Raw genomic sequence first — 66,213 nt, 5'->3', positions numbered from 1 at the left:
TATATGTAATGAAATATATAAAGATATCAATGTTATAACAAAGAAAATATAAGTTATATATCTTGATCATAATGTAAAATAGAAATAAGTTATAGAAAAATCCTCTTTTAATCTTGTGAAAGGTTGGAGATGCAAGGATGAATATAGCGTTGAATTGGATCACATCATAACCCTCCACAAATAATAATATCACAAACCAACATATAAAGATTTGTCCCTCTAGATAAATTATTCCAGAAATGATAACCTCACAACTCTTTAAGAAAATAATTTAACAAAGCAGGGTCCCGCCCAGGCCAATAAACTAAACAAAATTGTTATTATAAAATTTGACCTTATTTTTTTATAATAAATTTAAAAAACTATAAAATAAAATAATGAGGCCCATAAGTTTATTAAGTTGTTTTGTTATTACTGAATTTTAAAATTAATATTAATAAATTGTTCGAGTTCCCATAAAATTCTAATTTAATATTTTTTATGAAATTCAAAATAAAATTCATTTGAATCTTTTTAATTTTGGTCTTTCCAAATTCCCACCATCAATGCACCAAATCTTTTCCCTGATTTTCCATGTCAATGAAATTTTTTATTAACGTTATTTTTTCTCTTCAAAACTCAATGGGATAAAAAATTAAGTATAATTAGTCAGTCTGCTTATTTTTTCTTTCATATTTTACTAATCCTCTAAAAATTATTACTCTGATTTTTTAATTTCTAATAATTCTCACAAACACAAAGTCACAATTGTTTATCATCAATTATGTTGCTTAAATCATATTGAAGATTATTCTTAAAATTTTAGGTAAGATCATGTTTCCAAATTCTTTTTATTATTTTTATATATTTTCAAATCCTAGATAAAACATTTATTTTATTTTCAAATGTTATGTAATGTATTGAAAAAAATATGTTAGAAAGGATTAATGTTGACACCATCATCAATGATTTTACATCAATAAATGCTCGAAGACAATTTTTTATAAGTATTTGTATGCTTAAATATATTTTCAATATTTTTTATATTGTAATGAACTTCTATTTATTTAATTTAATAAAAATATAATTAATTTTTTATTATATATTTTTTAAATTTCTTTTGAATTAAGGTCCTATTTTTTAAGTTTTTCCCGAGTTAAAAAATAATCAAGAGCGATCACGTTACAAAGTACCCCCTGCCTATCCTCTGAAAAATATCAAAACATAAGATTGAGAACCAACCCAGTTTTTAAATCATTCTAGGAAAAACGAACATGCAACATTAAAATATCAATAGTTAAAATAAATTCCACCCATAACTAAAACCGCAACTTTGACCAGTCAAAATAAATGAGCGCTTATTCGTCAACATTTAAAATCGTGAAATTCCACTACAAGTACTTGATATTTTTATCTCTTATGCCAGGCAGGTCTACTACGGAGGCGATTCATCTACTCGACGGCTTGTGGAGAAATATAGGGGAAAAATAGAGATCTTCACATGGCGTTCATTGACCTTGAGAAGGCGTATGATAGCGTGCCTCGTGATACGATCTGGAAGACCTTGGAAACGAGACGGATCCCAACTGCTTATATCCGGGCGATTCGTGATATGTACTATAGATCTACTACATACGTCAGACTATAGTTGGCAACACCGAGACATTCCCAGTGGAAATCGGACTCCACCAGGGGTCGGCTCTTAGACCTTACATATTCACCTTGATTATGGACGACATCTATTGTACGACACCAGACAGTGTTCCATGGTGTATGCTTTTAGCTGACGACATTGTCCTAATTGCTGAAACAAAAACTGAGCTAAATAGTAGACTGGCTACCTGGAAGATTGCTTTGGATGAAAAAAGGTCTAAGGATCAATATTGAAAAGACAGAGTATTTATGTTCAAACTTTAGTGGGAACCAAAACAATGAAGATGTAGATGTATGCATAGAAGGACAAGTTCTCCCCTCAAAGGATTGTTTCAAGAACCTAGGGTCTATGATACATAAAGATGGAGGTGTAGATGATGACGTTACACACCGTATAAAGGCGGGATGGCTAAAGTGGAGGGCTACTACTAGAGTTTTGTGTGACAAGAAGGTGTATCTAAAACTTAAAGGAAAATTTTATAGAATGATAATAAGACCAGCGCTGCTGTATGTATCAGAATGTTGGACAATCAAGAAGGATCACGAGAGGAGGATGGAGGCCACCGCTGAAATGAGAATGCTTCGATGGATATGTGGTAGGACTCTGTGGGACATGACACCAAACTCTACCATTAGGATGTCCTTGGGGGTGGTGCATGTATCCAAAACATTGAGGGAGGGAAGACTACGGTGGTTTGGGCATGTCCTTAGGCGACAACCGTTGGATGCGGTCAGGAGGGTAGAGTCGATTATAGTCGACGATGCCAGAAGAAGAGGACGACCAAGGCGGAAGTGGGAAGACTGCTTGAGATCTGATTTAAAGGATTTAGCCCTTATCGAGGGCATGACCTCTGATAGGAAACTATGGAGACTTAAGACCAAGGTAGCCGAGTAGTGCGGGTCACAACCTTACGGTGTAACATCTATGTGTTAGAGTATGCCCAAAGACCAATCATATGATGATAATAATAATAGTTTTATTTACCGATTTTATTGAATAAAGGCATTGCCGCTATTATTTTCAGTTATATATATGTGTTTAACATAAACTAGAAGATAATAAAGTCTATATAATGACATAATTGTTATTATTAAAAGATCCCTAGTCAAGTATTATTATGGGCATGGACAATAATAATGCGCTTAAGACTAACATGTTATTGATTGATGACAACGAGTTGTCATTGACATAGAGATGTCAGAATTGATACATGATTATATTGTTAGAGAACAATGTATTGCATTGACCCACCATGAGCATATGTCTTGGATTATTATGTGACAGTCATAACATTGCTCATGGTGATGACTATATGTATGATCCTCAGACTTGAGATCGATACTATCCCAACATATATTGTTGTTTGTGTTTTGATGCAGCTAAACAAGCTCTGTAACTGGTTGCTCTATAAAGACTGTTATTGAATATATCTCAATACATGTAGTGGGTGTGTATGATTAAGATAGGATATGTCCTTCCTACATAATAGGAAATATATCATAGGCCACTTGATTGAGTAAGACTAGAAACGCATGGCCATGCTCGAATAAGTTGATATGAGATATCATAAACTATTCGTTAATTAAAGTCTACTCTAGAAATCAAGAAACAATAGATGGGCTATACAAGTGTGATTATTCCAAGACTTGTTCCTATTCTAGATATAAAGGACATAAGGATATAATACATAAAAGAGTTAATCACCAAGATGATATGCCGAATCATATTTTCTTGTAACTTAGGTGACAATGATATATTGCTAGATGTCACTCATTGTATGTAATATTAGAATTGTTCTAATAATTACTTCTAATATTACAAAAACCTACAGGGTCACACCCTAAGATTGAAACGAGCAAAGATGTACAATTTGTTGTACGTTACTAAAATATATCTAGAGTTAATTAAGTATATATTTTAATAATCCCGAATATTTAATTTCAATTAATTAAATATAAATTTAATTAATTTGAAATAATAAAATCCCTGATATGATTAGGGTAACTTGGATATAAAAGGATTATAAAATTCTAATTAATTAAATATAGATTTAATTAATTTGAAATAATAAAACCCTAATATTACTAGGGTAACTTGGCTATAAAAGGGTGTGTTAGGTCTAGCAGCCGTTTTTGTAAGAAGACACACAAAACTTTCAGCCACTTTCTCTCAAAACTGTTTTGGGGAAAACAAAATTGCTCTCAATTGGGTGAACTGGGTAGAGGCCGAGACGTGATTTCGTGGAGGCTTACGATTCGAACCGATCTAGACCACCAGAATTCACTGCTTTCCTTGTTGTTTTTCAAGGAACCCGCTGTAAGTATTCGCATCTTTTCTTCCCGATTTCAGTTTTTCGTACTTGGATCGCTGGTGAGACCATCGAGTTTTGTTTCCGCTGCGCCATGGGGTGCGCCAACGGTCCCAACACTATGTCTTCTTTTTAATGCCTTTGTAGTAATTCTCATGACTTCTACTTTTTATATATTTTTGTCATTGGAATTTATGAAGGCTTAGAACTAGGGTAGCGGAGTAGTGTTGCCTTAGTGTAGGTTTTAACCCATTTGACTTTATTCCTTCTCGTAGCTTACTATCGTTGACTTCTGTGTATCCTTCTCTTCAGGTTTCTTCTTTTTAAATTTAGTCGGGTTTTACGTTTTTGTCTATATGCAGAGCTTTTTACGCAGGGATTTATTTGCAGGGATTACTTCCCATTTCAGACGCACATATGAAGACTGCATATGAAGAATTTCAACTATGTATTTATTTATACATGCATTGCATTTTATATTTATTTTTAATTTTTCTGACTGCCGGAGGTCTTACACGGAAGCTGCTCTCAACCTTGCGTTAGGGTCAGCCTACTACCCTACCTCCCCCTTACCCTCATTGCATATGGGAATAGGGTTTTGTTGTTGTTGTAATTTTAGCCATTAAACTTTTTCTTACTTTCAATTTAACACTTAAATTCCACTATTTTAGTAAACTTTCCAATTTCTTCATTTATTCTATTTTATCACTAAACATTTATCCAACATCGGTTATTCTTTAATATGTAATATAAAATAAAAATATTCAAATTCTTGTGATAAGAAGTATCAAATTAATATGTCAGAAAAAAAATTGATCATCAGATATCGGAAAAATTTTCGATTGTTTTTGAGTATTACATATTCAATAAAAGAAATATCTAATTGAAAAAATATGCATAGAGAAGTGTATTGTTACAATTATCCTCTACATATATCAGCAAAAAATATAATATTATCTTAAATAAGGTAAAAAATTATCCTAAACTTAAAATACCGAACTCATAAAATGTAATCAAATTAAAATATATTGGGTTCTAATCGTATGCTCACTACAACATAACTGGTCTATAGCGCAGCTAAAAATACTACCGGCGTAAAAAACGCCACAAAAAATGATGCTAATACAAACATCGCTACTGTTAGTGGCGTTTTTATTAATAAACGTCGCTAAAAGTCAGGTTATGTAGCGGCTTTTTAGTATACAAATGCCGCAACAGGTTTGCCATATAGCAACCTTTTTTTTGCACAAACACCGTAATATGTTTGATATTTATAGGCATTTTCCCGCAACAGGTTCGCTATTTAGCGACGTTTTTAGTCACAAACGCCACAACACGTTTGATATTTAACGGCGTTTTGGGCACAAACGGTGCAATAGGTTGGTCATTTAGCGGCATTTTTTTCGTAAAACACTGCCAAATATGCACTCCATTAGTGGCGTTTTGCCCCTAAAATGCCCCTAATCAAAACTGATTTTTAACATATCGTCTTCCAATTTTGTATTATCGGTTTGCATCTCCGTACTCAGTGAAAAATTCTTTCTCAAGTGCACCCTGTATAGCACCATTATTTAGAAACATCAAAACTTATAACTGGAGAGAAGGAAAAAAAGCTAGAAGGTGTACAGGAGATGCATGTATTGAAAACGAACACTTTATACTTGTATTATACTATTATTAGCAGACACTATTCACTACTATAAAACCAAAAAGAAACATGGCTTAACAGTGCATGCTAGCTAAGGTGAAAAAAATATACCTAAACAAATTCAATAGAAACTCCAAGTTCGCAAATGCAGCTTCTCAATAACAATTTCTATTATTCTTTCAAAATAAAAAGAAATGTGTTCTCTTCATGCCTCTCAGCAGCTACTATAAATAAAATATAAGCGTACATACAATATTAAAAGGTTTATTACCCCTTCTTCATCTGAAACAAAATTCAGCTTTGACTAGAAGATTGACAACCTACAACAATGGACTTGGTTCCCAAATTTTAAAATAATAGAACAATGCTTGCCTGCTAAAAGTATAAAGGCAATCATAGCATCTTTGAAATGGTGTTTTGGGATTACCTTGGTAGTAAAATATGGAACATATCAGAATTTTATTATCAATTATTCCACCTCCACCTTCTTGGTTTTTCTTTTGAATTTATGTTTTATTTTCCATTATCAAGAAATTTATTAGGGAAAAATAGCCATTCTTCAAGAAAAGAAAAATCCACGAAACCTAAATGTTAGCCTAATCTTTTATTTGAATAGAAAATTTTAACTATCACGCATAAAGATAAAAAGGCAACCAAACTAACTTTAAAGCAGGATGAAAAATAGAAGCAGCAAACCACGCTTGTGTACAACCAAGCTTTGCATAATTGCTCTGTTGGAAATAAGGTAGGGGAACATGAAAAATTCAGTAACTGGAACATTTTTCAAGGAAAACCAGTATCAAAGACATGCAAGATCCTGGTAAGATATACATATAAACAAAGGAACACAAAAATACAAACATTTATAAATTTCATAAAAAAGTTCATGTCATTAGAGAAGATAAATCTGTATTAAATCACCAACAAAGACAGATGAAAAACATTGTGAAAGAGAATAAGTCTATCATGATAACATCAGCTAGCAGTAAATCATGTAACATGTTTAAGGAAAACCCCAATGATTTGCTGCAAGTGCCCTTGCATCAATCAAGCAAAGCAGATGACATTATGAGAGAACTATACATGATTAACCAACTGGTTTTTAAATTCATTTGTAGATTATCCTAATTCAAATCCTCATCATTCAAATAAACTAACCTTTTCTAAATTTCTGGATTATCCTCATCCCAATCCTCCACATTCATTTCATCATTTCCATCACCTGCCTCGATAAAGTATTTTTAAAAAAGATGGTTAAGTCAATGACAGTAGAAATGAGTTTTAAACAATGGTAAAAACGGATTCCATGAAAATAATTTATTAGTGTCTAGAAATGCATTGCAAGTATAAAGAATAATTAATATATGAATAGAACAATAGACACATCATCTTCATCAACCACTTCTCCCATAACAGTTAATGGAACTGGCTGGGGTCCCAACTCAATCTTGTAGGCCTTTTGCATTTCTTCGGCAACAGTTTGAGCAAACGAATCTTGGATTGACATGAGAGAAATATACAATATCTCAACCTATAAAGAGTAGGGCAAAGAGTAAAGTAGACAATATACACAATAAAGGGGTTCAAATTCACCCGATGACTTTCAAATTAGGGATTGTATGAATAGCCAGAAGTAGGCTCATCCACTGTAGGAATAATAGAGTGTTGAGACAGCCATCTAGATTTACCCCCTGTTGACTAGAAACAACATGAAGAGAATCAAATTTACATGTAATCCCAAAAGAAAAACGCCATGAGAAAGGAAAAAACATAACTTTAAACTTCTAAAGGATAAATAGGATAATACCTCCATCTCTCTATATGGGAACCATGCTAGAGTCAGGGACAAATCCATCCTAAAAGTAAAACAAATCAAAATCAATATTTATCTAAATAATGAACAAAGTTTAGCTTTACTTCAACAAGTGCTCACCTTGGGAACATCTCTAACTACAACATCTTTAGCTTTCGAAGCCTCATGCTTTTTCTTCTTAGAACACTTATGCTTCGAAGACGGTACTTCTTCAACAAAAGGGTTCTTTTTCAACATACTATCCACTCGCAATATCTTCTCTTTTCTTCTTAATCTTCTTCTTCACATAATGATATGCTGAAACACAAAAACCCATTTAAGGGAATTGAATTTCAATGAGAAAAAGATGGACATAAAGAGTAAAAACAAAACCTTTAGACTTGTCGACGAAGAAAAGGGATTCAGTGGGAGAAGAGGTAAGAGAACCACCAGAAAGAGCATATTTTGTATATTTCTTGAAGAACTCATCGATGTCTTCGGTGCTTAGTTAGCTCTACATCAAAAAGAGTAGGGAAAAGGGAGTGAAAGCGGCGAAAAGAAACATGTAAAAGAAGAAACGATGGAAAAGGGATAAAGGGTCTAGGTTTGATATAAATTCATCTTTTTGCGGCATTTGTTTTTAAAAAAGCCACCAAAAGTTCAAGTATGTATTGGCGTTTGTATAAAAACACCGCTAAATTATTATGTTCTCGTTGTGTTTTTTTGGAAAAATGCCACTATGAACAAACCCTATTACGGCATTTTTATACAAACGCCGCTAAATTACTACTTTATTATAGCGTTTGTTGGAAAAATGACACTATTAACGAATCCTATTACAGCGTTTGTATATAAACGCTGCTAAAGTACTACTTTGTCGTAATGTTTGTTGGAAAAACGCCACTATAAATGAACCCTATTATGGCATTTGTATAAAAATGCCGCTAAAGTACTCTTTATTACGACATTTATTGGAAAAACGGCACTATAAACGAACCTTATTACAACATTTGTATAAAAACGTTGCTAAAGTACTACTCTATCGTGGAGTTTATTTAAGAAACGTCGCTAAAGTATCATTTTGTGGCATTTGGATTGTAAACGCCACTATATGTTTAGAGTTAGTGGCATTTACTCTCCAATAGCCGCTAAAAATACTTTTACAGACCAGTTTTGCTGTGGTGGCTCATCCTTAATCTATATTAGTATAAAAAGGTTTAAGACTCTAGAGTCGGTGAATCTTAGTAGTAATCTGAAAAAATGTAAAAATTTATTATAACACTTATAGAATAAGGATAGACGTGACATTTAATAAAAATATATATATTTTCTATAATACTGAATAACTTATAGAAATTTATTATAACACTTATAGAATAGGGTAAAGTGCATAAATGATCCCTCAACTATAGGATATTATTTTATTGAGTCCTTTGATTATTAAAAGTTATAAAATAGTCCCTTGACTATAGCGAATTGCTTTGTTGAGTCCCTCGACTATTAAAAGTCACAAAATTATCACCTGACTATTCATTATGTTCCAAACTCGACCTTTTTCGCTAAAAAATTAACGGTCGTATAAGTTGAATGTTAACATGTATATCGAGATATGATAGTCGCTTGAGATTATGAGATCAGATTTTATCATATCTTAATTAATATGTTAACTTCCAACTCAAATTGTCGTCAATTTTTTAATATGAAAATGGACAAGTTTAAAACATAATGAATAGTTGGGGGATAACTTATAGTAGTCGATGGACTCAATAAAATAACTCCCTATAGTCGAGGGACCGTTAACTTTTAATAGTCAAATAACTTAATAAAGAAATTTCTTATAATTGGGGACCATTTGTATACTTTACCCTATAGAATAACACTTGTTAAAAAAGGATATATATGTCATGTAATATATTGGGTTCTAAGAGTATGCTCATTTTCTTTCTCTATCTTCTAGGTTGTTGGTTTTATATTCATTAAAAGTATAATTCTCATCTTCTACCCTCGATAAAAATTGTTAAAAAAAATACAATAACTTAAAAAGTATCCGTTGTAATTTTGTTTTCAAAGTAGAATTAATTTTACTAAATTAAGATAATCATAAATACAACTTAAAAAAATATAACATACATTTAACTTTATACCTGTTTCATCATTGCCAAAATCACATAAATCCAAAAACTTGCAAGAGATAAAATCTATATAACCACCTGTGCTTATCCACCATTAAATTTTCTACCAAAAACTTCTTATTGATGGATATGAAAATCCAAAATTTATGGTAATTAATTTCTTAATAATAAGCTGTAATGCTGTCACTTGCCATATTATCTCGAAGGGTAAGTTCCACAACGTACATTCGCCAGTTCCTCATATATATATATATCCGAATTTTATGAAGCCTAGCCTCCTGCAGTCAAATCCCGGTTCTCAATGGAAAATACAACTTCAAAGAGCAGTGTTTCGATTTCTTCTCTTTCATGGGGTTTGCATGAATTTGCTAGCTCCAGACTTGTTTCTGTTTAATCAACACTTCTGGTTCTGTGTCTCTTTATTTCACTTTTTATCGTCAAAGCAAAGGGAAGAAGTAGGGGGATGAAGAAACAGAAACCTGCTCTCTCTCCAGGGCCAACTCCTTGGCCGGTTATCGGGAACATTCCCGAGATTTTTAGTCGGAAAAATAAGCCAACTTTCCGGTGGATTCATGGACTTATGAAGGAACTCAACACTGATATTGCATGCATCGCAAACACTCATGTCATTTCCGTCACTTCACCTGAGATCGGTCGAGAGTTCTTGAGAAAATACGATTCCGTTTTCCCGTGGAGGCCGATTACGATGGGGACCGAGTACAGTAGCCATGGGTTCTGACCATAGCCGTGGTTCCATTCGGAGATCAATGGAAGAAAATGAGGAGAGTGGTGGCTTCTGAGATTGTTACCCTGGCAGGACTTCGTTGGTTACTAGCGAAACGCAGCGAAGAAGCCGATAATCTCGTTAGGTTCATAAATGCAAGAGCAATGACGGCTCATCTGCAGTCATAGATATGAGGCTTGCAATTAGGCAATACAGTGGGAATGTTATCAGGAAGACGATGTTCAACCGACGAAACTTCGGGGAAGGTCGGACAGATGGACCTGGACGTGAAGAAGTGGAACATGTTGAATCCTTATTTACAGTGCTGAATCATCTCTACTCCGCCTTGTCAGATTACATTCCCTGGTTGAGACCATTGGATCTTGAGGGTCATGAGAAGATTGTAAGTGAAGCAATGAGAATCATCAGCGGCTACCATGATCCTATTGTTGATGAAAGAGTGAAAGAGTGGAAAGATGGGAAGAGGAAGGAGCCTGAAGACCTTCTCGCTGCCCTCATTTTAGCGAAGAATGTACAAGGAAAACCAGTTCTTTCAATCGAAGAAATCAAAGCTCAATGCACTGTCAGGCCTTTGTACCATGTGTTCTTGTTAATCTATTGTTTAATCTTTTTTAACACATTGTACCTTTATGGTTTGTTTATGCAGGAAATATTGTTTGCAACAGTGGACAATCCGGTAAATGCGGCTGAATGGGCAATGGCGGAGATGCTGAACCGACCGGGAATCCTCCGTAAAGCAACGGACTAAATAGAAAGAGTCGTCGGAAACCAGAGGTGGGTTCAAGAATCCGATATTCCAAGACTCAACTACGTGAAGGCGTGTGCAAGGGAAGCATTTCGGCTTCACCCCGTTCCACCTTTCAACTTACCACATGTCTCGAATGCCGATTCAGTCGTGGCTGGCTACTTCATCCCCAAAGGTAGCCATGTTTTGCTCAGTTGAATTGGCCTAGGTTGGAACCCCAAGGTTTGGGACGAGCCTTTGGTGTTCCAACCCGAACGACACTTTAAACACGACGGCTCCTATGAAGAAATCGATCTGACAGAGTCGGAATTGAAGTTCATATCGTTCAGTACGTGGAGACGTGCGTGCATGGGAGTGGCTCTTGGTAGCGCCATGACGGTGATGCTGTTGGCGAGGCTGATTCAAGGGTTTTCATGGAGGCTGCCACCGAATGTGGCTGAAATCGATCTGTCCGAATCCAAAAATGATCTTTTCTTGCCAAACCTTTGCATGCAATGCCTACACCTCGCTTGCCTGCAGATGAACTGTATTCGTCCTATTAACTATCATTATCATTGATGAAAAAGCTTCCATATGTAGCAAATGAAAATATATACCATATGCATGCATGTCATATAATATATTTGGTTCTTAATAAAATGTTTTTTTAATATAAACAATTATTCTTGTGAAAATATTCAAATTACAATAAGAGTTTACAACTATTAAACTAAACTAAATACATAATTTGAATATTTTCCTATAAAATTGATAATAGTCACTTTAGATCATATAATAACCATACATTGAAAAGGTTAAAAACCCAACCAAAAGACTCAAAAAAAATAGATATGAACAAATCTAACTGCTTCGGCAAACGAATCACAAAATATAATTAATCTATTGAAAGACCATCGAGAATCACAAATCAGAGCCGAGTGTCCTAAGAAACTATTCACGAACGCAAAATCACGTATCCAAATTTAATCCGAGAGTTCATAGGAGGGAAGATCAACATGATTACAAAATGTGTCATCTTGATTAGTCGTGAAGTCTTCAAATCTAACCCTTAGAAAACATAAAACAAAAAGAAAAGCTAAATGAACGAGAAAAAAGACGAAAATGTGCCATAAAGACAGAAAACGCATCACAAGGGAAAATTATTCTTATTAAAAAAACTAAAAAAGAAACAAAGAGAGAAGAGAACTATGGATGAGCAGGGTACCGGAATCCGACGGATCGGATCGGGTCGGGTTGAATTTTTTAGAGGTTGTATTTGAGTCGGGTTTGGGTTTATGGTGAAAAATATCCAACCCGGACCGATCTGAGAAAAAATATAATTTTATCTTTATATTTAGGGGTACTTGCAATAATGCCCCTTTATATATTATTTTTTCAATTAAATTCCTATTTTTATTTAATAAAAATAATATTTTTTAGTAAATATATTATTTCGGGTTGAGTCAAATTTGGGTGGAGGATGTATAATTTTTGGGTCGGGTTGACAAAAAATCTGACCCGACCCAACCCATGCCCACTTCTAAAGAGAATCGATGATAGACAACTAGTATGAAAATCTATACTGTCACTGGCTAAATAAAATCAAAGAAAGAAAAATTAATCTAACCTATAGAAAACAATATAAATACTAAAGAAAAAGAAGAAGAGAAAAGATGTAGAGAGAGCGGCCAAGGTTGTGGCTTTTAATAAAATGTTAGCTTAGTGACTATGCAAGTAATTTGATTCCCCCTTTACTTACATTAAAAATTTAATTGAAGTAATAGTTGTTATTTTTAGAACATTTGGGTTTCACCACGAAGTCTATAAGAAGTTTAATTGTTTATTGAAAAATGATTGAATTTTTCGAACATGTATTATTTTTTAATCATCTCACACTTAAAAAAAGTAATTAAATATAATATATATACATTATGTTTTTATGATTAATATTAAATTTTTAAGGCTTAATATAAAAATAAATGCTTAAATTATATCATTGTGTCTAAATTATTTTTAGATCAATCCAACTGTCTAATGTTATAAACGTATCATTTTAAATTTTCCGATTGTAACAACTGTTAAAAAATCGTTATTCTTTAAAGTTCCTTTCATGAATGAATTCATGGTTTCTAAACGAGGACCGAGAGTGGAGGCAGTAGGGGTATTCAGATATAATCCGATTCAAAAAATAACCGAAAACCGATAACAGAAAAAACCAATCGATTCAATTCGGTTTTGGTTTGGAAATCTGAAACCGATCCAAACCAAACTGAACCGATGAAATGGAATATTGAATTTACAAGCTTGAAACAAACCCATCAAAAGCCCATAAAATCTCACAAAACCCATATCCAAATACAAATTTAGCTTTCATCAACACGTACATAACAATTTTGCTCCAGATTCTAGTCATCGATGCCAATGAAAAAAAATGGTACAATAAATGATAACAACAAAGAAGGATATTATAGTATTTTGGTATTTCCTCAGTTCTGAGGTAGAGAGAAAATTGTCAGGCAAAACTGTTGAAAACATTTTGATGTTTCGATATAACAAATTAAGTGTTATTGAATTTTAAGATTTTATAATCATTTTTAAAGTATATTCGATTAAGTCATTCGAATATCAAAATATTACTCCAAGTTTTTCAAAGGTCAATTTCATAAAGTATTTCGAACCAAAATCAAGCCAAAAATCTTAAAATTTGAATGCATTTTGTGTACCGATGCACAACCATGCATCGATGCACAACCATGCATCGATGAACTCCTAATTTTATTGAAACATCGAATGCATTTTATGTACCGATGCACATACCATGCATCGATACACTCCTGGCTCTTTTGAAACATCACCCCAAGTGTACCGATGCACTAAGTCAACTAACAGTCGAAATATTTGAATTTGACACATAGTGTACCGATGCACCTACGCTCCCAACCAGATTTTTAAATGATGATTACACAATAACGACTCTATTGACTTCACCAATGATCCCCAACATTCAGAAATGATTCAAGGTGTATTTAAACAAGCTTCGAAGCCATTGATCAAAAACAAGAAATAAGAATTGAGAGAGAGAGAAAGCCTTAAACATCAAGTTTGAGCAACTCAAACCATTTTTTCATTCAATATTCATTTTTGCTTTCAAGAACACTACTTGTACTCAATTGTATTCATTCTTGAGTGTTCTTTCTTTGTTCTAGAATTGTGCAAACATATTGCCTTGTGAGGTTTTTCTATAAGTTTGCGAAATTTGTAATCTTCTTTTTGGGAGAGAGTGTTCTCAAGAATTTGGGGTATAATTCTTGAGGGAGTTATAAGGTTACTCTTTGTCCTCAAAAGAAAGAACAAATTAGTGAATTTTTGAAAAATCTTTAGTGTGGATAGCTAAGGCAGTGGACGTAAACTTTGGTTGAGAAAATTGAACCACTCTAAATCGCTGTGCAAATATTTTCATTTTCTACAAAAGCTTCCACCAAAATTTTAATTACCAATTCACCCCTTCTTGGCCGATTCTTCGATTGATTAACTAAACAATTGGTATCAGAGCCTTACTCATTTGAAGGTTTAATCGCCTCTTGAGTCGATTCGGGAAGAGTTACATCAATATTCAAGTCATCAATGACCTCCACTTCGAACGTCGACTTCGGTCTTGATTCAATGCCTAAACAAGCCTCCTTTATTCAATGGAGATAATTATGCTTATTGGAAGAATATAATGAAGTACTTTATTCAAGTAAGTGACATGGGAGCATGAAATATCATAGAAGACTGATACATCATACCTTCCACTCATTTAAGATTGCGGAGTGAAAGAGAGACATGAATGTTCAAGCTCAACTCAAAGGCTATCCATATTATTTTTTGTGCTCTTGGACCAGATGACTACGGGAGAGTTTCATCTTGTACAACCGCCAAGGAGATATGGGATAAACTACAAGTCACTAATTAAGGCACAAACGAGGTAAATGAATCTAAAATTAGTCTTCTAACTCATAGCTATGAAAATTTCAGGATGAAACTGGATGAAGATATCAAAGCTATGATGGATAGATTTTCCACGATTGTCAATGGTATCAAATCATATGGAGAGATCATTCCAAACGAGAAGCTTGTGAGGAAGTTAGTTTACTTTCTTCCAAAATCTTGGCAATCAAAGAAGACGATGATCATCGAGGCTAAAAACTTAAAATCCTTGACCCTCGATGAGCTTATCGGTTCTCTCCTCATGCATAAATGATGCTTCAAGATGAGGTAGACCTCGAGAAAAGAGATGAGCCAAAGAAGGATACGGAGAAGAAGAAAAATTCTGGAGTCACTCTCAAATCCACAAAAGATAAGAATGATTTAGATGAAGATGACGATGATGAGGAAATGACATTATTTGCCAAACGGTTCAGAAAATTAATGAAGACCAACAGAGGAAGAAAATTCAAAAGAAATGAAGGCTTCAAAAATGAACCAAAGGAGAAAGACCCGATCATTTGCTATGAATGCAAAAAGCCAGTGCATGTCAAATACAATTGCCTACAATTAAAGAAAAAAGGTCAATCCAAGAAGAAGCATAAGGAACACGTGGCTACATGGAGCGATGATAAAGCTTTCGATGAAGAGGAACAAGTAGTAGCAAACTTGTGCTTGATGACTTTTGGGGAGGATTCTCAGGTAACCTCTAGCTCATTTAATTTCAAAGATTATTCTTTTTATGAGCTATTAGAGGAATATACTGGGTTGGCTTCGGATTATGAGAAATTATTTTTAAAATACAAAAATGATATTTCAAAATTGAAAAATGAAAATAATCTCATATCCATGACTAACATTGATCTTGAAAGTAAGGTGAAAGAATTGCAAATTAAAATCGAAGATTTTAAAAAGAAAAATACTGATTTGCATAACTTACTTTCAAGAGTTCATGACGATCATCAAAAAGAAATTGATGATCTTAAAGCTTCTTTTAATAAAGTTGGAACAAAACATTTTGAAAATAGAGAAAGTTCAAAATCCAACTTTGTTAGAAAAAGTTTAAAAAAAACTACAATCATAAAGGTCCCCGAAGAACCTTTATTGGAAAAATTGTTAGAAGTATATGGGTTCCTAAAGAACTCATTACTACTAAAGATAAGAATATCCTACACAAGTGGATACCCAAGGGGACTAGAGTTTTAGAAACTAATGAATATGGACCCAAAAGAAAATGGGTACCAAAAATAAAAAATTAATCTATGTTTGTAGGGAAAGGAACATTGCTACAAGGCACGAGAAAAAAGTTCAAACTCATGGTACCTTGATAGTGGATGCTCAAGACATATGACCGGAGATAAGAGCCGGTTCATCGAGCTTAATGAAAAAAATGGAGGAGATGTGACTTTTGGTGATAATTCAAAAAGTCAGATTGAAGGTATAGGTACTATAGGTAAGACCTCTTCCATACAAATTAAAGATGTTTTATATGTGAATGAGTTAAAGCATAATCTATTGAGTATTAGTCAATTTTGTGATAAAGGATACAATTTCTTATTTGAAACAAATGGTTGTAAAGTCATTGACATTGAATCTAATCGGATTATGATTGTTGGTCATAGACTAGGAAACATTTACATGGTGCATCTAGATTCAATAAATATGACTAATTTATGCCTAGTTTCTAAGGATGATCATGATAGTTGATTATGGCATAGGAGACTAGGACATACACGAATGAGTGTTTTACAAAGACTAATTCAAGGAGATTTAGTAAGAGGGTTGCCAAAACTAAAATTTGATAAAGATAAAATCTATGATGCTTGTGCTAAAGGAAAACATCAAAGAGCTTCCTTTAAGTCCATTAATGATGTATCAACTAGTAAAGTATTACAATTGATCCATATAGATCTTTTTGGGCCAATTAAGACTATTAGCTTGGGTGGAAAACAATATTGCTTTGTATTTATAGATGACTATTCTAGATATACTTGGGTTCTATTTTTAAGTACCAAAGACAAAGCATTAGAAAAATTTATCACGTTTTCAAAAGTAATCCAAAATGAAAAAGGTTACTCCATAACTAGTGTTAGGAGTGATCATGGTACTGAATTTGAAAATCTTGGATTTACTAATTTTTGTAATTCAAATGGTATTAGCCATAATATTTCAGCACCTAGAACCCCTCAACAAATTGGCGTTATTGAGAGGAAAAATTGAACTTTAGAATAAATGTTTAGAACCATGATTTGTGAAAATAATTTGCCAAAATATTTTTGGGCAGAAGCCACAAATACCGCTTGTTATGTTAAAAACCGAGTAATGATTAGGCCAATTTTAAAGAAAACTCCATATGAACTTTTAAAAAATAAAAAGCCTAACATTAGTTATTTTCATCCTTTGGGATGTAAATGTTTTGTTTTAAACAACGGTAAAGAAAAGCTTGGCAAATTTGATGCTAAAAGTGATGAAGGATTTTTTCTGGGTTATTCCTTAAATTCTAAAGCTTATCGAGTATTTAATAAAAGAAATTTAATGGTAGTAGAGTCTATACATGTTGTTTTCGATGATAATCCTTTTCTGAGGAAGGATTCTTGTGTTGATGATGACGTAGGTATTGTAAAAGAAAATGACGTTAGACATGACGTTGGAGAACCATCATCAAAGGAAGAAACGAAAAATGAGGAAACTCGCGATGCTCTCAAGAATCCAACCATTGAATAAAGGGAAGTCTCTTACCCAAGAGAATACAACTATGTCAAGGATGGTGAAATAATAGGTGATTCATCCAAAGGGGTAAAAACTCTATCTTCTCTTAGAAATATATGTAATTATGTTGCATTTATCTCATGCATAGAGCCTAAGAATATTAAAGAAGCATTAAATGATGAACATTGGATTATGGCTATGCAAGAAGAGTTAAATCAATTTGAGAGAATTAAACTATGAACATTAGTTGAAAGGCCGAGTAATAAATCTACTGTAGGTACTAGATGTGTATTTAGGAATAAGCTTGATGAAAGTGGTAATATAGTGAGGAACAAGGCTAGACTTGTTGCTCAGGCTATACTAAAGATGAAGACATAAATTATGATGAAAATATGATCCAGTAGATATAATGAAAGCAATTAGAATGTTATTAGCATTTGCATGTTTCAATGAATTTAAATTATATCGAATGGATGTTAAAAGTGCATTTTTAAATGGTTTTATAAAAGAAGAAGTGTATGTGGAACAACCTCCTTGTTTTGAAGATTCAAAATTTCCAAATCATGTTTTAAAATTGACAAAAGCGCTTTATGGTTTAAAACAAGCTCCTAGAGCTTGTATGAAAGATTGTTAAATTTTTTAATTGAAAAAGTTTTTTCAAAGGGGAAGGTTGACACTACATTGTTTTTAAAGCATAAAGGTAAAGACTTATTAGTAGTTCAAATTTATGTTGATGATATAATATTTTGTTATACTAATGATGCTCTTTGCCAAGAATTTTCTAAGCTAATGCAGAGTGAATTTGAGATGAGCATGATGGGGGAGCTCTCAGTTTTCTTGGGACTCCAAATTAAGCAAAGAAAAGATGGCATCTTCATCAATCAAGAAAAATACGTCAAGGATATGCTCAAGAAATTTGGATTGGAAAATGGGAAACCTCATGCCACTCCATCGAGCTCATCACCAAAGCTTGACAAAGATGAATGAGGTAAACGTGTGGATGTTAAAATATACAGGTTAATGATTGGTTCTTTGATATATCTAACCGCAAGTAGATCAAACATAATATTTAGTGTTTTCTTATGCACTAGATTTCAATCATGCCCTAAGGAATCACATCTACTAGCTGTTAAGAGAATCTTTAGATACCTTAAGGACACTCATAGCTTTGGAATCCTAGAGACTTTAGCTTTAACTTGCATGCCTTCTCTGATACAGATTATGGAGAATACAAAATAAATAGGAAAAACACCTCTGGTACTTGTAAATTCCTAGGAAATATGTTGATTTCATGGTTTTCAAAGAAACAAAATTGTGTTGCATTATCTACCACTGAAGCGGAATACATTTCAGCCGGTAGCTGTTGTGCACAAGTTTTATGGATAAACAACAACTTTTAGATTATGGAATTGAAGTTAGTACTATACCTATCAAGTGTGACAATACTAGTGCTATTTGTCTCACTAAAAATCCCATCCAACACTCTAGAACTAATCACATTGAAATTAGACATCATTTCATTAGAGATCATGTCACTAAAGGAGATATAGTTCTAGAACATGTTGATACTTTGCATCAATTAGCGGATATTTTTACAAAACCTTTAGATAAAGAAAGATTTTGGACACTTAGAAGAGAATTAGGTTTAACAAACCCACCTTGACTTAGTGTTTAAAATAATTTTAGCACTTTTTTAAAAAATGCTTATAAAATAATATTTTTGATTGCATTCTTTGCTAATAGTTAGGGGGAGTTTATGATTCTTAGTGAAAATTAATTATATGTTCAAATAAAATTTAAGGATAAATTTTATTGATTGCACATTGTTAATCTTTTATCTTTGAGTTCCCAATACCACTAGAGCTAATTAATTTAGCATTTTTAAGTGTTTAAAACGGATTTTAACATTTTTGTGCACTGTGCATTGAATACTACGAAAGTGTACCGATGCATCCCTTGAATATGCATCGATACACTATGAAGGTGCACTGATGCATGCCTTGAATGTGCATCGATACACTATGCAGTGCATCGATACACTCATCGAGTTTTTGGGTTTAAATGCCTAAATTCTTCATTTTTCTCAAAATTCCTAAAACCTAAACACTTCATCGTTTTCCTTGTCTCAACCCATATTCTCTCTATTGCTAAAAATCAACAAAATCTAGTCTGAATCCAACTGTTCTTTAACTTCTAAACCTGTTGATATAATCAAATTCGTGCAAAAATCATCACATTCCTCTCAAATCCGAAAATCTTCAAGGTATTTTTCTAAAAACTACTATTTTTATTAATCTTGAAATTAGGACTAGTTTTAATTAGTTCTAGGTTGAACTTTATATCGGGCATTGATTATATGATGTTTCTAAACTAGATTTTACAACTAATTTCATCAAAAACACAATTTTTCAAAATATTTTGGAATTTTTGAAATAAAAAAATTGTTTTGATTTTAATATTTGATGTTTTTGATTTAATTATGTTGTTTTGAAAACTACATATTGATTTTTAAACATTGTTTTTTCAAAATTAGTTTTCAAATTTTGCCCATTAGGATTATTTTAGAGACCTTGAATATTGCAGACTGTTATTATGTTTTGGGATTGATTATATTGCATACAAGTGTTTCAAATTTGTAGGTAATCTTACCCATTCCAACCTTTAACCATGTCTAAACGCCCTAGGACATCCTCTAGTCGTTCGAGTCAAAACCGACCTCTTATTCCTCCACCCAATCCAAATCCTAATCCAAACGATCCAAATATGACCATTCTAAACTCCTGTTTTAACCAACCAGTTCGTAGAGAAAACCTCTACCATAGGTACATGAATTCTTTCCAATCTTATAAAATCCGGGAAGAGCGTATCTCCTCTATTCAAGCCATGGTCGATATGAATTTTGAATATCTTCCTACCCTTAAATCCTGGAAATTTGATAAACCTTTTCACCTTAAACCGATTGTCTATCATCAACTAGTCCGCACTTTCTACTCCAAAGCGGTATGTGTCCAAAACGAGCGTCAAACTGAAACCATAGGGATTCGATCTTATCTTTTAGGTGAATTCCTTTATATTGACTCCGACACAATCGCTGCCAACTTTGGGTTAGATAACTCGGGTCTAGATAATGAAAGAGAGATTGTGGCTACACCCTATAAGGTTAAGGATTGTGTAAGTACCATAAGAACTCAATACGAGCGATTCCTTCACTTGATGATCTCTTGGTGGTTTAGACCATCCTAAGGTAGGTACTCCTCTCTTAGAGTCTTAGATTTATGGTGGATACATTGTATCCAACATAGCAAGAAAATAAATTTGCCTTAGATTATTTTCGGTGAATTAGTAGATACCGTAAACGTTGTCCCATCCAAAAATGTCGAAACTTTAGTTTACGGTTGTCTCCTTAGTAATCTGTTTATCAAACTCGAGCTTAGGATTTCGTTTGATATTCCCATCCTCTCCAAAACCAAATAAATCTCACATCTATAAAGAAATCGGGATGGAAGAAGGAAAATGACCAATGGGTTCAATCCATTGAGAAAACACCGGGAGCTAGTTCTTCACGAGCTCCTCCAGCACCGGCAGCGGACGATGATACAGAACTTCAAGAGCTCTTTCAAGATATCGACGATCACATACCCAAGGATGAGCTGGCACGGCAAGAGGATCCAATGCCTTCATACTTTAGCTCATTCATGGAGATATTGGATATGAGGTTTGCATCATTAGAGTCCTATTTGACTGCTATGGGGACTCAACATTTGGAGAATCAATGAGAGATTCAACATAATCGTGAAGCAATGGATAATCGATTTAATGATATGAATGATAGACTCGATTGGCTTACACGAGATGTGGCTAATATATGGGCACATCTATCTCCTCTCGATCCTCCTACGAATGCTTAAACTTTGCTTGCTAGTTTTCTTAGGTTGAATCATAATGGATCCTAACATTGTTTTAAAATATTTGGATGTTTTTGGATTGTTTTATTTTGGATGATAGAATGTTTGAATTTGGATGCTTGAACTTAGATGTTTATATATATATATATATATATTTGGTTTTGATTATTAGAATTTGGTTATTAGTTTTGCATCAATTACATTTTAGATAAATATGACCAATTTATCATTGCACATTATTTATGAAAATTGATTTTTGAAACTAATGGCTAATCTTTCTCTTGATTGTGATCTTAGCAGCTTAAGCTTTATCTAAATATCAATTGGTTAAATTTTCAAAAACCTTGTTTAAAAACGTTTTAGAGTCTTTTTGATTTAATAAAAAGGGGGAGAATATAGTAAGGGGTTAATTTTCAAAAATTGATTTCAAAAATGATTTTCAAAGAAAATCTTAAAATTTCTTAAATGTTTTGTTATATCAAAAAGGGGGAGATTGTTGAAAATATTTTGATGTTTCGATATAAAAAATTAAGTGTTATTGAATTTTAAGATTTTATAATCTTTTTTAAAGTATATTCGATTAAGTCATTCGAATATCAAAATATTACTCCAAGTTTTTCAAAGGTCAATTTCAATCCTTACTAAAGTGTAAAATTGTGTTTTAAACTTCAAATAATTTTGAAACAGTTTTACAAAGTATTTCGAACCAAAATCAAGCCAAAAATCAATTTTATATAGGGATGTACCGATGCACTCTTTGATGTATCGATGTACACCCTATTTCGAATGCATTTTGTGTACCGATGCACAACCATGCATCGATGTACTCCTGATTTTATTGAAACATCGAATGCATTTTATGTACCGATGCACAGACCATGCATCGATACACTCTTGGCTCTTTTCAAACATAGAATGTAATTAGTGTACCAATGCACACCAAGTGTACCGATGCACAAAGTAAACTAATGGTCGAAATATTTGAATTTTACACATAGTGTACCGATGCACCCTTGAAGTGTACCTATGCACCTACGCTCCCAACTAGATTTTTAAATGATGATTACACAATAATGACTCTATTGACTTCACCAATGATCCCCAACGTTCAGAAGTGATTCAAGGTGTATTTAAAGAAGCTTAGAAGCCATTGATCAAAAACAAGAAACAAGAATTGAGAGAGAAACAAAGAGAAAGCCTTAAACATCAAGTTTGAGCAATTCAAGCCATTTTTCATTCAATATTCATTTTTGCTTTCAAGAACACTACTTGTACTCAATTGTCTTCATTCTTGAGTGTTCTTTCTTTGTTCTAGAATTGTGCAAACATATTGCCTTGTGAGGTTTTTCTATAAGTTTGAGAAATTTGTAATCTTCTCTTTGGGAGAGAGTATTCTCAAGAATTTGGGGTATAATTCTTGAGGGAGTTGTAAGGTTACTCTTTGTCCTCAAATGAAAGAAAAAATTAGTGAATTTGTTGGAAAATCCTTAGTGTGAATAGCTAAGGTAGTGGACGTAGACTTTTGTTGAGAAAGTCGAACCTCTCTAAATCGCTGTGCAAATATTTTCAATTTTCTGTAAAACTTCCACCAAAATTTTAATTGCCAATTCACCCTCTCTTGGTCGATTCGTCGATCGATTAACTCAACAATAACTTAGAAAATGTGTCGTTTTACTTTTATAGGTGACTTACTGACGAGAAATTGATTCGTTTCTTGATTTGTTAAAAAATATATATTCTCTTGTAAGCTTCACAAGCTTGCATTTGTTAAAATATATTTTCTCTTTGCTTTTGTTATACATATGCTGCTTTTTTATGGAAAAAAAATCAAGAATTATTTTGGAAAATTAGAATCCAAAAATAGCACAAATCCAAACCGAATCAAGATGCACTTAATTGGATCGGATCGGATCAAATTTTTTTAGAAACATCCAAACCGATCCAAACCGCAAACATTTATACATTTGGATCGGATGAATATTTAGCAAAAAACTTATCCAAACCGACTGCGAACACTCCTAGGAGGCAGAGTTATACCGTTGTTATGGTCCACCTTTGTCTTCAAGCTCAGAATCGAGAATTGGTTCTTCTATCATGAAAAATGATTTATAATAGTGTAATAACAATTTTTATCCGATATTGTTATCCGTTCACTTCACCGGAGTCGAAGAAGGTAACCTTCCACTTCACCGGAGTCAAAGAAGGTAACCTTCCACCTTTGAGATCTAGGCATGAGATTTTGGTTTGGGGGAGTTTGTGTTAATCATTTTTCTAAAGAATAAGAAAAGAAATGAACCCTTTTAGTTGGGGTTCATATGATTGGCGACAGAAATGAATATAGCACTAAAAACACCATATCATTTAGCACTTTAGGTTAATTTTGCCATCAGGGTCAAGCAGTTTGTTGCCTTCCATTTTAGTCAAAGAATACATATTTTGTTCCTTTTACTTTGAGAACCTTATTTTTCCATCATTACAATATGGTCATTTTGATCATTTATTCCCATTTTATGCCTATTATTATACATTGGACATAATATTTTTAATAACTCTCATTTTAGTCACGCATGTAGACTAACGATTTATTGGAATCCGGGTGCTTATATTTTATTTTATTTACATTTTTAATCTCTATTCTTTATCATATTTACATTTAGCTTGTATGCTTATAATTATTTTTTTCATTTTTGGCCCTAAATTTTAGCTTAGTGTTAACTTATAGATATCTAGATTTGAGCATGTTAGCTTGTAAATATTTCATATTTGTCCTTATGTTACGTGTTTACTTCATGCGCATATATATATACATCATGTACAACATGGCCTGGTGTTCTCCATATTGCTTGTAATATATTGCATTATATATATAGGTTAAATATGTTTTGTATATATTGTATATTATATATTTTATACAATATGTGTATGTGGAGTAATTCCTATGATTAATATCTAATTTTTATATTAAATACTAACGTGTAAGTATTATGTGTATGTATTTTGTGATTATCCATATAATTTTTATATGCTTAAATATTATATATATATACATATACACATATATATTTAATATGATTATACTCTATCACTTTTGTTTTACAAATACGAGCATATATTCAATTTGAAAAATATTATATTAATCTTGTTGTGAGAAAAATCTATGAAGATATCTCCTAATTATAGGGAAGCGTGTCTTTGAGGATTTTTCAGGTAAAAGTTTTATTTTTTTTATTCAATTGATTTACATTTTCTAATATTCTATTATCACATAAATATTAAATAAAAATCAAGGCAACGTCTTTTTGTGTGGATAATCTATGAAAAAGTATATCGATTACAAATGAAGTGCATTTTCAACGATTTTTCATACAAAAATATCATTCTTTTTTAGAATGAATTAAAATATCAAAAATGTGTTTTTAGCCTATATGTATATTATAATTATTCTTTAAGAGCTTCAATTTACCCTTTTAATTTAAATATATTTATTTAGACATTCGTGTATAACAGTAACATTTTTATTCACATGTAATCCTCGTAAGCATAACTTAACCAATTCCATAATCTAATTAAAGGTAATATTCATTTATTTTAAAATTTGAGAAAGAGTGTCTTAAGGTAACTAGATGTTCTATTTCGATATTTTAAAAATAAATAAACACCCTACTAGTGAAACCTAAAAAATCAATTAACCCTAAAATTGATCAAGAGAAAAATAGAAAAAGAAATATTCTTTTATTTAAACTTATCGAGACAATTCAATTAATTCATATTAAGGGAGACAATACATTTAATTCATATTAAGGACTTGGTCTCGATCTTTTTAAATAATTAAAAATTCTTCATCTCTTCTAAGTGGATAGGTAATTTGATTAATTGACTTAAATTCTCATTTTATTTTTGGCTTGATAAATTACTTAATATTGAGTTATTGGGATAAATTATTATATTATTTTTGTTTCAGTTGGAAAGAGAAATACCCATCCTAAAATATTTCATGGATTATCTTCTCTTGGATTAGAAATAATGGAATATCTTTTATTTCTCCTTAGAATTTTATGCTAATAAAATTGTGTGAATGTGTCTAGACTAAGAGAATTATAATTTAAATTTATATTTGAACTCTTAGACTTCTCTATTAGAGACAATTTATAATCGATGATGTACCAATTTTGGGCATTATGGGGTGCTTATCCTTCCCCACGCGAAACCGACTCTCAATCCCCTTTTAAATAAAAAAATGAATATCAGGTTACATGTAAACTGGTCTTATTTTTTAAAATGATGTTTTCTTAAAATCTCTTTTAAAAGATGATTTTCAGGTATTCGACCTACCTAACCCAAAAGTTCGATGACGACTCCAATGTTTTTTTACTAAATACCGATTTTTTAACAAAATAGCCGTGACTCATTCGAAGCTTAAGGATTGTTACGCCATCTTGATGACTCCGCTGGGGACAATAGAGAGTGAAACCTTAAATCAATTATATATTGTCTTAGCATCTGGAAATCGAGAATGTAGTTTTATTTAATTTATGATTCTTTTGATTCCCTTCAAATCCTTATTTTATTATACACTTTTCGTATACGCTAATGTTTGCATTTGTTTGGTTTTCAGATATTGAGATGTTTGGGTTCACTTTGTTTGGAGTTTTTGTATGGTTTTTTGTCAAAGGTTTGAGAATTTCTGCTTAAACACGACATGTGCATTTGCATAACATAAGCTTTATAGCCGAGCTCTTTCCCTTTTAAGTGAGAATGAAAGTGACGTCTTCGTGAGAATTTATTCTCCATGTCAAGCATAGGGAAATATGCCATCTCGAATTGAACTCGATCCACTTAAGCTTATAATTGGCGAGGATTGAGGGTATGTTAGCCTAAGAATTGGCAGCAAGGAAAATTTTAGTACCTTTACTTCTAGAGCCAAAACTCTGGATATAATAAACTGTAGAAATCCACCCAACTTAAAACCATATCGAAACTTATCCGTAGGCACCCAAATAAGTGTATACAAAGTAGAAATGAACTCTAACCTTGGACTTTAAATTCATAGGATATACTTATTCTCGAATAAAGCATGGGAATTAGAAAAAGTGCTATTAAGTTTATTTTTTTGAATAAGTATGAGAACTAGATAACATGAGGTTAGGATTTGTTTTGCAAACAAAGAATGAGGGTAGAGATCATTTTGGATAGGATCTAGTAAACCATGTATGGGTAGTCAACATGTGAGGGTAGGTTTTATTCGTTGATTATAATCTTAATATTTTGTTGATTTTCGTATGTGTACTAACCCATTTTTTTCTGCTTTGTTTTATTCTTTTCTTTCATTTGTATCTTCATGTCATCCAAAGGTGCTAATTCATAAGTGATTAACTAAATAGAAGGTTGTTCAATATGAGACAAGGAATTCTTAGTCATGTAGTCAAAACCAAAAGATCCATAGATGTTCTAATGGTTCATAAAGAAAGACAGTTGCTCATTGAAGAAATTTAAGGCCGACTGAAGATCTTTTTCTTTCGAAGGCACTCAGACCAAGATGCTCTCCTAAGAGATAGATGTTAACCAGATCGAGAACAAGAAGACTCTTCATGAATAAATGAAGACTTTTCTCTTTTAAAATCTCATTGAAGTTGAGTTATCAAGATTCAACAATAGATAATTCAAGAAGATGACCCATACCTCACCAAACGTGAGAGATGACTCAAATTGATGTGACAATGCCAATGAGTGCAACATTATAAGATAATTCAAAGAAAAAAATAGAAAAATTTATTTTTGAATATGGTTTTGACTACTTGATGTAATGAAACCTCGTTTTCTATTGAAGATTATTCTCTAGTGGTCACTTTTAATGAAGATTATTATCTAGTGGTCACTTTTGGAATTAACACCTTGTACATTTGCATTCTATATGTGCATTGTATTTATTTAAGATTTTTTACATGCATTCAACCATAAAAATATGGGAATAATTCGTTGAGGGTTTCATGACACAAAAATCCTAAAAGTAAAATGAAGCCTCATAATCGTACCTAAAAGTAGCACGTGTCATTAGAATTGAGAGAATTCAGGAATAACTTGTCAAAACTAAGCGAGAGATGATTGACCAAGCAAAGAAATTTCACGATGAATTAAGAGATCAAGTGTCTAAATAGATACGCATGATGATTATTTTGATCTCGTTGCAAAGGCTTTGAATGAGATTATGAATGTTAGTTGTAGGGCCAAAGTGACATCAAATGATAATCAAGAACTTGTTAAAGATCAAGGTAACTCCAGCCAGCTCTAAAAATTAGATGTGGTTTTAGAAGGCACGCTAAATTGATAATGAATGAAGAAACAGTAAAAGGTGAAGGTTTTCTTATAGGAGATGTGCCTCACTCAAAGAAAAGGGGCATAGAAGAAGACCAAATATTTATCAAGAAGCTAAAAGGGGTCAGAATCTTATAATTCAATGCCTTTGCAATCATTACGTTAAGACAACCAGACTCTATCACTAAAGCAATCACAGGCTAGCATCTCTTTAGGAGGGTTATAAGAGAATAAAAAGAGAATCTTAGAATTTTCAGTCCCATCCCTTCCACTTTTCACGCAAAAATTTACATCCTGAAATGCTCAAAGTCAGACTGATTGCACCATATTATGTCCAGCCATAGTGGCCTCTGAATGAGAAATAGTCCTATAAGGAGGTTCCTTGGATAAACCAGACTAAACCTTAGGATGTTCAATTAAGGGTTGTAGTAATCTGGAGGGAAAATTTCAAAACCCTCTCGAACGAGAAATTCAGAGGTACAAGGTAGAACAACAAAAGGTGGGAATTCAATGCCCATAAATCTCTTTCCCAAAAAGAGACTAATGTGGAAAAATAAAATAAATGTTGTATTGCGAAAGAAGAGAAGAATAGAAATCCAAATAAGAAGATGGATGTAATCTGAGACTGACTCATATGTTTAAAAATGAATTGGTGTGCAACCCTCGAAGTATCTCAGATGTCTATATCAAATTTTTTTATAACAAACGGTGCATTAATGGGTAGAGTCGAGGAATCAATCATATCAGAATTTTCAAAGAGTTTGAAAAATACTCCACCAAACACTGTAACAACAGATGTTCAAAACCTAACCAAGACTATTTTCTCTAGGAAAATCATTTTGGACCAAATTTGGGCCCAATTTCCATCAAAGAAAGAAAGAGTTGAAGAAGTAAGAAGAAGCTAGAGGGGCTAACATGAAAAGAGAGGATAGTCTTTTGGAAAATATAAAGAATGTTTTCTAGTTCGGAAAGGTCAATGTTGAACCACAATTGGTGGAAATAACTCAAAAAGAAGAGAAGATGAAGGATCAAGAGTTGCACCTCAGTGTGATACCTGAAGATGACAGGGTTGGAAAGTTTGTGGCTAAAATCTGACCATGTTTCCCTCGAGAAGAACTGAACATTTAGACAACAAAGGATTTTCATGTAGTTTTTTTAGACCATATTTAGAGTAATACTTGAAACTAATCCTTATGTTGTTTCCCGCGATCATTAAAGAATCTTTTATGAGGGCTGCTATATTAATTCCATTTTTTCTGCAATTGAAGATGTTTTCTATCATATCTCAAGCGCAATCATTCTATACATTTTTAAATTTTTGATATTTTTATTCTTTCATTGATTCAATACAAATGTCCATTACTCTTTCTAAATTTTCTTTGCAGGTGTCCCAATCATTAAAAGCATAGATGTTTCTGAATTTAATCATAATATAAATTTCAAGCGGCTCATGTGTCTAGAAGAAGTCAATGAGTGTGAAAATGAGGTAGAGTGTGAAAATGAGGTAGAATGTGATGATTCTAGCAAATTATCAAGGCTGATAAAAATGAGGATAAACAAAAATCATATCTCACAAAGAAGATGTCAAGATTCTGAATCTAGGGATAAATGAAGAAAGAAAAGATGTGAAGATTTCCACTACTTTGTCACATGAAACAAGACAAGGGATGATAGAGTTGCTTCAAGATTTCAAAGACATATTTTTCTAGTCTTAACAAGATATGCCAAGATGGAATACAAATATAGCAGTGCACGTGTTTTTAATCAGGCCTAGTCATAAGAATGAGGAAGAAAATTGATGCGAAATTCCTCTAGGTTATTAAGTATTCAGTGAAGGTAGCCAATATAGTCCCTAAACTAAAGAGAAATGGAGAAGCACACATATGTATAGATTATAGAGGTCTTAATAAAGTAAGCCCAAAAGAAAATTTCCTTTCACCCCATATTGATATTTTTGTGGATAATGTTACGAGAAGAAACTTGTCAGATGACATGATGTACAAAGAGATTGAAGTTTACATGGATGAAATAATTGCTAAATCCTGAACTAAAGAAAAGCACATCTAGAATTTGAGAAGACTTTTCTGAGATCGAGAAAGTATCAATTGAAGTTCAATTAATTTGATTTTACTTTTGGGGTAACATCAAGAAAGATCTAGGGTTTTGTGGTCAGTTAAAGATAAATAAAGATTGATCCAGATACAACAAAAGAAATTTAGAATATTCCATCACCTTTTATGCAAAAAGAAATTCAATATTTTCCTTGGGAGGTTAAATTATGTGTTTTGGTTCATTTCTCAATTAACCAACAAATGCAATCCAATTTTCAGATGGCTTCGAAGGAATAATCTAGGAGTGTGGGATGATGAGTGCCAAGAAAACGTCAAGAAATGTTTCTTGAATGCTCAAGTTCTAGTGGCACGAATTCTTAATAGAATTGTCAGCGTTGACTGGAAGAATGGATCGATGGAAAATATTGATGTCAAAAATGGATATTGTGTTTATGAGCCAAAAAGTAATAAAGAGAAGTGTCATATCATATTTTCTTACAAGTCATGCCTCAGATGATAATGAGTCCCTTAACATTAATTTTCCATATGAAGAAGAGGATATTGTTTCAATACATAAATCCTGAAAGCTTTATTTTGATGAAGCATCTAATGTTTTAGGATGGAGAACCGGGGCAATGTTGATTTCTTTAGAAAACTTTTGTTATCATTTCACAAGTAGACCAGAGTTCTTTTGCACTGATAATATGGTAGAGTTTGAGGCTTGTGCTAAGAGGATATGAGAAGCCATGTAAAGAAAGTTAAAGTGCTGAAAGTATATGGAGATTCATCGTTAGTAGTTTATCAACTACGAGGATAGTGAGAATTGTCACAAGAAAATGCTATATGTCATGTATGCATGTCAGACTTCAGTACACACTTCAAAGGGGCAACACTTTTTCTTTTAGAATGAAAGCAGCCTTACTCACCGTATTCAAGATTTTGTTACTTCAAGTCTTGACAAAAGTATAGATGAAACGAAGCTGAACAAGCTCAAGCTCAATATAATCATTTGAACCTCATTGTAGAAAAGAGGTTAAAAGCTATCTACTATGGACAGTTGTGTCATAAACAAATGATGTGAGCACATGATAAAAAGTTTGTCTAAGAGAATTCCGAGAGGGTGATCTAGTGATTGAAAAGATCTTGCCAATTCATAAAGATTTCTATGAGAAATGGATGCCTAATTGGGAAAGAACCATATGTTGTCAAAAAGGTCTTTTTCTGAGGAAGTGTTAATTTTAAAATAGATGAATGAAGATGAATCGAGTGATCCAGAAGTACTACACTTGAAGAAAAAGAAAAAGAGAGAAAAAATAAAGAAAAATGAAAAAACGAGAAAAAAAGAAAGAAAATGAGAGAAAAAATAGAAAGAAAAAGAAAAAAAAAGTATAGAAAGAAAGAAAAAAGAGAGAAGAAAAATAAAAAGGAGGGTTCAAGATGAAGATACGTGAAGAACATCTTGAAACCAAAGGAATGATTTGAGTTGAAAACCTGAAAGGGCGGGTTAAATGCATTTTGATATAAGACATCCGGCAAGTAAAACACTTTCAAGAGTCTGATTTTGGGGATGAGCTTCACATCTGCAAGCATTCTAATAAAATTTTAAATCTTTTAGACAAATCTCACATCTATGCTTCAAGACTATACCTACTTGATTGGTTTAGAGAACCTGATACTTTGGGATAAGCTTCACATCTACAAATATTCTGGCAACATGTGAAGTCTTTTGGACAAAAGATTACCTTCACGCTTCGGGGCATACCTAGTTGATTGGTTTAGAGAGCATGATGATTTAAGAGGAGCTTCATATCTACAAACATTTTGATAACATTTGACATCTTCTAGACAGAAGCTTACCTCAATGCTCCAAATTATATGAAATTGATTAGTTCATGAACATTCATGCTAGTAATGATTGAGGCATCTGCCTTTATTTCTTGATTTTTATCCTTTCTATAATTGCCATGGCTTTGTAAAAATTCCAATTTTCTCATTTCAAGTCCCAATTTTGTTCATTTTCAAGCATCTTATAAGTAGATTAACATAGTTCAAAAGAAAACAACAGATTTATTGATATTACTTTGAATTAATCTTTAAATACAAGGAATCCAAAATAGCCCAAAACCTTGACACTCATGTTCATTTATTAAAGAGTATATGTCAAGAAAAGAAATATGAGTTGAATTCATGTAAGAAGCTACATGAGGGTAACTATCCAATCCTCGTTGAAGATATTTTTCCAAGATGTTATGATCTGGGGAAGAAAACAAGATCGCATATTGAGAATGAAAAAGGTCCTGGAAGCTGATGAGGCTTATTCTGCCTTAATTGAAAGTAATGAAAGGGCAAGAGAGACATTCTCCAATTCTTGGAACAATGAAGCTTGACAGATCAGAAGACTCAAGAATAACCCTTTTCATAATTCTTTGTGACATCATCAATAATCGACCAAAAAGGAGACGACCACCTTAATAATAAGGGACTTGCATACCTTTGAGATTTTTCGGTATCTCAAGTCATGACAAATATTTAGGGCATTCCTATATTAGATGAATTGATCACTCGTTGGAGAAAGTTTGGAAATAATAAGGCAACGATGTTCAAAAGCTTCATAAGGACCCAAGCTAATGTTCAAAAATTAATATCATTTTTAGATAACAAGACTCGAATCAAGTATACATGGAAGACAATAATATCTACTGAAACAAGAATGAACTTTTTCACTTGAATTGTTAGAGGCAAAAGATGAGGACAAAAAGAGGTTATCTTGAAAAGCTAATTATTCATGCATTATTTGGCAGTAGAGTCTTGAAGATACAATTCTGGTGGAGAAAATGAGCTTAGAGATAGAGGAAGCATCAAAACCATATACCAGTCTGCCGTGGGAACCAAAATAGATGTTCATCAAAAGAGAAAAAAACTTCTTTTGAGATTTCAAAACAAAGACATAAAAAAGAAGATAGAAATGACATGATTGCACAAGATAATAAGATCGTTCTTCAGAAATTACTAGCTTGAATTGATAGTCTACTACTTTGCTACGAAGGCAAATTATAAAAGAGGAATGTCCAATAGTAAAAGACCAAAGATTATGTTTTGAAGATAAAAGAAGAATGATGATGGAAACTTCTATATACATAAGAACATCATTTTCAAAAAAGAAGAAGAATGCATTACATTTAGAAACATTTAATCACATTCATGTTTTTACAAACATATGCATGCTTCTTATAGATCTTTAACAGAAATAAGATTTGTGATCTAAACCTCAAACATAGAGGAAATCATACTTGGAGTGACATAATTTCAAAGATACAAGAGCTTAATCAAAAAATGAATCATAGTCTTGAAAGAAAAGCACGATATTCGATCATTTCATCAAAAAATAGAAATTATTTTATAGAATATTTCTCATTTGGAATTCAATGATCAATTGAAATTTCGATCCACATCTCGAAAGAGTGGGTCTCAGTAAATAATCCAAAACCTTTTGGGTTGTTACTTTCAGGTATATTGAATACAATATCAATGACATATGAGAATCTTTTCCTGGTCTAAATTATTCAAAGAGGAAGCAGACCAATCATTTCCAAAGAGAGTGAAGAAGTTTATAATGAGAATAACTTGCTCGATCTTTTTTTAAATTCATCACAGAAGGAGGTGGATCAACATTTTCAATGAGAGTTCATAATGAGAAGAACTCATCCAAAGAGGGAGAAGAAGTTCATAACGAGAAGCGTTTGTTTGACCTTTTGTTCGATTCCATCACAAAAGAATGAGAATCAACATTTTCAGTGAGAGTTCATAATAAGAAAAACTCATCTAAAGATGAGGAAGAAGTTCATAATTAGAAGAGCTTGTTCGACCTTTTGTTCAAATCCATCATAGATGGAGGTGGATCAACACATAGTAAGAGTTCATAATAAGAAGAACCCATCCAAGAAGGGAGAAGAAGGACATAATGAGAAGAACTTATTTTTACTTTTAATAACTCCAGAAAAATGCTACTTTTAAGCCCTTTTTCACTTAAGTGATTGTTTGTTTAAAGGTTTATTTAGGTCATTTTAGATGCATGTAGCTGCATATAGTTGTATTTGTGGTGTCTATGCTATTTTATTTTGTTAAGGTGTTGTATGAGGAGGAAGGTGTGGTTTTTAGTGATGTGCAGGAAATAATAAGAAAAAGAGACAGCTGGGAAGGAATGTCGTGGCATCACACATTACTGAAATAGATAAAAATGCCTTGGCATTTCTTGTGTAGAAAAGGACAAAATGATATTTTTAACAAAATGACAGTTGGAAAGGAGTGACTCTAAAGGTATGGTGGGTATTTTGAGTGAAAAATCCCATGAATACCCTTAGATATTTTTATTATTAAAGGACACCTCATAAGAGAGAGGAGGAGGTGACACACTCCAACTGAAAATTCATCATTTCATTCATCTTCTTCACCATTCTTCTCCCTCCATTTTTCTAGTGGTGGTCCTCCATTAACAAGCTCTAAGGAGTGGCGAGCTAGATGTCCTAGAGGAACTAGCGAGCTAAGGTGGGTTATGGTGGTCGAGGAGATCTCTGGCAGTGCGCGTCGAAGGCTTTTTCAGCATTCCCCTTTGTTTTTATTTCTTATTTGATTTGGGTTTAAATGAACAATGATTTTTATGAATTACTTCATGGACGATTCAAACCCCACCATGAACTAGCTTTATTTGGTGGGAGTTCATAATGGATATTTAAGTTTTTATTTCAATGGATGATTTTTCTTTTTCTATGGTTTATTTGTTTTGTTTTTGGTGCTTAATGTCTTAAAGATGTAGGAGATATGAGAGTAGCCATTCATTAGGAAAATACTTACTCTTCGAGAGAAACTAAGTAGCTTATCTTTAGTGTTTAAGAGAAATTAAAGAGGATCAACATAAACAATGGGTTTTAGATAATAACTAAGCCTAATCCACCTTTAAACAATGTTAATATTTCAATCGACTACAAGGAGTAGTTCTCGGTCGAGAGGGTAGATGTTAGTGCGAATATTGAATGATATTCCCTGACATAATCTGTTGAGTCCATTGACTAGAGATAGTATAGGGCACTTTTAGTAAACTCTATCGGGCAAGTAAAACATAGAAATGCGATTATCTTGAGAGGTTAGACTTAAGTTTCCTAGGGACTCCTATTATTTATTCCTGTGGATGTGTGAGGATTATTAAGTCATTTCATTCTATTCATTTTTTATCTTTACGTTTTCATTTGATTTCATTACACACACAATATATTTTTCCATGACATCTCCATTTTCTACCACATCATACTATCATTCCATTCATACCAATACATATTGCCTTGACATTCTTCATTGGTACATATCATCACACTAACTATACTCAGATTTAGTAGTTCTTTGCTTTGGCTAAACTCATAAATTTCCACCAATCCCTGTGGAGACGATAATCACTCATCATTATATTACTTGAGCGATTGTGTATACTTGCACATTATTTGTGTATAATTTTATAGTAAAGGATAGGATTCAAGATTTCATATCTACCATGAAGACAATGCTGCAAGACCATTCTACTTCAATTAAAAATCAAGGAGATTTGCTTCATAGTCAAGGTGCCTTACCTCAAAACCATAACTCATCTTTGAGAGCTTTGGAAGTACAAGTTGGTCAGATTGCTGCGACATTGCAAGAGTATCAGCAAGGATGATTTCCAAGTGACACTGAAGTGACTAAGTCTCTTGGAAAAGAGCAATGCAACATATTGACTCGTAGGAGTGGAACAAAAATTAATCAACAAGTCAAAGTTGGGGGGACACAAATGATGATTCTACCCCTACTGCTAAACAAGTTGAACCTGAATTACACGATGAAATCATTACTAAAAAGAGAGGAAGGCTCTACTACTGAGCCTGCCGAAGCTCAAATTTTTGATGCCAAGGCAAAAGCAATTCAGACTCCTACAATCAAGGAAGCTAGACCCCACCACCATTCCCGTAAAGACTGAAGAAGCACAATGACGAAATGCAGTTCAAAAATTTTATGGACATTCTTGATCAGCTTCATATTAATGTACCTTTTTTGGAAGCTATTGAACATATGCCAACTTATGCTAATTTCTTTAAGGAAATTTGCACCAAGAAAAGGAAAGTTGAGAAGTATGAGGCATATGTGATGTCAAACGAATATTGCTCCTCATTGAGCAAGTTACCACCAAAGCAAAATGATATGGGCAGCTCCATTATTCCATGTTCTATAGGAGATAATTTCGTTGGAAAGGCACATGTGATCTTGGTTCAAGTGTGAACTTAATGTCGGAATCTATATTCTGAAAGCTTGTATAGGAGATGCGAGACTCACCTCTGTGATTTTTCAACTTACCGACTGATCTCATGTTAGATCTGAAAGGAGAGTCGAGGATGTTATAATGAGGGTGGATAAATTCATGTTTCCAGTCGACTTCCTTATCCTTAATTGTGAAGTTGATGCCAAGGTGCTTATTATTCTGAGGAGGCATTTCTTAGCTACTGGTCGTATTTTGATAGATTGTAAAAAAGGTGAACTTACCATGAGAGTGGCCGATCAGTGCATGATTGTCAATATTTTTCGTACTCTCAAGTATGCTGCTGGCCCTGAAGAATGCCAAGGCATTTTCGAAATGAATTCATTGATTGAAAAAGAAATTGAACAGCTTTCCAGAACAATTTCATTCATCTAGCAGACAAAGAATGTTCAATTGATGATAAAGCATGAAGGAACATGACAAATTACCAGCTGGGGTGGAACAATCTAGCTTACTACTAGCTAGACCAGGTATGAACTTTGAACCCTTGAATTTTGATGAATTTATTCCTCCTAAGCTATCGTTATTGCATGACCTATCGTAGAGCTTAAACTTTGCCGCAACATAAGAAAGCGCTTGGTTGGAGTATGGCATATTTAAAGTGGATTAGTACCACAATTTCCATGCATAAGATCCTGTTAGAAGAATGCCATGGCAACTCTAAAGAACCACAACGAAGATGTAACACCCATTTCCAGTATATATTTCCGTACATAAGTCATAGGTGTCACATGAATTTTAAAAAAAAATTACCCATTTGTAAAACCCATAAAATTTTGTTTCGAAATTTAAAACAAAACATTTTAGTATAACAATAAAACAGTCGTTGAAACATATTACCAAAGCTATAATTTTAAATACATTACAAAGCATTTTTCTTAATTTCGATTACATGCCAGAAATTTTGAAAATAAACATGATTGTCCTACTGTTACTGATGAGAGTCAACCTTAGATTGATGATAGCTACTGCTACTGCTGTACTCCTTACCGGCTAGTCTCTACTTTTACCCACTCGTGAAATCAACACACGTTAAGTATTTACTTAGTGAGACATAATATTGTAAAGAAATATTAGTATATACATAAGTATATCATGGTTATTTGGTTTCGATCTAAATAATATACTCTATAAGAAACAGATAAATATCTATCATTTAAACCAAATTTCTTCCATACAATCATCATAATGATTCTTATTATGTTCTACATACCCATCTTTTGTACATTTCCCCCATTATTCTTTAGTAATTATTCGTTCTTTTCATTTATGGCATCATTTCATGCCGATAATGCACCGTTATGCATTTCATTTATAACATCCTTTCATGCTGGTAATGCACCATTATTCATCTAACTTGCATTAGTGGCACCTTTTTGTCAAAATGCACAGTTAGGCATTTATTCTTTCATCCAAAGGCATTTAACCTTTTATTTTAGAATAGTTCCTACTCTAATAATTATTCATAATATCAATTAACAATTTAATTTCATTATAAATTCTTTAGTTTGCACCCATAGTGTCTATACAATAATTCACTACCTCATTAAGAATTACATGGGGATGCACACCTAATGCCAATACAGAAATTCATAAACTCATTATGAATTTCTTAGTTGCACACACAGTGCCAATACAGAAATTCATAAACTTATTATGAATTTCGTAGGTTTTGCACACACAGTGCCCATACGGAAATTCATAAACTTATTATGAATTTCTTAGTTTTGCACACACAGTGCCCATACGGAAATTCATAAACTTATTATGAATTTCTTAGTTTTGCACACACAGTGCCCAGGCATAAATTCATAAACTTATTATGAATTTCTTAGTTTTGCACACACAGTGCCCATTCGAAAATTCATAAACTTATTATGAATTTCTTAGTTTTGCACACACAATGCCCATACGAAAATTCATAAACTTATTATGAATCTCTTAGTTTTGCACACATAGTGCCCATACAGAAATTCATAAACTTATTATGAATCTCTTAGTTTTGCACACATAGTGCCCATACGGAAATTCATAAACTTATTATGAATTTCTTAGTTTTGCACACACAGTGCCCACGGAAATTCATAAACTTATTATGAATTTCTTAGTTTTGCACACACAATGCCCAGGCTTAAATTTGTAAACTTATTATGAATTTCTTAGTTTTGCACACACAATGCCCATACGAAAATTCATAAACTTATTATGAATCTCTTAGTTTTGCACACACAGTGCCCATACAGAAATTCATAAACTTATTATGAATCTCTTAGTTTTGCACACACAATGCCCATACGGAAATTCATAAACTTATTATGAATTTCTTAGTTTTTCACACACAGTTCCCATACGGAAATTCATAAACTTATTATGAATTTCTTAGTTTTGCACACATAGTGCCCATACAAAAATTCATAAACTTATTATGAATTTCTTAGTTTTGCACACACAGTGCCATACGAAAATTCATAAACTTATTATGAATTTCTTAGTTTTGCACACAAAGTGCCCATTCGGAAATTCATAAACTTATTGATAACTCTATAAAAAAGACTTTATTTCTAGTCTTTTTTACTTTGGTTATTGCTCGTCTAAACAAAGGGTTCACAACATATTAGTTTCATTTAGTTGCATTTAGGTTATATTTACTTGTGGTTGATAAGTTTTGCTTAGGCAACATTTATTTAGTTTGACTGATGATGCCGAAGAGAAAGGGCTTGTGTGGATTGTGTATGTGCAGGAAATTAACTGAGGAAGAACATTTCAGTCGCGACAATGGATTTCGAAAGGGCCAATGGAATAGAGAAGATAAAGACAGTGAGGAGCAGATTTATCTCGCCAATACAAGGTTTATCTTACAAGTCTGAAGCAGATATTGCGAATGTCTATGTCACATGCCAGTCTTTCATTTTTTAGTTTGGACAAGAACTAATAGGTATTTAGGTAATTTTTACTTGCATGAAACCCTAGGATATTTCCCACTATAAATACTCAACCATAACCGCCAAAAAGAGAGGAAAAGAAATAAGAAGAGCTTTAACTGAAGCGTGAGTGAGCAACTGTAGTGCTTCCCCACCATTTTCCCACCCAACAATCCTTGGCGTCCTCTATAGTCAGACTATAGTAGAGCAGCGATCAGCCTCGAGAGAGGTTGGCCGCCAGGGCAGGCGCGATGTTGATCAGAGACGTCATGATAGAGCCCCCGGTTTTGGGAGTAGTTCTTCCTTTGTCCTTAATTTCTTTACTTTGCTTGGGGTTGTATTAAAACAATGATACTTTGGTTGACTTTTTGACAACATCATGAATTGCTTTACTTGGTGTTAGTCTTTATTTTACTGAAACAATTATTTTGTGCTTTATGAATGATGTATTATGATTTTGCTCATGTCTATTTTGTTCATTGTTTAAATATTTACTTTGACACTGTAAGAGCTTCGAGAGATTGCTTGAGGTCTAGGTAAAACATGTCTTGAAAATGTAAGAGCTTCGAGAGATTATTGTTTGTCTAAGTGAACAATGGAATAGATCCGGGATAGTGATGTTGTAACCTGTCTACCTTAGAGATAAGGAGAGGGTTTCAATAGACTAAAAAGAATAAACACTAGAGTAGGATAGATAATGATTATAGTTCACGCTGAGAGGTATTGCCATAACAGTCGTCTAAGAATACTCAGTAATCCTGTAGGGAAGCTTAAGCATATCATAACAAATCATTCCAGACTTAGAATAATTACTTGTCATAACAAAAGATTAGCATGAGTGCTTTGTGAAAAGTATGAATATGTGAGGTTGTTTTGAATATATTTAAATCAATGTTTTTCTTTGCCTTATTTATTTTAATTTGATAGTTTGCATATTTAGTTTGCCTCGACCAAACTTCTTTACAACCATACATTATAGTATTTTCTTACTTTACTTTATTACTAATAGTTTTGCTAGTTTGACAAGACTTAATGAATTAGCTTGTGACAACTACTTATGGTTGTGGTGAAACTTAAAAGAGCCAACCAATCCCTGAGGACACGATAACTCACTTACCCTTTATTAATTGATTCAATTGTGTATAATTGCACATAATTGCTTACCTTAACATATACATTTCCAAGCGATCAATTTTTTTGCGCCGTTGCCGGGGATTGGCAACTGACAGAACTTTTATTTTTCGCCATAACAAATTTTTCTTGTCAGTTTTATTTACTTAGTTTAACATTTTTTTTATTTTCTTTTGTAGGTTTTATCATTGTATGACCTTGAGATCTGCTGGTAAACCATTAGAGCCATTTGACCTTGAAATTTAACAGTCGTTCAGACAAAGGTGACGTAATCAAAGAGCTAGAGATAAGTATGAACCAACTACAATTTTAAGGCAACAACAATATGGGAGTTCATGTAGATCCTGATGTAGCAGTAAATAATTTTTAGAGAGAAATTGTAAGACCACGAGCAATAAGAGATCACTTGAACCCAATTCTTAACGATCTCAATCCAGTCATCATGGCACCTGAAATACAAGCAACCCATTTTGTGCTTAAACAGATAATGTTTAACATGTTAAACTCTATCGGTAAATTTGGTGGCTCACCTAATGAGCATGCTAGACAACATATCCGTGCCTTTGTTGAAGTATGTAATTCATTCCGATAACAAGGAGTGCATGAAGATGTGCTTAAGCTTAAACTTTTCCCTTGTTCCCTATGCGATAAAGCCAGAGCTTGGCTTAGTGGAGTTCCTTTAGGTTCAATTGAATCTTGGGCAGATTTATGCAAGAGTTTCCTACTTAGATACAATCCACCCAATATAAATACACAACTACGCAATGATATTGCATGTTTTCACCAAGACGATGATGAGTAAATGTACGAGTGTTAGGATAGGTATAAAAGTCTACTTCGGAAGTGTGTAAACCATGGATTTCATTATTGGACTCAAGTCATGATGTTACTTGAATGATGTTAGATGCTTCAGCAAATGGTACTTTACTTGACAAATCACCCGAGGAAGCCTTCGATATCCTCGACAGGATAGCAAATAATGACTACCAATTCCCAACTACAAGCCTAGGAACTGGTAGAAACATATCTGAAGCATATGAAATTAAGGTTAAGGATTCAATAGCTTCTTAAATTTCTTCTATAACTAATTTATTGAAAAAGTTACTGCGTCCTAACGAGATGAGAGAAGTCAAAGAAACCAATAATGCATGCATATTTTGTCATGGCAACCATCAAGAGAGTAAATGTCCAGAAAACCAGGAGTCCACCAATTTTATGGGTAACAACAATCAAAGCAACAATAATCCCTATTCGAATACATACAATGCTAGATGGCGACAACATCTAAATTTTTCATGGGGAAATCAACATTTTCATAATAGATTGTAACTCGGGACATCAATATTTTCATAATCAGCATCATCAGATGCTTTGTAAAAACACTAAAGGTACGCTTCTTCTTCTAATACCAACTCTAATTCTAACTCCTTGGAAGGTTCACTGCAGAATCATGGCCTCGACAAAAGATTTCATGGCTTCAACAAAGACTCTGATGCACGAGCACTCATCAACAATAAAAACCAAGGAAATTTGTTGCAAAGTAAATATGCCCTTTTGCAAAGCCATTGGTCATCCTTGAGAGCATTGGAGAACCAAGTGGGTTAAATCACCATGGCATTACATTCTCGCCCACCGGGAAGTCTCCCTAGTGATACTGAAATTACTAAACATCATTGAAAGGAACAGTGCAATGTACTTACACTAAGGAGTGGGGAACAAATTAACTAGAATGACAAGTTTGGAGGAAAACAGCTGGAAAATTCTTGCCAAGGCATTACACAACCAAAGGATCAACCTGAATATGTGGAATATGATGGATTATCCGAAGAGAAGGAAAAGGATGAAGGCTCCGAAAATTGTCAATCAGATAATGGGAAATTTATTGCCAAGGTCAACATTTCTTCAACACCGATAACAGATTGATGTGAGAAGTCCACCACCATTTCCTCAACGATTGAAGAAACACAATGATGACATCCAATTCAAGTAATTTGTTAATGTTCTAGATCAGTTGTATATCAATGTATCTTTACTTGAAGCCATCGAGAAGATGTCTTCCTATGCTAAGTTCCTAAAAGAGATTGTCACAAAGAATAGGAGGGTAGAAAATGTTGCTGCGGTAACAGAAATCTGCTTTGCAGTAAGTAAACTCCCACCAAAACAGCCTGGCAGTTTTGTGATACCATGCTCAATTGGTAACAACTTTGTAGGACGAGCTCTTGTTGACCTAGGGTCGAGCGTATATTTGGTACCAAAATCCATATTTTTAAAATTAGAAAGGTATAATGCTTGCCCAACCACAGTTATCCTACAGTTAGCTGATCGGTCTTATGTACGTCCTGAGGGAAGAATATAAGATGTCATTGTAAAGGTGGACAAATTTGTATTTCCAGTTGATTTCCTAATATTGGACTGCGAAGCCGATGAAAACATACCTATCATACTTGGAGGACCCTTTTTAGCTACTGGACGAATCTTAATAGAGTACGAGAAGGGTGAGTTCACGATGTGGCTAGGAGAGCAAAGTGTCACAATCAATGTCTTAAACTTCATGAGATATGGATGATTCAGATGAATGCTAATTCATTAGAGACATGGACTCAATGGAGGAAGAAGAAAAGACAATTCTTGGCTAAGTTGAATTTTTACAAATCGATGAATACAATATTTTGAGCCATGACTTGATGTCTATGACGCATGAATATGACAATCATGGCCCAAGCGAAACATTTTCATAAGAGGATCCTAACAACTATGGCCTTAGCAACAATTATTTGAATAAAACACTAAACAAAGTCCATGCCAATGACACCAAAACAGATTGTGAAGGTGAATCAGAGGAACAATCTACTTTCTTTCATGCTAGACTAGGTATGAAATTTGAACCCTTAGATTTTAATGAATTTAGCCCCTCAAAATCATCATTACAGCATGCACCCACATTGGAACTTAAAACTTTTCCATCGCATTTGAAATACGCCTACCTAGGTAGTAATGAGACTTTACCTGTGATACTTTATGCCAGCCTAACCTCCGAACAGGAGAACAATTTATTAAATATTTTGTCACAGCACAAAAAAGTTCTCGGGTGGACCATGGAAGACTTGAAGGGAATCAGCCCTACCATATGCATCCACAAGATCAATTTAAAAGACAGTCATAGCAATTCGGTGGAACCATAAAGAAGACTCAACCCGATCATGAAGAAAGTAGTCATGAAGGAAATCATAAAATGGCTGGATGCGGGATTAATTTATCAAATATTCGATAGCTCATGGGTAAGTCCGATGCAGTGTGTGCCAAAACAAGGTGGTGTACCGTGGTCAAAAATGAAAATGATAAGCTGTAACTACCAGAATAGTCATGGGGTGGCGAATATGTATGGACTATAGGAAGCTAAATAAAGCCACAAAGAATGACCACTTTCCCCTTCCTTTTATTGACCAAATGCTTGATAGGTTAGCAGGAAAAGCATTTTACTGCTTTTTTTATGGATATTCGGGATACAATCAAATATCCATAGCACCGGAGGATCAAGAGAATACTACTTTCACATGTCCATATGGTACCTATGCATTTAGACGAATGCCAATCGGGCTAACTAACGCTCCTGCAACCTTTCAGAGATGTATGATGGCCATTTTTTCGGACATGGTGGAAGATTTCATGGAAATATATATGGATGACTTTTCCGTCTCAGGCAACGATTTCAACAGATACCTCGGTAAATTATCTAAAGTACTGAAACGATGTGAAGAATCTAACCTAATACTAAATTGGGAAAAATACCATTTTATGGTAACCGAGGGAATAGTGTTGGGACACAAAATTTCTTACCAAGGCATTGAAGTTGATAGAGCCAAGGTGGAAGTAATTGAAAACCTACCTCCACCGACCAACGTGAAAGGCATACACAGTTTCCTTGGACATGCATGCATCTACAGGTGGTTCATAAAAGATTTTTCTCAAATCCCAAAACCTTTATGTCTTTTGCTTCAACAAAATCAACCATTTGTATTTAATGATGATTGTTTAAATGCTTTTACAGATTTGAAGAAAAAACTTTCATCAACACCAATCGTTGTTCCACCAGATTGGAATGAACCTTTCAAGCTCATGTGCGATGCTAGTGATTATACAGTTGGGATAATGCTAAGGTAACAAAAAGTAAACTCTTTCATGTTTTCTACTATGCTATTCGTACTCTTAATGATGCACAAGTAAACTATACCACAACTAAAAAAGAACTTCTTGCAGTAGTATTTGCATTCGATAAGTTTAGGCCATAACTCATAGGAACTAAAGTAATTGTGCATACTGATCACTCTGCCAATAAATACTTGATCAATAAGAAAGATGCAAAGCCTAGGCTAATCATATGGATATTATTACTACAAGAGTTCGACTTAGAGGTAAAGGATAGAAAGGGTATGAAAAACCAAGTAGCAGATCACTTGTCTAGACTAGAAAACAAAATTAGCTGTCATAACATGAAAAATATCGAGGAGGATTTCCCTAATAAGAAAATTTTATTTGTCATGGTTGTACCGTGGTATGCTGACATAGTCAACTTTCTTGTTAGTGGTATTGCACCTCCAGATTTATCTAGCCAAAACCGAAAAAAGTTTAGACATGATGCGCGACACTAGTACGGGGATAAACCGTTCCTATTCAAGCAATTTGGCGACCAAATAATCAGAAGATATGTCCTCAAAAAAGAACATAAAGAAATTCTACTTCAATGCCACTCATCACCATATGGAGGACATTTTGGTGGAATAAGAACAGCGGTTAAAGTTCTTCAATATGGTTTCTATTGACCAACCTTGTTCAAAGATACACATGAATTCTACAAGTCATGTGATAGGTGCCAACGAACAGGGAACATATTAAAGAGACATGAGATGCCATTGCAAAACATTCTGGAGGTTGAACTTTTCGACGTATGAGGGATAGATTTCATAGGACCCTTTCCCACATCTTTTGGTGATCTATACATTCTCTAGGCAGTAAACTATGTGTCCAAGTGGGTGGAAGCCATCGCAACACGTAAAAATGATTCCAAGACTGTGTTGAAATTCTTACACAAGAACATATTCACATATTTTGGAACACCGCGAGCTATCATCGGTGATGAAAGCACACACTTTGACAACAAATTAATTGCCAAGGCACTGAAAAGATATGGAGTGCGACATCGCATAGCTATGGCATATCACCCCCAGACTAATGGGCAGGCTGAATTTATAATCGGGAAATCCAATAGATCCTTGAGAAAGTGGTCAACCAAAGCCGAAAGGACTGGTCAGCAAAGTTAGATGAAACACTATGGGCCAATCGCACAACATTTAAGTCACCACTAGGCATATCCCCATTCAAACTTGTCTACGGTAAGGAGTGCCATCTGCCTATGGAACTTGAACATAAAGCTTATTGGGCCAATAAGAAATTGAACATGGATGCTCAGCTTGCTGGAGAACTAAACGAAATGGATGAACTCAGAGCTCACGCGTATGAGAATACCCGCTTATACAAAGAAAAAAACAAACGATGACATGATAGAAAAATTTTGCTAAGGTAATTTAATTCTAGACAACAAGTGCTTCTTATATAATTCACGACTCAAATTATTTCCAAGAAAGCTAAAATCAAGATGGTCAGGACCGTTCATCGTACACCAAGTCTATAGTAACTGAGTAATAGAAATCAAGAATCGAGAAGATGGATCCATTTTTAAGGTGAATGGTCAGAGACTAAAGGAATACAAAGGAGCACCAGTCATGCGCAATAAATCGACATCAACTTCACATGATGCCCAAGAGTTTGCTTTACTTACCTGGACAATTTTCGTTGCCTCGGTAATAAAAATCTGAATTCTGTATATAAATAAATTGTTACTTTATGCACTAGTTATCAATTTCACTTTATTTTTTTCTTTTTATTTATTGTTGGCATGCAAGGAACACGTGGCAACATGGGGTGAGAACTTACGCATGAAAGAAAGAAAAACCCTAGAGCAAAGAACGTTTTGGGGTAACTGTAAAGAGGGAAAGTTATATTTATCCCACTTTATGTCAAATCAAATATTGATATATTAATGTCGTGTCTTTTTCCCTCGTGTTTTGACCAATTTGCCCTGATTAAACCACCCATTATCTTTCTAGAAAAACCAACTTACACTTCATCTTCCCTATCATTCCCACAGTTTCTTTCTTTAAAATAACTTTCCTTCAATATTTCTCTTTCATCGCAGCCACAAAAAACCCTGTTACAGCAAGTATCATGGCAAGAACAAAGAAAACTCTAGCCCTAATACCAGGATTTGAGCATTTCTAGACGAATGAAGCTAAAGCACGATTTAAGAACCTCCAAAAATGATAAGTATACTTGGAGGATGGTTTCGTTTTTCCTAAGATCGGACCAAAAGTGATGGATGTGATTAAAAATAACAAATGAGAGAAATTTGCTCGACATCCTAAGGTTTTAGCACCAACAATGGTTCGGGAATTTTATTCCCATCTTGAAACCCCATCCCAATACATCGTTTATGTGAGAGGGAAACTCATTTGGTTTTCTCCATCAGCACTCAATCGATATTTTAAGTTGGGAAAAATAGAGGATCAACAGACTAAGAAACTTACAGTGGGGTACTTGAAGACCTCTGTTTCAAATGGGCCAAATTTGAGGGAAATGCGTCAATAAGGAACTGGGTAGATCATCGAGCCTTGAAATCGGTGGTGCAGTTATGGAATCACTTTCTCAAGCATAAGCTAATTCCGACCTACCACAACACGACCGTTCTAGTGAAAAGATTGATGCTGTTACATTCGATAATTTATGGTCGAGCGATCAATATTGGAGAACTTATCATCGAGCAAATAAAAAACTACACAAAAAGAAACTGAGGAAATCTTTATTTCCTAACCTAATAACTGCTTTGTGCAGGAAAAAGAAGGTCCCCGAAGAACCATTTGAAGACTTCATCAAATCAAAGGAGGGAATAACAAATAAAAAAGTGCTCAAGCTCATGAGCTTCGACGATAATGCCCCACATGAAGGCTTAGAGAGAGGAGCCAAATCTGTTGCTACGAAAATAGCAGCAGTGGTAACATACACGCGAGAAACCCGTGAGAAGATCGAGCGTCTAGAAAATCACATGGAGATCTTCTTTGGATATGTCAAGGCAAGGGAGGCACAACTCAATGCCTTTTCCAAGGAGCTGCTCCCAATCACCAATGAATACCTTCCGCCCTTCCCTGATGTTATCCTCAAACACATTGTGGAAGCAGTACATTCAATGGTTCGACAAAAAATTCTCCCCCAGAAGTACCCACAGATGTTCATCGACTGGCCACTCATGTCTCACCAATACTGGAAGAAGGCCACAACGAAACTGATGAATTCCTCAACTCCTCATTCTTTACTTCTGAAGCACTCTAGAGATTCCACCTGAATTCTTTACTGATGAAGATTTTACGACAATCCCTGCTAAACCCGTCCCAGAACAAGTACCATAACAATATTCCGTTTGTCATGCAATGCCAAATCCTGAACCAGATCAAAGATAGACTCTAACAGTTCCTGCACAACCCACTCAAGCTAAAGAACAACAAACACCAACACGAGCCCCGAGTACAAAGCGACATGTTAAGCGAACAATGGGTCGTGTTCTTCAACTATCTTTATCATAGATTACAGCAGAAGATACGGGATCCGAGAGTCCCCCTCATCCAAAAAAAACATAACGCGTGCGTCCATTTAAGCTACCACCCATAGTAAGTTTGCATTTTTATAATTTTTACATTTGCATTTAATCACATGTAGTTTAATTTTTGATGCATTGAGACAATGCATCCCTCAAGTTTGGAGGAGGTATTGTCTCACACTTTGAATACCTCACACCTTGTTAAAAAGCAATTGAGGATAATGGGTTAAAATGTTTTTGGTTGTCATGATCTAAGTATGTTAAGTCTATTGTTTGGAACTCGATGATGAAAGCAAAATCTAATTGCCTAGACCAGAATCATCTTTAAGACTAATGAAAGAAGAGAACCAACCTTGGACTTGATTCTTTGAAAAATTATAAACACAATTGCAGGTTGTCTCTATTTAAGGTGATTAGTAAATTTTGAGGAAATAACTCTCTGCTTGTCGAGAGATCGAAGAATATTAAGGTTAAGGTCAAACTCCTTAGTGTTGAAAACTTGAAGAATAAAAGGGACACTTCTATATGTAATGGTGTAACTAGAAACTCTATAAAAATTAAGGGTTGTCGAGGCATAGGAGTGAATGAAAGTAGTCACAGGATGACTCTACCCGACTAGCTTGGGGTGGAAGGTATGATCCCTTTAACTTAGTGTGTAGGAGGGTAGGTGTGATGAGCCGACTCCCAAAAAATATTGATAAACAAATAGGAGTGGAAACTGCGCGTGATAAATAATTTGATGCCTTGACAAAACAGAAACACTTACTTGAAGTTTTCTAATTACATTAATGCATAGATTGATTACAATCACGCAGACACACTAACTAGGAATTCTGACTAGGGAATGTACTCAACTATATGACATTCAAACATGTTGAGGCCAACTTTTGATGAAGGCTGAAATTCCAAACCACATGATTTTCTTAATACTGCTTTGCCATGAAAATCTTAATTTTTTCTAGCTATTTTCCATTACTTGAGGAAAAACAATAGCTTAAGTTTGGGGGTGTAATAACTCCATAAAAAACTATATTTCTAGTCTTTTTACTTAAGTTATTGCTCGTCTAAACAAAGGGTTCATAACATATTAGATGCATTTAGTTGCATTTAGGTTGTATTTGATTGTGGTGTATAAGTTTTGCTTAGGCAACATTTATTTGGTTTGACTGATGCTGTCAAAGAGAAAGGGATTGTGTGGATTGTGTATGTGTAGAAAATTAACTGAGGAAGAATATTTTTGTCACGACAAAGGATTTTAGGGCCAGTGGAATAGAGAAGATAAAAACAGTGAGGAGCAGATTTATCTCGCCAAGGCAAGGTTTATATTACAAGTCTGAAGTGAATATGATGAATTACCTATGTCACATGCCAGTTGTATGACTACCCTCACATTCAATTAAGCCCTTAAGATTCTGACAACAACCAGTCGTCTTTCCTTTTTTAGTATGGACAAGAAAATAACGGGTATTTAGGGAATTTTACTTGTGTGAAACCCCAGGAGATTTCCCTCTATAAATACTCAACCACGGCCGCCAAAAAAGAAGCAAGAAAATAAGAAGAGCTTTAAATGAAGCATGAGTGAGCAAGTGCAGTGCTTCCCCACTGTTTTCCCACCCGACCATCCTTGGTGTCCTCGATAGCCAGATTATAGCAGAACAGTGGTGAGGCCTCGAGAGAGGATGGTCGTCAGGGCAGGCGCGGTGTTGATCAGAGACGTCACGACAGAGCCCACAGTTTTGGGAGTCATTCTTCTTTTTTTCTTAATTACTTTATTTATTTGGGGTTGTATTAAAACAATGATACTTTGGTTGACTTTTTAACAACACCATGATCTGCTTTACTTGGTGTTAGTCTTTGGTTTGCCGAAACAATTATTTTCTGCTTTATGAATGATGAATTATGATTTTGCTCATGTTTGTTTTGTTCATTGTTTGACTATTTTGCCTTGACACTGTAAGATCTTCGATAGATTATCTGGGGTATAGGTAAAACACGTCTTGACAATGTAAGAGCTTTGAGAGATTGACGTTTGTCTAGATATTGATTTTTAGATTCGAGAGAATTAAGATAGATCTACGTGAACAATGGAATGGATCAGGGATGGTGATGATAAATAGAGGGTTTTAATTGACTAAAAGGGGTAGACGTTAGAGTAGAATAGATAATGATTATAGTTCACGCTGAGAGGAATTGCTACAACAATAGTCTAACAAACCAAGGGTTGTAGTTAACGCTGAGAAGTATTTCCATAACAACCGTCTAACAATACTCAATAATCTTGTCGGGCACCTTAAGCATATTGTAACGGGCTAGAAACTTGGGTCGGAGACACTGGTGTAAGTGTCCGACAGAGAGGTTCAAAGACCGAGTATCGGGCCTACCAAGAAATTAGTGCAAGTGTTCGACAAGGAGTCAATACAGAGTATCGAGCTTACCAAGACATTGGTGCAAGTGTCCCAAATGAAATCTCAAGATAGATATTGGGCTTGCCAAAGCTACCAGACTTGGTCCATCACTTGGAGAACGTTGTGGAGCCCGTTCACATTTATCATGCAGAAAATGAAAGTGGCATCATATCTGAAGATGATCATAAAAGCTCGGTAAATATGGCAAGAGACAATAAAATCTGGAAGATATTATGAGAGAATCTTACCATATCCGGTGTGAACACCTATCCAAGGAAAGAATCTGACTAATGGATGTAATTAGGAAGTATTTGGTTGTAATTCCTTGATTTAGGGGATTTGTTATTAATTGGGCAACTCTTAGATTGATGTAAAACGATCTTAGCCATTGATTGAGAGTGATCTCAACTATAAATAGAGAGTTATCCTCCTCATTTGTAATCCTCCAAGAATTCCATTTATTCTCTTTGAGAGAGTAATAAAATCTTTGAGGTATTTACTCTATACTTTCAAATTTCTTTGTTCTCGTTGTGTTGTTGCCTATCTTGGTGGCCAGGAGTAGCCACACTTGTCTTTGCACTTCCACACGATAGTCCAACATTGGTAGCTTGGAGTAGCCACGTTGGTGTTCAAGCTTCCGTAATCCTAGAAGCCTTGAGGGCTTGGTTCCAACCTTTGTGAGTTTGCATGCTCACTAGGCTTGGGTAAGGCTTACTTAGTTGCATAGAAGACTAAGAAGCATCAATAAACGTCTAAGGCCACACGGCATGTCAAACCTTAACTCTGATATTCTGACGGTTTGGGCTTGAAAGTTCTGAGGGAGTGACAAGTGGTATCAGAGTGAGTTGTTGTGGGTAGACAAGGATCATTTTGTCCATGTTTAGTGGAAGGTGTGAAACTGAGTAAGTTTGATTTACTTATTGCTTAGTCAATTTACTTTGGTAATTAACTTGGCAAAGATTTGCGCTCGAGCTAGTCAAGGGTGAATTGAGCTAGTTCTTGAAAAAGTTAAGTGAGATGGGGCATAAGAAAAAATGATTTTCCGCACGCAAAGGTAAAGAGAGCTATAGTGGGAAACGGGAAGAGAGTCTGGTGGGCTCCAGAGCATCGTTGGTGTCCAAGCACGGGGATGCCATGATGAGTTCGCAAGGAATGCTTGAGGCAACGAAAGTACACCAAGGAGACCTTGATCTCGATATAGAGAGGCTCAAGGGTGAATCTAAAGGCAGGTTCGAGTTAGACAGTACGTTCACTCATGAAAACGAGGAGAGTCTTGATGAGGAACAAGAAGATGAACTAACAATAGACGAGTTATGTGCTTATTTGATGGAAGGTTTTGCTTTCCATGCACAGAGGCTCATCAAGTTGGATGATATCTCAATTTCGTAAGAAAAGAGGGTCGGGAGACTTGAAAAAGTCAAGGATGAGGCCAAGGAGACCCAGGGTGTTCTGGAGTCTCGCCTTGATAGGTTGGAGTCCATGGAGGACAGGTTCAAGGACGAGACGCAATAAGTTCTCAATGAGTTGAAGATGGTTCGAGGGAATAATGCCAATAAAGCTGAGATGATAACTTTAAGAAATGAGGTGGATGAGCTTAAGAGGGAGATACTCATATGCAAGGGAGCAATGAGTGAATTGGGTGTGCTCAAGACCTTCTTGGAAGGACTTAGACCAATGGTGGTGCTCGGGAAAGAGCAAGGTGATACCTAGAGACTTTCGGAGGCCATAGCTGTAGCCGGAAAACTGACTTAGCTTGAAGGTGACAAGCCAATTAGCGGTGTGTTATCCAGGCCCATGCCCAGGATAGTAACAACAGTGGGGGAGACCAGAAAAAGGTACAACATGGAGATGATAGAGAAAGCTCTTCGAATGACCAAGGTGAGTACTTCTATGAAGAAGAAGAGGAGCAGGGAAAAACTGAAGTAGTACTTCGGTGATGGTTATCACTTGACTAGAGGATGTCCCGAGAAACGTCACCTTAGAACCATCATGAAGCGGATGAGAGAAGGAGAAGTAGCATGAATTGGCGCGGTTGCAAGTGTTAAAGCTGCTAAGCTAAGGAAAAGACTTGGTCTGATTGAGGGTATTAATGCGGCCAAGCAAGGAACGAGTCGAGGTAAAGTCTGTTGATGTTGAGGCGGCCAACCCAGAGGAAAGCCCTATGCGATTGCGAGTGTCCAAGCAATCAAGTCAGGAGAAGGACTTGGTAAGGCTACATGTTCCATAGTAGCCGAATCAAAGAGAAAGTTTGGTGCGACTACAAGCTCTCAAGTAGTCAAACGAGGATCGAGATGTGATGAGACTACAGGTGTCAAAGCAATCAGCACAAGAAGGGACCTGGTACGATAGAGAAAGATAAAACCGTCAATCCGAGGGTACAAAGTGAACAAGTTCGTTCACAGTATGCCAGGATGGAGGGGTGGTCTAAATTACGGTGTCTTGGGCATAAAGGGACACTTAAGGAGTTTGTGAGCCGATTCAGAAAACTCATGCTCAAAGTCCCGAGTTTGACTAAAGAAGATGGGTTCTTCACCTTCATGTTCAGATTGAAGCCATGAGCGAAGAAAGAGTTAGAGAGAAGGGAAGTCAAGGAGTTTTCTAAAGCCTTGACAACCGTCGAGTCCATAAAAGAATTTGGAGTCAAGAAGAACAAGACTTCCAAAGAAAATTTGAAAGTTGAGGGTAGTGGCAAGATATTCCGCAATGACAACAACTCGAAGGATGAGGAATGTTGCTCCTCCAGTGGCAGAGAAAGTCCACTCAATGATGAACCTGATGGTGGATCAGGGGAAGATGTGTGCAGCCTTGGAACAAGTTCAAGTGTCAAAGATGCTAAGCCGGGGTAAAAGTCGAGCAAACGAGGAGGCACAAACTTAAGATGCCAGAAGTATTGCAAGATTAACGAGGAGAGCCGAGTCATCCAAGGTGATGGATGAGTCGAGGGTCGAGTTGTCTAGGGAAGTGGACGAACCCATGATCGAAGAGGCATTGACGGTTTGTTTCTGCCAAGGCGAGTAGAAGCCAAGTGCAGGAGGAGTTTTCCATGTCCAAAGAGTTTACCGAGCATGTTCTTGTAGAGAACATGGCTTCAAAGACCATAATAAGAGAAGGGTTGAAGCAAGGGTTTGCTGAGGATGTTCAAGTAAGGAAAACTCCTTCAAAGACTAGTAAACAAGATTCGAAGGGGGCCAAGACGTTGAGGGATAAGGCAACCATGGAGAAACTACCCATTTGCAAGGTGGAAAGGGAGCTCCAACCATCGTGTTAGAAGGGACGAGGCAAGAAGGGGCATCTGACTTTGCCGTGAGAAAGTGTCGATGCATGGTGGCGCAAAGAACTCTAATGACAAGGTTTAATGTGAGGAGTGTCAGACTTCATGGAGGAAGAAGGGCTGACACAAATTTTGAGTAAATTCCAACTAAATCAGAGAGGAAGGTACATATCAACACATTTATTGTATTTTTTTAAGTTTGGTTTACTATTTTAAGTGAGTGTAGGTCGAACAAGACCTATCCTTTAGCGTGGAGGAAACAAAGTTTGGAGGGGATCCAAGACTTTACCGCAGGGCCAGGAGGGTCCAAGCCGAGGCAAATCAAGACTTGTAGGAAAGAGTTCCTATAATAGAGATGCACTTGTGGGTGTGTTAGTCCATTTCATCACTTGGCGCCAAGAGCCGATGCAAGCACAACCATCATGGGAGGCCGAGTCCTTACGGGGGACGTGAGCAAGTGGAGGCGTCGAATGGCAACCAAGTTGATGTGAAGTATGGCGCAAGGGATCGTAAAGTTACATGCGGCAGAAGCCAAGGAAAACAATTCATATGGGAGGACAGCAACAAGCCAAGGTATTGAGAAGTTTCCAAGGTGATGTTGTCCAGGATAGTCCAGCGTAGCGATGAGGGCATCGCTAAGTTCAGTGGGGGAGAGTGTCACGGGCTAGAAACTTGGGTCTGAGACACTGGTGCAAGTGTCCAACAGAGAGGTTCAAATAATGAGTATCGGGCTTGCCAAGATATTGGTACAAGTTTCCGACAAGGAGTCAAGATAGAGTATCGAGCTTACTAATACATTGGTGCAAGTGTCCGAAAGGGAATCTCAAGATAGATATCGGGCTTACCAAAGCCACCAGATTTGTCCCATCACTTGGAGAATGCTATAGAGCCTGTTCACATTGGCCGTGCAGAAAAGGAAAGTGGCATCATATCTAAAGATGATCACATAAGCTCGGTAAATATGGCAAGAGACAACAAAATTAGAAAGCTGTTGTGAGAGAATCTTACCATATCCATTATGAACACCTATTAAAGGAAAAACCCTACTAATGGATGTAATTAGGAAGGATTTGGTTATAATTTCTTGATTTAGGGGATTTGTTATTAATTGGGAAAATCTTAGCCGTTGATATAAAATGATCTTAGCCATTGATTGAGAGTGAGCTCAACTATAAATAGAGAGCTCTCCTCCTCATTTGTAATCATCCAAGAATTCCATTCATTCTCTTTGAGAGAGTAATAAAATCTCTGAGGAATTTACTCTATACTTTCAGAGTTCTTTGTTATCTCTGTGTTATTACCTATCTTGGTGGCCAGGAGTAGCCGCACTTGTGTGTGCACTTCCACACGATAGTCCAACATTGGTAGCTTGGAGTAGCCACGTTGGTGTTAAAGCTTCCGCAATCAACCCTTGAGGGCTTGGTTCCAACTTTTGTGAGTTTGCATTCTCACTAGGCTTGGGTAAGGCTTACTTAGTCGCAGAGAAGACCAAAAAGCGTCAAGAAGCGTCTAAGGCCGCATGACCCGTCAGACCTTAACTCTGATATTCCGACAGTTTAGGCTTGAAGGTTCTGAGGGCGTGACAATATCATAACAAATCATTCGAGAGTTAGAATAATTTCTTGTCATAACAAAAGATTACCATGAGTGCTCTGTGAAAAGTCTGAATATGTGAGGTTGTTTTGAATATATTTAAATCAACGTTTGCCTTTGCCTTGTTTATTTTAATTCGATAGTTTACATATTTATTTTGCCTCGACCAAACTTGTTTACAACCATACATTATAGTATTTTCTTGCTTTACATTATTACTAATAGTTTTCTAGTTTGACATGACTTCATGAATTAGCTTGTGACAACTAGTTCTAATTGTGGTGAAACAAAACATGTCACTATATAATTTTGTTCTTGTACCAAAAATTGGAGATAATCATTTGTTACTATACATTTTGTCACTATAATTAAAATATATAATTACAAACAAAATTTGTCACAACAAATTTAAATCTCATTATTTGTTACGACAATTTTTTCTGTCATAGTTACTAAAACTTTTAGTTACAAAAGTTGTCACTATTCAATTTAGTGCCAAAAAATTGGAGGGAAACATTTGTGACAAAAATTCGTAATAAAAATTATTTTGTTACCATATGTTACACATGTTTGCTAATTGTGACAAATTATTATGACGATTTTAACTTTTGTCATAATTGTATATCTTTTCTTAATCTAATGCAACAATTATTTATTTTGTCACCAAAAAGCTACTAATAGTGACAAAATTAAATTTGTCACAATAGTGAAAATTTCTTGTAGTGATATTATCCATATTTAAAATCAACATAAGATGATTCAGTTAATCTAATACAAACCAGTTTCCAAAATATTTAAATAGAGCTAATAGGACATTCATAAGTACATGCCACTAGACTGAGTCAAAATTTCATCATAGGATGTCTTAATGATATTATAATATATTCTTTGATGCTTGGAGCTGCTCTGTACTCTACTTCTAATCTTGGCTTTTACCTACAAGTGAAAATCAATCACACACTAAGTATTCACTTAGTGAGTCATAATAATAATGAAGTGAAATCAAAACATAAGTATATCATAAATATCAAAATATGAATTAACTCGTATAAATCATAATAATACATAAAGTTAGCTTGGTAAACCAAGTTTCTTTCACATAACCTACGAAACTATATTTAGTATGCACATCATACTTATCAATCAATATTTATCTAACTTATTCTTTTATTTTCCCAATATATGTTGAATGAGAATGCATGGTACATGAATTAGCACCTAAGTACCAATATGGAAATTCACAAACTCATTTTGAAATCCTTGGGGTGCACATATAGTGTCGATACGGTCATTCAAAAACTCATTTTGAAATCCTTGGGGTGCATATATAGTGCCGCTAAGGTCATTCACAAACTCATTGTGAATTTCATGGGTTGCACACTTAGTGCCCATACGATCGTTCATAAACTTATTATGAATTATGTGGGTTGCACACTTAATGTTGATACGGTCGTTCACAAACTCATTATGAATTTTGTGGGTTGCAAACTTAGTGGCGATACGGTCGTTCATAAACTTATTATGAATTAAGTGGGTAGCACACTTAGTGCCGATACGGTCATTCATAAACTCATTATGAATTTCGTGGGTTGCACACTTAGTGTCGATACAGTCGTTCATAAACTTATTATGAATTTCGTGGGTTGCACACTTAGTGCCGATACGGTCGTTCATAAACTTATTATGAATTTCATGGGTTGTACACTAAGTGTCGATACGATCGTTCATAAACATTTTATGAATTTCGTGGGTTACACACTTAGTGCCGATATAGTCGTTCATAAACTTATTATGAATTCCATGGGTTGCACACTTAGTGTCGATAGTACACATACTACAGATATAACAATGCAACATATGCATTTAACCCAATGCAACTATAACTCTTTAATGTACATAATAAATGTACTCACCTGGTATTCCTCACTAGTATGCTGCAATGATGTCCGACTATTCGACAACTTTATCCCTTACCTTTTTCTTGATTGACTCTGGAGCTTGGTTATGATCTACACAAACATTCATTATTACCCATACCATACAAATGTTAGTATACTCTATAACATTTATACTTTAATAATACTTAAAAGTACTATTATATTCAATTTCTATTAAAATTTATCCTATCTAAAACATTTTAGGCTCAATAGTATCGGTACCCCTAGCATGGTATTGATACTTCTATAGTATGGTACCGATACTCCCTTTAATATCGATACCATTTCTGCATTCTGGAATCTATGGTATCGATACCTTCCTATCAGTACTACCCACATCAGTATCAATACTATCATCAGTATCGATACTGTTAAACCTATTTCCCCAAATTTAAACATATAGTATCGATATTGTTCTTCCAGTACCGACACCCTTACCCAAATTTTTCAATTTTCAGCTCGATTGTTACTCAAATTACATTAATTTCTCTTACTTTTACCTCCAACAATACTATTAAACTCATCATTACTTAACCCAACTAACTTTCCTTCATTAATCTTCCTATAACATCCAAATTCTCTAAAGAACACTCCAAACCAAGAATCACACCACATTTTCATACATATTTTTAATCACATCAAATGCTTCTAATTTCTTATTTACTTCTTTGACAAGTCAAATTTACTTGTAAACCTAAAAAAAACTCATATTTCAACATATCATTCAAAAACCCATTTTCTTCAATCTACAATATTTCACTAATCACTTAGTTTTAATCATCATTGAACTTTACTTAAGCCTCTATATAACTTATGGTATCAAAACTTGCCCATAAATTAAAGAATAAACTAACTCAAAGAAAACTTACCTTGGCTATGGGGTGAGCACATGCAACGGGAATAAGAAGGAGAATACTAGACTTTTAACTTTCCCCATTTTCTCTCTTAATTTCCTAATAAAAATGAATTTTAAATCCATTTCCCTCTAAATGACCAAAATACCCCTTTTATTTTTACATTCTTACTAATTGGTCTTAAATAAATCATTTCTTATACTTTACCATTTATTCAATTTAATCCTTCAAATTTTAAATCCATTTAATATATTCACCAACCCGATATTTGGGGTTACAATTCTCCCCTTAAGAAAATTCGTCCTAGAATTTTAAGACTTTATGCTTACCAAAGCCTTTAACTAGAAGAATCATCTTGATGTTCAATTGATAACTGTTGTTGTAGACAATTTCCGCTAAAGGCAAATATTTCCCCTTAAGAAAATTCGTCCTAATTTTAAGACTTTATGCTTACCAAAGCCTTTAACTAGAAGAATCATCTTGATGTTCAATTGATAACTGTTGTTGTAGACAATTTCCGCTAAAGGCAAATATTTTCCCATGATCCCTGGAAATCTATCACACATGCCCTTAGCATATCTTCTAATATATGTATAATACACTCTGACTAAACATCCGTTTGGATGAAAGATTGTACTGAAATTCAATTGAGTATCTAAAGCTTTATGCAATAAATCACAGTGACTCGTTTCCCCTTTCCATTCATAAATCGAGATCGATTGAAACAATCTAGAAGATACACTATGTTCAGTTTTCCTCTATTAGTACGTCAGACACTTTGCCACAATTTCCGAGATGGCTCTTTTCAAACCATGCCACCAAACCGACTATTTAGAACTTTTTACTTTTTGTTTCCACCTGAATGCATAGTCAACTGACTTAATATCCCAAAAAATATCTTTCTTTATATCTTCATCGTCGGAAATACAAAGTCTCACACAATAATACAAACATCCATCAGACCTAACCTCAAAAGTCCTTAATCTCATCATTTTCTACTTGTGCAATTATACCAAGAAATTTTCATCATTCCTCTGTAATTCTCTTTTCCATTCTAAAAAAGACATTGATTGTATTTTTAATTCAGCCAGCAATGTCATTTCTTTCAATACTAGTCGTACATTCATAACTCGCAAAACTTTAAAGAAAACTTGACTGCTACCAACTCTAAATCTTGCGTAAGGTATTCCTATTATGAGTCTTTAAATTTATCAAGGCATAGGCCATAACTTTTCCTTTTTATATAAGCACACATCCCAAGTTGTTCTAAGATACATCACTAAAACCCACATAATTCTTACCCACTCACGTTGTACAAGCACTGGTGCCTCTATTAAAATCCTCTTTAGCATCTCAAAACTCTCTTGGCACTACTCCGTTTAAACAAAAGACACATATTTCCTTAAAAACTTTGTTAACAGTGAAGCTAACATCAAAAAATTCTTCATGAACCTTTGTTAGTAACCAGCAAGCCCCAAGAAACTCTAAACTTCAGAAACATTCGTTAGGGTTTTCCAGTCCACTATAGCCTGAATATTTTTACTGTTACCTCATTTGACTGTCAATAATCTAAGCATAACTACATAGATTCATCTTTCTTTTAACCAATAGCACAAATACTCCTCAAGGTGAAACACTCTGTCTGAAGAAATCTTGAGCAATCAGCTCTTGTAATTGAGCCTCTAGTTCTCTTAAATCGATCAAAACCGTTCGATACGAACCCATAGAAACATGTTCAATACCTTGTTGACCATAAATCTTGAATTCCACCTCTCGATCTGGAGGAAACCCAAGTAATTCATCTGAAAGATATCGATAAAATCCTGAGTTGTGTGAATATCATAAAATCATACTTTAAATACTTAAGTATCTATCACACTAACAAGAAAAACTATACATCTCTTTGACATCATTTCTTTGCAATCATTGTTGATATCACATTGGGAGATGATTTTGCTTTTCTTTCAATGACTATGATTTCCAAATCCTCCTCATCTTTTGAAGTAATCACTTCTTAAGACAACAACCCAACCATAAGGCAGAGACCCAATCCATACCCAATATGAACTCATACTTGCCCAATGACCCATAGGGTTTATTGCTATCATCTCACTCGAAATCAAGTTGAATAGAATACATTTTTTAAAATTTCTTATTTCCTTCTAGAGGTAATCCGTGTACCTTTTTCTCGATCCATTGAAAATATTTTCAAGCAGTTGAAATATTTTCCCTCTCAAGTAAGAAAGTCTAAATATCCACATCATTTAATATGAAAACTTGACAATTTCGTAGCAATAACTTCATAGTAGTTAATGCTAAAAATTGCACTAGTAAACAAATTTACTATTTTTCCTATCATTACAAACTTGACACTTTTCAAGTCCTCGAGAGTCAATCTAAATCTAAGCATTACTTCATTGTAGTATGGAATAGGTAGACAATCCACTTTAACAAATTTACCTTCAAAAGGTAACTCTATCAAGTTCCTAAAACATAACATATATTCTCATACAAACTCATAATCATTTAATTCACTAATAACTCAACTTTCTTTAAGCTTTTGGCGGACAACGTATTTACTGCTCACTCATTTCCTCTTACTCAACTCAATAATAGTTTAAACCATTTAATTCTTAACTTAAATATTTCTCAATTACTTAAGCTTACCTGAAGAAACCTCAAAGTCATCACTAGATTCAGAAATCTCCTCTGGATCCTTATCCGATTCAACTTCTCTTGTAAATCGTTCAAACTTTTTAATGGTTTCCTTAAATACAGAAACGTCATTAAATGATGGGGCATTTCTTCCACAGAATGGAGGAAAATCCCTAGCAACTTCTACTCTTCTAAGGTGTGATATTGAAGTCATGTCAGATTCTTTTGGGTCTATTTCGATCTCGACTTTCTTTTCAACATTATCAACTTTCTTACATTTATCTTTATTTTCTGACATCTAAACATAATCAAAATCTTCTTACATTAATAAAGAGCAACTTTACTCCCTAATAAGCATCATCTTATTATATAACAACTATCAGTAAACTTTTGACATCCTAGTGGCATGTATACATTCTTAACAAAATTAATACTCATTCCATGTCTAAAAACGGCTATACATGTAGCTATGATACCAATAAATGTAACACCTATTTCCCGTATATGTTTTCGAGCATAAGTCGCAGATGTCACATGACTTTTGAAATATTTTTTATACTTGAAAATCAGCAAAAAAAAATTAGATAAAACAATTTAATAATATAATTTATAAAACATTCTTATATTATATATATATTACACACGTCTACTCCACTTAGCAATACTAGTTCATATTATCCATATCTAAAAATCAACATAAGATGATTCAGTAAATCTATTACAAACCAGTTTCCAAAATATTTAAATAGAGCCAATAGGACATTCATAAGTACATGCCACTAAACTGAGTCAAAATTTCATCATAGGATGTCTTACTGATATTGTAGTATATTTCTTGATGTTTGGAGTTACTTTGTACTCTACTTCTAATCATAACTTTTACCTACATGTGGAAATCAATCACACGCTAAGTATTCACTTAGTGAGCCATAACAATAATGAAGTAAAATCAAAACATAAGTATATCATAAATTTCAAAATACGAATTAACTCGTATAAATAATAATAATACATAAATTTAGCTTGGTAAACTAAGTTTCTTTCACATAACCTACTAAATAATATTTAGTATGCCCAACATACTTATCAATTAGTATTTATCTAACTTATTCTATTATTTTCCCAATATATGTTGAATGAGAATGCATGGTACATGAATTTTCACCTAAGTACCGATACAGTCATTCACAAACTCATTTTAAAATCCTTGGGGTGAACATATAATGCCGATACGACCATTCACAAACTCATTACGAATTTCATGGGTTGCACACTTAGTGCCGATACGGTCGTTCATAAACTTATTATGAAGTCCGTGGGTTGCACACTTAGTGTCGATACGGTCTTTCATAAACTCGTTATGAATTTCGTGGGTTACACACTTAGTGTCGATACGGTCGTTCATAAACTTTTTATGAATTCTTTGGGTTGCACACTTAGTGCTGATACGATCGTTCATAAACTTATTATGAATTCTGTGGGTTGCACACTTAGTGTCGATACGGTCATTCGTAAACTTATTATGAATTTTGTGGGTTGGACACTTAGTGTTGATATGATCGTTAATAAACTTATTATGAATTCTGTGGGTTGAACACTTAGTGGTGATACGGTCGTTCATAAACTTATTATGAATTTTTGGGTTGCAAACTTAGTACTGATACGGTCATTCATAAACTTAATATGAATTATGTGGGGTGTACACTTATTGTCGACACGGTCATTCATAAACTTATTATGAATTTCATGGGTTGCACACTTAGTACAGATACAGTCGTTCATAAACTTATTTGAATTTCGTGGGTTGCACACTTAGTGTCGATAGTACACATAGTATTGATATAATAATGCAACATGTGCATTTAACCCAATGCAACTATAACTCTTTAACGTACATAATAAATGCACTCACCTGGTATTCCTCACTAGTATGTTGCAATGATGTCAGACTATTCGGAAACTTTATCCTTGCCCCTTTTATTACTTGACTCTAGAGCTTGGTTATGATCTACAAAAACATCTATTATTACCCATACCATATAAATGTTAGTATACTCTCTAACATTTATATTTTAATAATACATAAAAGTACTATTATATTCAATTTCTATTAAAATTTATCCTATCTAAAACATTTTAGGCTCAATAGTATTGATACACCTAGTATGGTATCATACTTCTATAGTATGGTACCGATACTCTCTTCAATATCAATACCATTTTTGCATTCTGGAATCCATGGTATCAATACCTTCCTACTAGTATCGATACCCACATCAGTATCATACTAATTGCATCAGTATCGATAATGTTCAACCTATTTCCCCAAATTTAAACCTATAGTATCGATAATGTTCTTCCATTACCGATACCATTACCCAAAATTTCCAATATCCAGCTCGATTTTTACACAAATTTCATTAAATTCTCTTACTTTTACCTCCAACAATACTATTAAACTGATCATTACTTAACCCAACTAACTTTCCTTCATTAATCTTCCTATAACATCCAAATTCTCTAAAGAACACTCCAAACCAAGAATCACACCACTTTTTCATACATGTTTTTAATCATATCCAATGCTTCTAATTTCTTAGTTACTTCTTTGACAAGTCAAATTTACTTGTAAACCTCAATAAAAATCATATTTCAACATATCATTCAAAAATCCATTTTCTTGAATCTATAAATGTAACACCCATAACCCGTATAATTATACCTATACAGATTACAAATGTTCCTCGAATTTTAGAAAACCATTTCCACTTCAAAAGTGATTTAAAATTTTTTTTCTTAAATTGATAAATGATATTATACAAATATCATTTCATATGAATTGTGTTTCGTTAAAACAAATTTAAGGCAAAAGATTTTTTTATGAATAGTTATGAACAGTATACCGATGTACTGCTACAGTAACGTGAACAGTGCATCGATGAACCAAAATTTTGAATTAATATTGTGTATCGATACACTGCTACAATGCATCGATGCACGGCTACAGTAGTTTCAGCATTATACAAAACTCATAAAATTACGATTTTGTTTCCAAATTTGTTCAACAAAGCAAATAAAACATTAATAATTACATGTCACTAATAAAGTCAACATTACATCTTAGGATGTCTTACTGATATTAATATACACTCCTCGATGCTCGATATCAACTTGAACTCTTTCTTCCACTACTAGCTTTTACCTACGCGTGAAAATCATCACACACTAAGTAGTATATACTTAGTGAGGCAATTAAAACAATATACAGTGCAACACAATTCATGCATGAATTTCCATGTCAAAATCAAATCAACGTAATATAAATAAAATCATTTTTATTCACCACTATTGCCCACAATTCTCAATCTATGAAGAACCTGGTACATGAGTCAAATATTGCACAAAAGTACTGAGGTCAAGCATTGCTCACCTAATAATGCACCGTAGTGCTGAGGTCAGGCTTTACCCACCTGACTTGTACTATGTATCTTATTTGACACTATAGTACTACTTAATTCTGCAGTTGCTAGACTCTATGGCATGCCATTAATACCACTGAACCTCAATAACATATTTGGGCATATAGTCATCAATTAAATCATCCATGGAAACGTATAACCATGTATAAACATTAGGGCAATTCATACCCAAAATAACTTCCATATCAAATCTCATGTTGATAAAACAAGGTCGACTTATTTCAAGTCTTCCAGATGATGTATAAAACATCTATGCACACGATGTATAAAACATCTATGTACCATATCATGCATGTATTGCACTCACCTTGACACTTTATATAGTCCCCAATATGTATACCTCACTACGATCCATAATAACTCTTTTATACTTGATTTGCTTCAATCACACTTAAATCACAATCTGTATAAAATCATAAATTCATAACAATACATATGTTAGTATTGTACTAACATAAACACATCCCATAACAACTCCATAATATACTTGGAACTCATTTTCTACCAAGTATTTAACATTTAATAATTCCTTTTAACATTGGAAACAAATTTTTCCAATTTATACAAAATGGTCCTTCACCATTTTATCACTTAGATTCTTAATACCTAAAATTCCAGCATAGTACATCAATTATATAACACTTACACAACAACCCATCAATTTCTAAAGTTTTCGAATTGATCTCCAACTTTTTCAAAAATTACTAAATAGTCCCCAGATTTTCTAAAGCTTGTAGAATACTTCATTCGTCATTTCCAACCCATACATAATTTTTTCATAATTTTTCTTACTCAAACAATTCATGGCCAAAACTTAAAGAACAATTTTTAGAAAGATTAAACATGTTCTAATCATCATACATGCTTGAATATGAATCTACAACATGTAAATCATCAAGATTTATCATCAATTTCATGAATCCTATCATGAACATAAACCCTTAGATTTGGGATCTTTGAAATCTAGCAAGATTAGAAAGAAATACTTGTACCAAATGATAGCGTTTTTCGCGTAGATCATTTTCCTATTTCACGGCATAACCCGGATTCCAAAGGAATCGACTCAAAAATTGAAAATAAAATATTTTTCTTACCTTAGAAGTTTTCTCACGTGAAAATGCTGGAGAAGATGAACATTGGCATGATATTTTTGATTGATATCATGTTTATCATCCTTTAAAAATATTATTTAATTTATTAACTTGGAAAATACCAATTTACCCTTAATAAAACTTTATAATCACCATTAAACCAAGATACATATCCTTATCATCTTCAAAATCAGATAACTATCATCCTTGTCATCTTTTAATAGTCAAAGATGAACAAATTAGTTTTCCACTTTACCATTTTGCCCTTGCAATTTCCAAAAATTACAATTCAGTCACTTTAATCAAACAATTCAAGTTAAACATGAAATTAACCATTAAATATTATTTTCCAACATTTTAAAAATGTGAAAATAATATTTTTATTTTCTTATTTTCGTGACCCATTTGTAATTTTTCCAAAATTACATTTTGGTCCCTAAACTTTTCAAAGTTTATACTTTGGTCATAAAACTTTACCAAATTATAATTTGGTCACTAAATAAATCCATTTATGGAATAAAATTCTTTTTGGGAAAATTAACACTTAATTTCTTAAACTTTTCCCAAATTTTCTACTTTGACCACCAAACTTTCAAAATTTACATTTTGGTCATTCTCTAAACTTTTGGGGTATTACACTAATATTTCACTAATCAATTAGTTTTAATCATCCTTGAACTTTCCTTAAGCCTCTATGTCACTTAAGGTTTCAAAACTTGCCCATAAACTAAAGAATAAACTATTTTAAAGAAAACTTACTTTGGCTATGGGGAGAGCACTATCAAAGGGGAAAAATAAGGAGAATACTAGCCTTTTAACTTTTCCCCCTTTTCTCTCTTAAATTCCCTAATAAAAATGAATTTTAAATCCATTTCCCTCTAAAGGACAAAAATGCCCATTTCATTTTTC

At 34.1% G+C, this 66,213-nt stretch overlaps 2 pseudogenes; one reads left to right on the top strand and one right to left on the bottom strand.

Annotated features, from left to right (window-relative positions):
* Positions 1-6,752: 6,752 nt before the first annotated feature.
* Positions 6,753-8,143, bottom strand: LOC120177723 (annotated as a pseudogene).
* Positions 8,144-9,976: 1,833 nt separating this feature from the next.
* LOC120177721 lies at positions 9,977-11,545 on the top strand (annotated as a pseudogene).
* Positions 11,546-66,213: the final 54,668 nt, after the last annotated feature.

This window comes from Hibiscus syriacus, unplaced genomic scaffold (genome assembly GCF_006381635.1).
Source record: "Hibiscus syriacus cultivar Baekdansim isolate YM2019G1 unplaced genomic scaffold, ASM638163v2 tig00112305_pilon, whole genome shotgun sequence".
Classification (NCBI taxonomy): domain Eukaryota; kingdom Viridiplantae; phylum Streptophyta; class Magnoliopsida; order Malvales; family Malvaceae; genus Hibiscus; species Hibiscus syriacus.
Note: the sequence above shows the minus strand (reverse complement) of the source record. Positions and strands in the feature narration are given on the sequence as shown.